This window comes from Bos mutus, chromosome 16, assembly GCF_027580195.1.
Source record: "Bos mutus isolate GX-2022 chromosome 16, NWIPB_WYAK_1.1, whole genome shotgun sequence".
NCBI lineage: Eukaryota > Metazoa > Chordata > Mammalia > Artiodactyla > Bovidae > Bos > Bos mutus.
Window position 1 is genome coordinate 2,865,190 of NC_091632.1, and position 55,405 is coordinate 2,920,594.

The window sequence follows — 55,405 nt, forward strand, 5'->3', positions numbered from 1 at the left end:
GGCCAGAACTGAGTCCTGTAACTTCTTAGATTTTCAGGGCATCAGCAGAATTCTCCCAGTCAAGGAGCCTAGAATTGGAGCCGTGATGGCTTAGTTGTAGAAACCTAAGTAACGGGAAGGGTTGGAGCTGGGGGTGGAATGCTTGATGGGACTCATTCAGGGCAGCGAAGCAGAGGCAGAAAAGGTGATGCTGTCTCCTTCCCCCTAAGGGTTCCAGGAGTGAACCCAACCACTTCCCTAGAAGTCCTTAGTGGGGAAGACACTTAGTTAACTGGGCTGGGTTCTAAAATGCCTGGAGCAAGGAGGTGATTCTGTCACAGTGAAAACCTCTCAGGATTTCAGACCGCCTAAGGGGCTAACTGCAGGGAAGCGGGCTGAGAATGGGGAGTGCCAGCCAGAGGCTACAGATCTCTGCCTGCTCCACGCCCCCTGGAGACCTTTTACCAGCATCAGTGAGAAGCTGCTCTGGTGGAAAATGTGTGGGCCCTGGAATCAGGCAGACCCAGCACCGTCTACTGTGCATCCAGGCATTCACTTCTTCAGCAAACATTTATTAAATAACAATTACCAATCAGGCTCAGTGCTAGGACATAGTCACTTTGTGCCTGCAAGCAAGTCATTTAATCCCAGAGTCTTTATTTTTATGCAGAAAGCTTATTGGGAAGAATGCAAGGCTACAGCATAAATAATGCATTTAGAGGAGAATCTCAATGCATGTTTGTTCACTCTGCCTTATGTACCGGTTTCTCAATGTGATTTAGGAGATGAGGAAGGACATACGAGGTGTGTGTCTGCCCTCGTGGAGGTTACAGTCTTCTCTGGGAACTAGAAAGTGGTGAGAAAACATGATTCAGCAACACATCAGCAAGTGCAAAAGTGTCGAGGCTAGAACTGCATTCCAGAGGTCAAACATGATCCAAGTTCAGTGGTATAACCCCAGGGAAGCGGAGAAGTTCTGAGCGGGGTTTTGAGGCCAGCGTGCTGGTGATGGTGAGAGATAATTACTTGTTTCTGTGCTATACTTAAAGACTTACAAACATTTTCACCAAGATCAGCAGGTTTGATTCTCACAAATACCTTTAAGGTAGGCAGGTTCCACCTCCTTTTACGGATGGGAAAACTGAGGTCAAGCACCTGCCCGGGGAGGTGGAGCTGAAGTCAGGGGGCCCGAGGCCCCTCATCTGGGTCACTCAGGCCCTGGTTGCCCTGGTCCCCTGCCTTGCAGCAGAAGGCAGCGCTCAGAGCTCGCTCACTCATCTTGTTCCTGGAGCAGCAGCAGCAGCAGGTGGACGGAGCCCGGATCAGGAAGCCGAGACGCTCAGAGGGGTTTAGTTGCCAGCTGTGCCTCTACACTCTCCAGAGATGGAGGAAGAGGGGTCAAGCGAGGGCCAGGAGGGCATGAGGGAAGAGACCTAGGGAAGAGGCCTCGGGGTCTCATTCCCATTATCCCCGTGGGCTGACTTTTCCACTGCAAGCTGGGATAAAAGAGGAGGCCGCTATCCCCACCAGGAGATTCTCTCACACTCTTTACTCAACCAGAGACGAGGAGGGCCAAACAAGAGAAAGAACACTAGAAGTGCAGCAAGAAGGACGGGAGTCTGATTGGAGGAGGGACTTCCCTCGGCACGTGAGGTAAGATGTGGAATCTCGAAACTGCTTTCTCTAAGCATTCCGGAGGTCAGGGCAGTGCAGCAGCCCAAGGATTGAGGGGAGCTTCCCTGCAACAGGCCCCACCTGAGTGAGCAGCTTTGGCCATTCTGGAAGGGCTGACCTGAATGTGCCAGGAGTGGTGAGAGACAGGATGGAGTTGGACTGACTTTTGGCAGGACTTACTGCTGTACCCAGACCTGTGTGTGTGTCTGCAGGGAAGAGGAAACTGATACTAATGTAAATGCCTATAAAGCCATTCTCACGGTCCTGCTCCTGATGCAATGCTCAAGGTAATAAGCAAGAGAGTAATGAATAACTAGATTGTGAACGAGCCTCTTGCCTCAGGTTGTGGTACTGCTTTTGCACAATCCGTCCCCAGGCCTGCAGGGAAGAGAGGCACAGATACACCTGGTTCAGGGGTGTGGGCGGGGTCGCCAGCCCCCAGACTCTGCAGCTCCTGGGGGCCAGGAGGAAGTCATGGGAGGGGCCCCTTGGTTGGGCTCCCAGGCCAGGAAATGGAGCAGGGAACAAGCCACAAAATCTCTATCCTGGAATTTGTTTTTTCTTCTCTTTAATTGATTGCAGAGTGCCTCCCAGGGCTGCCATGTGCAGTTGAAGCTGTTATTCACTTCACAAGCGCAACTAGGCAAGGCTGGTGGTCACACCTACCTTTGCCGAATTTGCACGAAGGCCCCTCGTGGGCTGGCTGCAGCCCCTGCACCCACGGCAGGCCAGGCACTTGCAGTGCTGGGACGCCTTCGGGCCTCTCCCCGCCCCTCTCCAGTGCCCTCTTCTCCTCCTAACCCATTTTATCTAATCTTACGCCCACATCCAGAATAGACTGTCTAGAGCCTTGGAGGGGTCCACAGATCACAGACGCTGGAGTTAGACTAACATGGGCTTGCTGGCCTCCCTAGAGGTGAACTTGGGGCAAATGACTTAACTCTGCTGAGGCTAGGTGGTCCCCTGCAAACGCGGAGGATCGTACCAATCCCCAGGGTTGTGTGAGAGCCAGAGAGGGCTTCGTTCTGTGCTTGACACAGAGCCGTGCATAGTCCCTGCCCTGTTCCCGTCTTCCCTGCCTCCTGCCCAGACTCAGGGCTGCGGCAGTCCTCCTCAGTCTATGACAGTCGGGGTCCTTGCAGGTAAATGGCACAGTTTTCAAAGCACTCACACTGACATCTCCCCTGTGCTTCTCACTCTCGGAGCAGTGGACAGGAAGGTGTCTGCGATTTACGGGGGACCGGGACCCAGCCCTGAGAGGTGGTTCACTGGGGGTGATGTGCCCGCAGAGGGGTAGAACTGGCCTTGAACCCAAGGCTCACAGCCTTGGTGCTGAGCTCCCAGCGATCACATGGGGCGGGGGGGGGGGCAGTGAAGGTTCTAGAATTTTACCAACACCTTTTCAGAATAAAGGGGGAGAGAGGCGGGCGTCTCCTGCAATCCACACATTTTCAACCTGTCCTCCTCCACCCTGCCAGCCCTGAGCGGGTGAGCAGCCCAAGAGAGCAGAGGACCAGGAGAAGCTGTTGCACCAGCCCTGGCGGGAAGCAGACCACAATCTCCATCTAACTGCCGGGCACCACCAGAAGGCCGGGCCAACGGGGCGATGCCCAGATCAGACCACAGGCGGAGGCCCGATATGATGTGGGCCTGTGATAGCGCCTCCGGAGCCTGCCAGCCGGGGAGCAAACCCTCCTCTCAAGGCCTCCAGCCCCCTCCAACTGCTCAGGGTGGGTGATGGTTAGGCTTTCAGAGGCGGTCAGCCACGCGGGGCCCGTCTCGCCACTGCTGTAACGGCAGCCTCCCGCCGTCTGGTAGACGGTGTGGGCGCCAAGACCACAGCTCGCTCCTGAGAACGCTCCTCCTGGGCTCCACAGTTTCCTAAGCCAGTTCACACGCGCCGTGTTGCTCAGTTCTCATGAAGACCTTGGCAGGCAAGCGCAGAACAGAAATGCCAACTTGGAGGAGTAGAAAGGGACCTGCCAGGGCCGCACAGCCGTGAGTGCTAGGGCCCGGCCTGAGCCCTGGTCCCCTGTCTCCTTCTGAGGGGGTGACCACAGGGGGACAGGCTGTGGATGCTGAGACTGGAGCCCAGAGATAGGTCCATGCCCTGCTCTCTGCTCCCTGGGGACGGCTTTAGTTTCCAGGAAAAGCCTCTTCTTTCTCGGGGTGAGCAGGGCGATACTGGGGTCTCCGCCTGGCCCTACTGATCCCCAGAGACTAGAAGAAGGGATGAGAAGAGGGAAGGGGTCTTCGGGGTGGTGCCTTCTACATGCCCCCCCAACCCTGCCCCTAGGAGGCAGCCCGACCCCCCACGCCCTCTACATGGCACCCCCCCCCCGCCCTTGCCCCTAGGAGGCAGCCTGACCCCCCACGCCCTATACATGGGCAACCCCCTCCCCCCGCCCTGCCCCTAGGAGGCGTCCCCGCCTTGGTTTCCTGTTCACCCCCGCGCCTCGCTCTGGGTTTGCTCTGTGCTCCCTCCACCACCCGCCGCCCCCGAGGCCACACAGCAGCCTCTGGCATCTCCTGGCTCCGTCAGCCCTGAGTCCCTGCCACGAAGGGGGAGCCTCCCGAGGTGATTATAAGTTCCCCAGAGAGACAGGCCTGTCATTAAGAGCAGACTTCCCACATCCTCCAAGCAGCTAGCGCTCCTGTGTTTTCCTAAGACTCTATTGGAGCTCTCCCAGGCTGCTCTTTGGGGACCCCGGTCCGGACCTGGAAGAGCTTCTGGGAGGAGAGAAGGTGACTAGGGAAGACTGCCTTTGTCTTTGAAAGCTGACACCCCAGAAGTTAAGCCCCTTAACATCCCCACCACCACCTTCTAGAAAGAAAGCAAAGGGAGGTCGGAGGAGCCGCAGCAGGACGAGGGACTCTGCGGGGCTTCGTTCTGGGGACGGTTCCCCCAAGGCTCACAGGTGTGCAGCCCCCTTGGTATCCCTCTGGACTTGGGGGCTGGCGCTGCCTCCGTGACCGGGCTGAGCTGGTGTCGGCAGAGTGCCGCAGGGCGCCCCAAGCGAAGAGCAGTCCCCGGGCCTCGCTGACCTCCTTGTGGCCAGGCGGCCTCTCACACCAGCCTTTCACTTTTGAAAATCAGCTCGGGGTCTGCATGCATTTTCTGTAAAGGGTCAAATAGAGAATATTTTAGGGTGGCCTCTGTCACAAGTCAACTTTGCCCTCATGGCATGAAAAGCAGTCACAGGCAGTGCATAAACGAGGGGATGAGGCTGGGTTCTGATAAGCTTTATTAATGGACCCTGAAATTTGAGTTTTTCATACAGTATTTTTATGTCAGAAAATAGTCTTCTTCTTCTTCTTTTTTTTTTTCCAACCATGTAAAAATGCAAAAACCCTTCATCATTCATGGTCCAGACAGAAACTGGCAGTGCCTAGATCCGGCCTGCAGGCACAAGCTTTCTGCTTAGCTCTCCATTAGAGCTACCTCTCCATTAGAGGCTGTGTGTCAGCCTCCTTAAATAAAAACGACCAAGTCAGTAAAAGAAGTGAAGAAGTTAGCAGGTAACAGCACCTAAGCTCTATTTTACTGTCTTTGGATAACCATGCGGATTTATTTTTAAACCAGTGCTTAGTCCATATCTTATTTTGTGCTTTCATATAATTCTCTCATCCTCCCCGCAATCTTATGAAGCCACGTGGTAGCACTTCTATGTTACAGATGAGGAAAATTAAATGCTAAGAGGTAAAGCAACTTGTCTGGAGCGACGCAGGTAATACACGGCCAAGTGCAGTTGCACACTTACACTTGGTTTTCTAGTCTCAGCAGCCAGCACTGTGGGCCTCTCTCTGCCCGAATGCAACCTCAGGGGATGCATCTGTCCATCCAAGAAAACATTGGTTAATCCCCTTCTCGGTGCTGGGGACACACTCTAGGTCTCTACATTGGAGCTGTACATTCCGGAGGAACCTGCACATGGCTATGAAGAAGGTAAAAGAAGATGATGTGTTAGGGCGCCTTTAGGGAGGAGATGGTGCGGAGGTCAAGGAAGAGAGCACCCTCTGAGGAGGAGACACCGAGCTGGATCTGGAAAATTAAAGAGGAGCCCATCCCAGGAAGATCTGGGAGGAAAGGACGAGGAAAGAGGAAGAGCAAAGGCAAAGACCCTGAGGCAGGGCCAGCCTCTGAGGCAGGTGAGTGCCAGGAATGGGAAGAGAGCCAGAGCAAGAGAGGACGGCGAAGATGGGGTTGGACCAGTGAGTGTGAGTGTGGACTTCACTCTTGTGCAGCAGGAGGACACCAGAAGGAAGCAAGCAGAGGAGTGACATGATCTACTTGATATTTTTCAAGCTCACTTTGGGCGGTCTGAGCTTGGCAGGGAGACATAACAATAATTTCAGTGAAAAAAGTGATGATGGGTGCAAAGACAAATGGACCAGAACTGGACAGTTGCTCTGACCGCTGGAGTGGCTGCGGGGGGCGGGGGGTCCCTGAATGGGTGGGAAGGGCTCCTCATGACTGGGCACACCCGAGGCGGATTCCGCCTCCGTCTCCCCTCTCCCGCCACAGAGCGCTGGCTTTGGGTTCCCTGTGTCATACAGCAAACTCCCACCAGCTATTTTACATACGGTAAAGTATGTTTCAATGCTGTTCTCTCAAATCAAACCACCCCCTCCTTCCCCCACTGTATCCCCAAGTCTGTCCTACGTCTCTGTTGAAGAAAGAAAGTGTTAGTCAGTCGTGCCTAACTCTTCGACCTCAGGGACTGAAGCCATCAGGCTCCTCTCTGTCTCCACTGCTTCCCTGTAAGTGGGTTTGTCAGCATCGTCTTTGTAGATTTCATATCTATGTGATTTATGTGTTAATATATGATATTTGTCTTTCTCTGTCTGACTTACTTCACTCTGTATAATATGCTGTAGGTTCATCCACCTCATTAGAACTGACTCAAAGAATGAAACTAGAACACTTTCTAACACCATACACAAAAATAAACTCAAAATGGATTAAAGATCTCAACGTAAGACCAGAAACTATAAAACTCCTAGAGGAGAACATAGGCAAAACACTCTCCGACATACATCACAGCAGGATCCTCTATGACCCACCTCCCAGAATATTGGAAATAAAAGCAAAAATAAACAAATGGGACCTAATTAAACTTAAAAGCTTCTGCACAACAAAGGAAACTATTAGCAAGGTGAAAAGACAGCCTTCAGAATGGGAGAAAATAATAGCAAATGAAGCAACGGACAAACAACTAATCTCAAAAATATACAAGCAACTCCTACAGCTCAACTCCAGAAAAATAAATGACCCAATCAAAAAATGGGCCAAAGAACTAAATAGACATTTCTCCAAAGAAGACATACAGATGGCTAACAAACACATGAAAAGATGCTCAACATCACTCATGATCAGAGAAATGCAAATCAAAACCACTATGAGGTACCATTTCACGCCAGTCAGAATGGCTGCGATCCAAAAGTTTACAAGCAATAAATGCTGGAGAGGGTGTGGAGAAAAGGGAACTCTCTTACACTGTTGGTGGGAATGCAAACTAGTACAGCTACTATGGAGAACAGTATGGAGATTCCTTAAAAAACTGGAAATAGAACTGCCTTATGATCCAGCAATCCCACTGCTGGGCATACACACTGAGGAAACCAGAAGGGAAAGAGACACGTGTACCCCAGTGTTCATCGCAGCACTGTTTATAATAGCCAGGACATGGAAGCAACCTAGATGCCCATCAGCAGATGAATGGATAAGAAAGCTGTGGTACATATACACAATGGAGTATTACTCAGCCATTAAAAAGAATACATTTGAATCAGTTCTAATGAGATGGATGAAACTGGAACCTATTATACAGAGTGAAGTAAGCCAGAAAGAAAAATACCAATACAGTATACTAACACATATATATGGAATTTAGAAAGATGGTAACAATAACCCTGTGTACGAGACAGCAAAAGAGACACCGATGTATAGATCAGTCTTATGGTCTCTGTGGGAGAGGGAGAGGGTGGGGAGATTTGGGAGAATATCATTGAAACATGTATAATATCATGTATGAAATGAGTCGCCAGTCCAGGTTCGATGCACAATACTGGATGCTTGGGGCTGGTGCACTGGGACGACCCAGAGGGAGGGTAGGGGAGGGAGGAGGGAGGTGGGTTCAGGATGGGGAACGCGGGTATACCTGTGGCAGATTCATTTCGATATTTGGCAAAACTAATACAATATTGTAAAGTTTAAAAATAAAATAAAAAAGAAAGAAAGAAAGAAAGAACTGACTCATATGCGTTCCTTTTTATGGCTGAGTAATATTGACTATGCCAAAGCCTTTGGCTGTGTGGATCACAATAAACTGTGGAAAATTCTGAAAGAGATGGAAATACCAGGCCACCTGACCTGCCTCTTGAGAAACCTATATGCAGGTCAGGAAGCAACAGTTAGAACCGGGCATGGTACAACAGACTGGTTCCAAATAGGAAAAGGAGTACGTCAAGGCTGTATATTGTCACCGTGCTTATTTAACTTATATGCAGGGTACATCATGAGATGCTGGGCTGGAAGAAGCACAAGCTGGAATCAAGATTGCCGGGAGAAATATCAATAACCTCACATATAAGGATGACACCACCCTTATGGCAGAAAGTGAAGAGGAACTACAAAGCCTCCTGAGGAAAATGAAAGAGGAGAGTGAAAAAGTTGGCTTAAAGTTCAACATTCAGAAAACAAAGATCATGGCATCTGGTCCCATCACTTCATGGGAAATAGATGGGGAAACAGTGGAAACAGTGTCAGACTTTATTTTTGGGGGTTCCAAAATCACTGCGGATGGTGATTGCAGCCATGAAATTAAAAGAAGCTTGCTCCTTGGAAGGAAAGTTATGACCAACCTAGATAGCATATTCAAAAGCAGAGACATTACTTTGCCAACAAAGGTCCGTCTAGTCAAGGCTATGGTTTTTCCAGTGGTCATGTATGGATGTGAGAGTTGGACTGTGAAGAAAGCTGAGCGCTGAAGAATTGATGTTTTTGAATTGTGGTGTTGGAGAAGACTCTTGAGAGTCCCTTGGACTGCAAGAAGATCCAACCAGTCCATTCTGAAGGAGATCAGCCCTGGGTGTTCTTTGGAAGGAATGATGTTAAAGCTGAAACTCCAGTACTTTGGCCACCTCATGCGAAGAGTTGACTCATTGGAAAAGACTCTGATGCTGGGAGGGATTGGGGGCAGGAGGAGAAGGGGACAACAGAGGGTGAAATGGCAGGATGGCATCACCGACTCGATGGACATGAGTTTGAGTGAACTCCGGGAGTTGGTGATAGACAGGGAGGCCTGGCGTGCTGCGATTCATGGGGTTGCAAGGAGTCAGGCACGACTGAGTGACTGAACTGAACTGAACTGAACTGAATAGTCCATTGCATACGTGTACCATAGCTTCTTTATCCATTCATCTGTTGATGGACATCTAGGTTGATTCCATGTCCTAGCTGTTGTAAATAGCGCTGCAATGAACACTGGGGTATGCGTGTCTTTTTCAATTATGATTTCCTCAGAGTGGATGCCCAGTAGTGGGATTGCTGGGTCATATGGTGGTTTTATTCCTAGTTTTTAAGGGAATCTCCATACCATCTTCCATAGTGGCTGTATCAATTTATATTCCCACCAACAGTGCAAGAGGGTTCCCTTTTCTCCATACCCTCTGCAGCATTTATTGTTTGTAGATTTTTTGGTGATGGCCATCCTGACCAGTGTGAAGTGATACCTTATTGTAGTTTTGATTTGCCTTTCTCTAATAGTGAGCAATGTTGAGCATCTTTTCATGTGCTTATTAGCCATCTGTATGTTTTCTGTGGAGAAGTGTCTGTTTAGGTTGTCTGCCCACTTTTTGATTGCGTTGTTTGCTTTTCTGGTCCTGAGCTGCACGAGCTGCTCGTATATTTTGGAGATTAATCCTTTGTCAGTTGTTTTATTTCCTATTATTTTCTTCTATCCTGAGGGTTGTCTTTTCACTTTGTTTATAGTTTTCTTTGCTCTGCAAAAGCTTTTAAGTTTGACTAAGTCCCACTTGTTTAATTTTGCTTTTATTTCCATTACTCTAGGTGGTGTGTTGAACCTTACCTTTTGTCTCTATATAGCATCTTGCCCTCATTGTCCCCACTGCTTAATGCTGATGACTCTGTGTCTTTTGATCAGTTCTTTCTTCAGATGGAGCCTTGATTTTTGGTTCCTTGTTGAGGGTAACTCCTGTCATTACTGTGATCCTCCCATCCTCCCTCTTGGATGGAAGTGCCAAAGTCAGTTGTCTTCAGTCTCCAAGGAGTATTGACTGAGGACCCACTGTGTGCCCATGCAATGTGGTCATTGGATAGAAAATCACTTGATATTCACATAAACTGAACATCCATAGCAGCCTTATTTGTAATAGCCCCAAACTGGAAACAACCCATATGTCCTTCAAAAGGTGAATGGTTAAATAAACTCTGGTACCAACATACCACAAATTACTACTCATAAATAAAAACAAAAAAAAGGGATGAATTATTGATGCACACAACAACTTGGATGGATCTTCAGGGAATTATGCAGAGAGAAAAGCCAATTCCCAAAAGACACATGTGATGTGATTTCTTTCATATAGTATTTTTGAAATAAAACCTTAGAAATGACTCACAGAATAGTGCCTGCCAGGAACAGCGGGCAGGGATGGTTATAAAAGGGCAACACAGGGATCCTTGTTCCCTGTCGTAACTTAAGAATCTGGATTGTGACGGCTCAAACATACACAGGTGATAAAACTGTATAAGACTAAACACTCACACAGGCACACGTAAAATGGAAAAGCTGAATAAGATCTGTGGATTGTATCAGAGTCAATATCCTGGTTGTGATACTGTACTATAGCTTTGCAAATGTTACCTTTGGGAAAAAATGGGAAAAGTGTACAAGGAATGTCTTTGTATTATTGTTAGTAGCTTTTTGTGTGTGAATTTGCAATTATCTCAATAAAGATTTCAAATAGGAGAGAGAGAGATCTGCCTTCAAGGGGTTCACAGTCTCCAGTCCTCTGCTTCTTTATCCAGCTCTGCGTTGACTGCAGTTGAAGTATAATAATTGAGGGACTTCCTTGGAGGAGAAGGGGACGACAGAGGATGAGATGGTTGGATGGCATCACTGACTTGATGGACATGAGTCTGAGTAAAACTTTGGGAGTTGGTGATGGACAGGGAGGCCTGGTGTGCTGCAGTCCATGGGATCACAAAGCATCGTACACCACTGAGCTTCTGGACTGACTGAGGGATAATAAACAAGTGGGCAGATTTTCCTCAGGAAAGAGGTTGCTGAATCGTCATCAAAAGACCACAAATGCAGCTTACCCCTCACTCCTCTGCATGGTTTCCCCAGTCCCAGCCTCCCCAGTTGTGGCAATTTTTTTAAAACGAAGAATTGGAAGACAGGCGTTGAAGTTCGGGTAGGCAGCCCCGAGCTCAGGGTCAGGGTCAGCCTCCCCTGGGCTCCACGGCCGGCTCCCTCCCCGCTCAGCGGCTTCCTCCCTCTCGCTGTGGGTCTCGCAGCGACTGTGGATCGTGGGATCTCTTCTCTCTGCGTCTCTTTGGGTCCATCTGTCTGTCTCACCGACAGAGGAAAGAGGAGAGGTGCCCGTAACCCTCACATCCTGGCCTCTGCCGCACTAGCGACCTTTCCCGGGAAGCGGCAGCCCAGCTGCTTCCTGCTCCCATACCCGCCTCTCCACGTCCTCACCTAGGATCCCACGAGGGGCGCTTTTCTGAACCCAGCCCCCGGGGACTGGGCGGGCGGAGGAGGCAGGCCCTAGGAGAGAGGAGGATCTTGCAGCCCCGTCCCGGGCCTTCGCCAACACCCCCTCCGACCCCGGGCCGTTCCTCCCTTCCCTCTCCCAGCCCTCCCGCGGCCAAGCTTGAGCCGCGGCTCCATCCCCGGCGGCGGCTCCATCCCCGGCAGCTGCGCGCAGCAGGGGTGGGGCAGCCACATCGCCCTCCCACCCGGGCAGCAGCTGAGGGGCTGTGAGGAAACAACTCCGCTTCCTCAGGGTCTCTTCGGACGCCCAGCCCGTGTCCCCCACCTCCTCGCATCCTTCGCCAGGGTTTCCTCCCAGCACCCGCGTGTCTCAGCGCGGCCCAGAGGTGGATTCCGAGGCGTCTGCGTGGAGGAGGAGGCGCTCCGCGTCTCCAGGCCGGGTTGGGCGCCCCGGGCGAGGCCGGGGAAGGCAGGGGAAAGTGTGAGCAGCTGCCTCCTTTCTTGTCCTTCCCATGATACCCGCGACGAGGGGGCACCGGGGACTTGGGTTTCCCAGCTCGGCCGGGAAACTATTTCCTTTCATAAAGAGGCATGTAATTAGCCTGGGGAAACGGGAGGACCCCACAGTCAATGTGTCCTTTGGCTACACTGACGAGAGAGGAGGGGCCCCAGGGGGATGGGAAGCCCCCCTCCCAGCCTCCCGGCCTCTGCAACACACGAACCCTTGATGTTCTGCCTGTTTCTCTCGTATACACACACACAGGCCGCACTCAAAAAAGAAATCCTAGGTGTGCTGGAATAAATGGAAGACCTTTGGGATCTTGTTGGGTTGGGAGCACGCTGTGGTGGATTCAGGAGGCAGGCAGACGCAGGGCGACCGCGGCTACAAACGACTTGCTAGAGGAAGGTGGTCCCCTGGGATCCTTCCCTCCCAGCTTCCTGTTTCTTGTCACTTTCCACTCACCGCCAGCTATTCCCCCAGGACTCAGACCTCACAGGCCTGCACTGGCGGGCAGTTGCAGCCTGTTCACGGAGGTGCGGCTGAAACTCCGGGGCCGCCCCACCCCCGCCTCTCTGCTCTATAGGAGCTGCAGCATTGACTCTGAGGGGGGTTGGGGGGCTGAGTGGGCGTCCACACCACTCCCAACCCTCCCCTGCCCCAGCCCACATCGCTACAGTCCTATTTCCCAGTCAGAGCCTCTCTGTTAGATGTTTCTCTGTGTTTCCGCCATGCACCACTCCCACCCCTAACCAGAGAGGTCTGAGCAGTCAAGAGAATGTTGTTTCCAGGCAGGCCTAGCCTGTGCCCTTCGGGGCGCTGCGACATTCCTATCAGAGACCCCCATCTGGTTCTAGCCCCCAGTACCAAAATGTACATAAGAAGCCTGTTGTTTGCCCGCTATTTCATAGGACAAGTATAAATAAAGCGCTCGGGAGGCACAGAGGGTGGGCAGCCAGGAGCCTTGAGACAAATTGGCTGGGTGGTTCCCATCCCCTCACTTACCTGGATTGCCCCCTCATACCACCCCCCACAGAAGGCACAGCCAGAGAAACCGCTGCATGCCTCTGCAGCACGAATGAAGGGCACTCTGGTTAGAGAGCGGAGGCTGCTCCTTTCATATTAATGATGCATGATTAGCTTCGAGTCCCCTGGAAATAGCACCACGAGGCCTCTAGCTGGGCGGGCTCACTTAGGACGCTCATAACAACCCTGAGAAGTGGATGTCACCAACACAGTTAACAGTCTGAGAAAACGGACACTTTGGGAAAGTCAGCATCCTGTTGGCGGAGAACCAGAACTTAAACCCAGATCCTCGACTTTCTGTCTAAAGTTGTTGTTTTTCTCCATTATATACCTTTTAATCTATTTTTTGGGTCAATTCACTGCTCTCTGATATTTCAGCTAGAGGCTGGATATTCTGGGGAATAGCTAAATGCAACCTATCAAGGTTGGCCTTAGTCAATAAAAAAGTAGCTGGAAAAAAAAAAGAGGAGCAGAATGTTGTGCTTGTCAGGCCATGTGCTCCGGGGCACCCCCTCTAGATCTCGGTTTCTTCCTCTGTAAATTGGGGATCGTGACATCACCTGGATCTCATGGAACTGTTGTAAGGATTCAATGATAGAAGCCATGATAAATGTTCAAGATGATTCCTTGAACATAAACACTCAAAAACAAGAGGTATTCTTATTAAGACTAATGTTGGAAGAAATATAGGGTTAACAGCCCACATGAGTTCTCCAGGGTGAGATGTAGACTATTAAAGGGTGTTACTATGCATTTTCACTTTTGAACATGAACATCTGTGGTTTGTCAAAAACATTTTCAAGGTCCAGTGGTCTTCCCAGAAAGAATTTGAAAAAAAAACCTTAAGACCAAGGCCTGGATCTGTAGGAAGTCCAAAAGCAGGCAGGATTCTTAAGGCACAAGATAAAAAAATCAGAGGTACCAGTGAGATGACAGCGGGATTCATTCCAGAGAAAAGGGCTATTTCCATCTTTAGAGACTCTTAGAGAGGAATGAAGCATCTAGGGGTGAAGAAAGTCATTTCCAGGAAAGGAAAATAAAGGTGCAGTTATGCGGTTTAATTGGTGCAACTGAGCCAAACTGAGATGGGTGCAGTAACTGGTCTGTCACAACAGCACCATCTAGGCCAAGTCGCCTTTCCCAATAAGAAGAAAAGGGCAAGGATCTGGTCCAGCTGATCCTTTGTCATGATTTAAACCAGCAGAGGTTCTCAAGCTTCAGTGTGCATTGGAATCAACAGTGGGCCCTACTCCGTTTCTGATTCAATAGGCCTGAGATGGAGCTGAAGATTTTGCATTTTGAACAAGTTTCCAGCTGATGCTGAGGCTGTTGGTCCAAAGATCACATTTTGAGAACCACTGGTTTAAAGCCCTTTTCCAGGGGCAGCCAAAGTGTATCAAATTGCAGAATCCTTAATACCTTCCTTTCCAACACATGTAACAGTTGCATTTACTTACTAGTCATCTAACTCCATCACATTGATTAGGAAATGAATATGTATATTCTCAATTAAGAATTTTAAGAATGTGGAAAACACAGAAAGAAATAAACACCCCATAACAAAGAAATCTCTTTGGAAAGTCTGACTGACACAAGCGAGAACTGATGTGGCCTGTGGAGTGAGGAGAGGAACAGGGCTGAGGAAGGCAGGTCCCGGACCCCTCACACTGCCTCACCGCTGGCTGCTTTTCTATTGAGAACCTGCCTTATTTGTCTGTCTGCCCCCAAGCCCACATTCTGACTCTGTAAGAATGCTGCAAAAGCTAAGCCTGAGGAGAAGAGGGCCATCCTGGTGCATAGCTCAGTTTCCTTAATACCACACTCTTAAGAGGGAACAAAATTCCAGTTCTCACGACCTTAAATGCTGACACTTTTCCAAAGTGCCTAATGAGGAGGAAGCATGTGTCATGCACATTAACAGAGCTCAGAGATGCTAACTGGTTGCAAAAAGTGAAAATTTTACTAAAGCCCAGATGACCAGTTCTATCTCTTTAGGCGAGATAGCATGACAAGAGGAACTTGCAACTTCTGGGAGTTATTTTATCTACATGAGAAGCACAAATGATCTTCTTAAAAATCTGATGGAAGAGAGTGTTCAAGATAACAGGCTTCTGACCAGAATTTCCTTATTTTTAGTCTGACTGTTACTCAACTCACATCAATTAAAGTTTAAAAAAAAAAAGCCTCTTCCATATCTGTTCAAATTGCATCTTCCTTCCCCTCAGACTGAAGAGAATTTGTGGGGGAGGAGGGAGCATCCATCTTCTAGCTCATCCCTGCGGTCCGGTTGGCAAGACGCTTTTCATCTGCAGAAGGGTTTCCTGATAGGGGCCTTCTACAGAAAGCACTCTAGCGAGGCCCCAATGTCATGAGAACACAGGATGTCACATTGCAACAGTAAAACTGTTGACCCCCGGGGGTCTGTCCCTGATAATGGCTCCAGTAGATAGTCTTGTGGCTTCCTTTCTGGTATTAAACTTGAAAAACCAAAGATACAAAAATATAGCGATTTCATACACCAGAAATATGCTCCTGACAAGTGTTTCTAATCAGCTTTCCAGTGAAAATGAGCGTTCCCTCTTTTAAAATGTATGTCCCGTAACTAGAAATACAGTTTGTAACTACTGGGTGGAATTTTTTTTCGTGTGAGAGGCTGAAGAAATAATCACACACCAATCAGTTCTGTGCACCCCCACTATTAAAAAACCTTTTCGGGCTTCCTTGGTGGCTCAATGATAAAGAACCCACCTGCCAACGCAGGAGATACATGTTGGATCTCTCAACGGGGAAGATCCCACATGAAGCGGAGCAACCAACCCATGTGTTGCACCTGATGAGCCCGTGTGCTACAGCCCAAAGCCGCAGCTACTGAGCTCACTTGCTGCAACTACTAAAGCCCACGCACCAGAAAGCCTGTGCTCGGCAACAAGACTTCAGTGCAGTCCAGTCACGCAGGCGTGTCCAACTCCTTGCAACCCCATGAACCGCAGCACGCCAGGCCTCCCTGTCCATCCAGCCACCTCATCCTCTGTCATCCCCTTCTCCTCCTGCTCTCAATCTTTCCCAGTATCAGGGTCTTTTCCAATGAGTCAGCTCTTCACATCAGGTGGCCAAAGTACTGGAGTTTCAGCTTCAACATCAGTCCTTCCAATGAACACTCAGGACTGATCTCCTTTAGGATGGACTGGTTGGATCTTCTTGCAGTCCAAGGGACTCTTAAGAGTCTTCTCCAACACCACAGTTCAAAAGCATCAGTTCTTCAGTGCTCAGCTTTCTTTATAGTCCAACTCTCACATCCACATGTGACCACTGGAAAAACCACAGCCTTGACTAGACAGACCTTCGTTGGCAAAGTAATGTCTCTGCTTTTCAATATGCTAAGTTGGTCATAACTTTCCTTCCAAGGAGCAAGCGTCTTTTAATTTCATGGCTGCAATCACCATCTGCAGTGATTTTTGAGCCCAAAAAAATAAAGTCAGCCACTGTTTCCCCATCTATTTGCTATGAAGTGATGGGCCCGGATGCCATGATCTTTGTTTTCTGAATGTTGAGCTTTAAGCCAGCTTTTCACTCTCCTCTTTGACTTTCATTAAGAGACTCTTTAGTTCTTCACTTTCTGCCATAAGGGTGGTGTAATCTGAATATCTGAGGTTATTGATATTTCTCCTGGCAATCTTGATTCCAGTTTGTGCTTCTTCCAGCCCAGCGCATAGAAGTTAAATAAGCACGGTGACAATATACAGCCTTGACGTACTCCTTTTCCTATTTGGAACCAGTCTGTTGTTCCATGTCCGGTTCTAACTGTTGCTTCCTGACCTGCATATAGGTTTCTCAAGAGGCAGGTCAGGTGGTCTGGTATTTCCATCTCTTTCAGAATTTTCCACTGTTTATTGTGATCCACACAGTCAAAGGCTTTGGCATAGATCAACAAGAGAAGCCACTACAATAAGAAGCCCGAGGACCATAACCAGAGAGTAGCCCCACTTGCTGCAAATAGAGAAAAACCTGTGCAGCAGTGAAGACCCAGCACAGCCAAAAAAAAAAAAAAACCAAAAAACTTTCACTAGAGATCAGTTCAGTTCAGTTCAGTCACTCAATTGTGTCCAACTCTTTGCGACCCCATGAATCGCAGCACGCCAGGCCTCCCTGTCCATCACCATGTCCTGGAGTTCACTCAGACTCATGTCCATTGAGTCAGTGATGCCATCCAGCCATCTCATCCTCTGTCATCCCCTTCTCCTCCTGCTTCCAATCCCTCCCAGCATCAGTCTTTTCCAATGAGTCAACTCTTCGCACAAGGTGGCCAAAGTACTGGAGTTTCAGCTTTAGCATCATTCCCTCCAATGAACACCCAGGACTGATCTTCAGAATGGACTGGCTGGATCTCCTTGCAGTCCAAAGGACTCTCAAGTCTTCTCCAACACCACGGTTCAAAAGCATCAATTCTTTGGCGCTCAGCTTTCTTCACAGTCCAACTGTCACATCCATTCGTGACCACTGGAAAAACCACAGCCTTGACTAGACGGACCTTTGTTGGCAAAGTAACGTCTCTGCTTTTGAATGTGCTGTCTAGGTTGGTCATGACTTTCCTTCCAGGGACTTGGGAATTATTGTCACTCTTCCTTCCCCTCTAAAGCCACTCTACATTGTGGGCTGGTTAAAATTTACCCTTTTGCAAAAGTGTTCTTACTAATAAATAACTCATTTGTACTTGAGAGACAAAGCTAAAAGGATTTCAGTTTTGCATGAATGAGCTTTTCACTGCCCCTGTACCTTGCCTAGAGGTACACTACTGCTTTTGTTTGAGGCCGGTTAGTCTACAGTCAGCAGCAACTTAGGTTCAAGGCATTGGGGACACACAGCCTCATTCAGGCTCATAGCATCCCTTCGAAGCAAGGAAAGTCAGTCAGTCCCATTATATAAAATGGAGAATCACGCATGGGGTGCAGAGAGATGAGGGGCTGGGTAGGTAAGTGACTAGCCTAAGATCACTCTCTGAGCCGATCTGCTTGATCCATAACCACTCACTAAGCTTTTCTTAAAGCAGGTAGGAAAGATGAGGAAAGATGACATGAGGCTTCAATAAAAGGGAACTCATGCTTTAGTGGGCGCTATGTACTATTCTCAACTCTGCTGTTAACATCTGATACTTTTTATACAAGGCATGTGCATTTCCTGGAACAATCGGTTTTAAGTATTTCACACGTTAGTTCCTTAAACTATAAAAATATCACAGAAATGCTAATACTCTGAGATCCAGACTGTATCTTAGACTGTTTTTTCCAATGAGGAGTAGGACAAAACTTCATGATACCACAGGTCCCAATTTTGGGCTGGGAATATAGTCACCATAATTTTCGTTGTTGAAAAGTGCTGGCTAATTCAGAGGTAAACTCCAGAAGCAACAGATGAGCTAGAAAGTTTCATTGCTACCGTCTGGCAGTAGGAGCATGTCCCCTCCTAGACTTGAATCTCCCAGAGCAAGGCATCTGCTTCTCAGTCTATTGACTTCTTCTGTTAGTGGCCCATGAGCCAACGTTTCACTGGAGGGCGTGGGAAGAGACGGAGGGAAAGCAAGATTAGAAAAGGAACGACTTACTTTGTGATGACCCAAGACTAGCCCGTTGTGCAAGTCCAGGGCAACAAGCGCTGCCTTTGACTGGGCACCGTGTGTGCACATCCTGCACACCTGAGGTCCCAGCAGCAGCTCCCGGCAATGCAGCTTTGGAGCCTAAGCTCTGCATTGTTCCAGGTTTACCAGGAAACGCTATTTATCTTGTACTTGGGCCAACTGTGTGACTGTACAGGACAGGTGGCTCCCCAACGACTTCTAGGGCTACCTGATTCATGTATAAACAATGTTTGCCTCAAACACACTAACCCCATTGACACTGTTTATTCACCAAAAAAGAAGAGACATGGTGGTAAATTAGGTCAGAGGCAGAAGACCGAATTGGGGAGCCTGGAGTCTGTAACTGAGATGCGGCATGCATTAGATATGAAGTCAGGTTACCCCAGATTATGTTTAAGGATCTATCCAGAATGTCAACTGAGTCCTCTATGACTCCTAAAGACATCCAGTGTCTTAGAAAAGCGCTTTGCTATTTCATTTTTCTTAACTACATTAGAGGTAAAACTGTATTTTTAAAATGACCAGTATGTTATTCCATTAAGTCAAACTAGAGAATCAATTTATAGTCACAAAGTGAAGATTCAGTGTATGTGACTGCCTCTAAAGTTTTTGGCTAAAGACAAGTGTTTCATTGACAACTTTTTATTTATTATAATCACTGTACCCATTGAGTTCATTGATGAGAATCAATTTTTACCACATAACTAATCTAGTTACCAAATTGGTAGTCACCCTAAAATTTAGGTCACTGATTTCCTTGTGCCAGTGACTTGCTACCTCCTTCAGAGCCTTACCTAACCCATTTCTCCCCATCTCTTGTAATCAGGAGAGCCTTATGTATTCATGTTCCTGCCCAAGGTGGGCAAAGTGTTATCTACGAGACACGTTACATATCAGCCAAGGAAGTGGTCTTACACATTCTAAGAAAAGGATGTGTGTGCCTCTCCTTCTGTATTTATTCAACTGAATGGCTAAAACATTACCAACAATTGTAATATTATGTGATCTTCCATTCATTCCTTAAAGTTAGATTTTTAAACAAATCACTTCTGGGTGCCAGTTTGGAGCTCGATCAAGGCAAACTATTGCTTTTAACATTTTACGCTATCATATTTTAAAGTAATTATTTTCTTTACTAGGGTGTAAACTCCGGCTGTGCTCATTCCCTGAGCCCAGAATCAACACGCATTTATTTCACAATATTTGTTCAGGACTTTAACACTGAAACAGGAGGTACACCCATGAGCAACGCTGATTGCTCCTGGTGGTGCCCCAGCCAAAACATGTCAGATAGGTACCTGTCCATTCTAGTAAAATAATGGAGGGAAAGAGAAGCGTGCCATCAAGGTAAAGGAACACATGCCCATGTTGCTTTGAAGTCTCAGTAATTCTGTCCACAAGCATGTCACCAGTGCTGCTTGTGCAAAAAGATGAGGCTTTTGAGCTGGAGGGCAATTTTAAAAGACAATATTTGTTTCAAAATGGGGCCACGAGTTCACAGCTACTTTTTTGAAATCTCAACATACACTTTCATCTTGGGACCGTTATGTACAAAGGTTTTGGGAATTGTTAAGGGAATATAAACTGACAGGTGTGCGTGAATCAAGAGATCCTATTTTGCACTGAAAATCATAAAATATTACTGCTGCATACACTAGGATCTTAAGCAGGCACACTGATCACAGAACATCGCTCACACAAGCAGATGGCAGTGTCTCATACTGTGGATGTTGAGCCCCCCCCGGTAGTATGGAAAGAGACGGTCAAGGAATGGGCTAAGCATATGGAGGACACTGCCCTCTACTGGCAAAGGGTGAGAGTGCCAGTCACGATAACATTTTTCTCTATGTAGTTGGACACGACTGAAGCGACTTAGCAGCAGCAGTCACTACCTTAAAACATAATCAAAGAAGGAAAGCTTTTCACGGAAGCTGAAGCTTCCTATCTAGGGGCCACAGGGATTTTCAAGTAAATTTAAGCATTTAATGAGAAATTTTCATTGAAAATTTTTTTCAAATTTTTTCAAATCATTGAAAAGAACATTTCCCGTTAAATCTCTGATGTAACACTGTTCAAGTTATCACCTTTACTTAGTGATGCTGCTGCTGCTAAGTCACTTCAGTCGTGTCTGACTCTGTGTGACCCCATAGACGGCAGCCCACCAGGCTCCCCCGTCCCTGGGATTCTCCAGGCAAGAACACCGGAGTGGGTTGCCATTTCCTTCTCCAACTTATGAAAGTGAAAAGTCAAAGTGAAGTCGCACAGTCGTGTCCGACTCTTAGGGACCCCATGGACTGCAGTCTGCCAGACTCCTCCGTCCATGGGATTCTCCAGGCAAGAGTACTGGAGTGGGGTGCCATCACCTTCTCCACTGATGCTGAGGAATATGTTAAAAAGTTTATCATCAGTATGAAGGAGCTGGTTTTAGAACCAACAGCTGTGACAGTTTAAAGAATGACCTGATCCAAAGCCTTGTCACATACTAGCCACATTAAATCACATTCTACCTGAGCCAATTTATTTTCTACAAAATTGGAGGAACATCTGAGCAATCTCAGTTGTTGGGAAAACTGAAAGAGGTACTATGTTAAATAGAAATGCTTCATAAGCAGAAACCAATATGGTACTGTTAAGTGATTATCCTTCTATCAAAAATAAATTTTTAAAAATGCTCAGTTTTTTAAATGAGCTGCAATGTTAAATTACTGTAGAGTAATGCTCACAGATAGGAGTCGAGGGAGGGAGGGATTTCCAAATGTGTCTCACCAAACATAAACTACGCCTCTGGTGTTTGCTGGCCTGATGGCCTTTGAAGTCCTGTAAACCAGACTATTTCTTCAGCACTGTGCTCAAGCAGAAATCTGATGTTAATCATAAAACAGCAACAGAAGGAAAAGTGGCTAGTCAACATTCTTATGAAGTAAACTTTGGCTTGAAACAAACAACTCTATAAAAAATAAATGCCAAGTTAGCCAGTCACTAAAGGGTAACAGCATGCAAAACGCACTGAATTTCAAAGCCAAGGTGGGTTTGTATGTGAATTACGTTTGGATGACAAGGCCAGAATGTAAATCAGGGGAAAGGTTGAAAAGGATAAAATCCCTATAAAATCCCTAATACCTACAATATCTTGTACCATATTCTCCATCAAAGAGGTAATATTTAACTGTAAACTGCAAGAGTGTAATTTTTACAGTATTTGAAATTGAATGCAAATGTCTATTTTACACATATAAACATTATTCTTCATTACATGATTGTTGAAAGGATTTTGCCCTCGTGAGACTTAATAACCTGGTCATGAACGTGAGGAAAGCACTAACTAGGACTCCCCCTGCATCCAGCTTCGTGCTCCCTTGATTAATCAAAGGTTAATGAGTCTGTTTCTTGATTCCTAACTCCAGTCCTAGTTTAGACAAAACATACCTTTCCTGTTACCAACAACAGTGACGGTCACCGCTAATTTCTAAAGAATTCATTCATCTAGCAGTTTCCCCCTAAAGTCAAATTAGACTGGGAGGTGCCAGGCCAAGGTGCCCAGTTGTATAGTAAATCAGTGTATTCGCTTGAGTATCACAAGAAGTACACAGAGCACGCATCTGGGTTACAAAAGCCCTTTTATAAAGCCATTTTTAAACAAAACAAAAAAAGTTTACAAAAGAAAAAAAGATACAGAAAAAGAATAACTTGCTTCATATGTCCCAAAAAGAGAAAAAAATAAAAGGGACAATGCCAACATGCTCAACAATAAAGTGTTCTTTTTTCTTATTTTTTAATACAAAATACAAGCAAAGGATACACATACTTAAAACAGAGCTCAGGAACAGACACGCAGTCCTGGAAACCCTTCAATAAAAGAAAGCAGGAGTTTGTTTTATCTTTGTTTATGCAGATACATACAGAGACTGGGATATGTAAAAATTAAGTATCACAAAAGACCATCGCACAAGTCTACCAATGCATGTTGCATCTAGAATTCACGGACATGGTCAACAAAATCATGTTCACTTCAACCCCCATTTCATTTAAATTAAAAGAAAAAAACTTTTAAATAAAGTGGTTACATTCAAACTTTTAACTTCCTTAGTACCATGCTGCAGGTATCAGCACTGTTAAGGTGCTGCAAGAATGCCCAGCCCTCTGGTGTCTGATCACATATACCCAGCAACATTACAGTCTTGAGGGATGCCCGGGCCTCGGCCCATGGACAATTAAATACATTTAAGCAGGGTCTTCTCTTTCCCCTTTCCTACTTCTAGAACATAAAAGGACTACAATTAAGGAATACTGGGAATTTTAGAGCTGGGAAAATGAAGTCTGAAAGATGAATCAAGGCCAACAATGACTGAGAACCTGGCTGCTGCTTACCCTGGCAAATCTTAAAAGTCGTTACTTCAACCTCGTGGGAATTAGGTGTAAAAGGTTTGCTGCAACATGTTCTTGGTAAACAAACTAAGTAGAGCTCTTATTTACAAATCTTGTAACAAACACTTCTGGAGAAAAAAAGAGAATTCGCTAATTTCCAGAAGACAAAGTTTTAATTGCCAGACATATAACAAACACACACTCACACACACACCCACACAATACTTCAGGGATTTTTATACAAGTTATTTAGGGCATAAACTGAGTACTATACCCCTACATCCCATCAAAAAAGGAACAACAAAAAAAATCCCAATTTTGCCCTCCCCCATAATCTAGAAAACCCTCCCTTCACCCCGATGTACAAAGTGTATGCACAATGGTGGCGTCCCACCAGCCACACAGAGCGCGCCCTACAGATGTCACCAGTCCAGTCGCTCCACGGCATGGCAACAGGCAGGTTTACAGGGTTTTTTCTCCAATAGTGGTTAAGACACAGAAAGCACCACTGTGAATTTTGAATTAGGCTTTGAGAAAAAAGTGTAACTTAGGGATTTGGGAGTCAAGAAAACTCATTTTGTATCAAGCTTATCTCAAGAAAAAGGAAAAATGGGTTGCAGATTGAAATTTGGCTTTAAGTAGTTTGACGTCCCAATATTCAAATAAACTAACTCCCTTTTCAAATAAACCCAACTCCATGCACAGAGAAAAGGACAACTCTCTAACCTCAAGAGCTATCCCTTGGCAGAAAATGAGTATTGCTTGTTCTATCTGAATGTCATAAAAACCGGAGGCCAGGCTTCTGCCTTTCCAAACTGCTAAGGTGACAGCTTCTTCTAGGCACAGCTACTGGTGATGCAGGCACAGAAAGAAGTGTTCAAATCAAAACTCCCTTTCTCCATAAAAGCCACGATGGTCACATGACCTTTTATAAAGCTTTCCCTGTAGCTCCTGGGATTAATTTCTGCTCCCGCCTTTCTGACACCCTCAAAGCATCTCCTACAGAAAAGGAAAAGGAAAAACAGGCACTATTCCCTTCCCCCAGTAAGGACTCTAAAACCCACTCACTTCAATGTTTACAGCAAACAAACCCCCAAAAAGTGTGAACTTCAGTTTAGCTGATCATGTACGTAAGAATGTCAAACACTTCACTGGACTGTTAACCTCGAATTCCACTCTTGACTAGTTACCTGTAAGAAAATGCTGTTTGAACCAATACCAAGAATAAGTACTGAACTGAGAGGGCTGAGCCTGGAGGAAACCAGTTATTATGAGAAAAAACAAAAAAGGTTACCAAAAGCTCCATAATGGAAAATCAACTACTATTCCAGATGCAAAGATTTCCACTCACTACTTCCCTAAAGGAGGAAAACATCCATTAATTTCCCTACCTGGACTCATTAGGGAGCAGAGATATGAGAGGCAGAAATGTTTTACAACGCAGGACAAAGCTACCCTTATGAAAACTAACACATATTCGAGCCCACTCCACTGATTCCAGTCTGAGGTGGGAAAGGCGAAGAGCAGCAGCAGGCTACAACAGATACGTTTGTGTGTGTTGGGGAGGGAAGTCTGAGAAAAGAATCTGAAGAACTAGAATGTAGTGTCAGTCAGCGTAGCTGCCGAAATCCACGCTCCAGAGGTAAACCTAACAGAGCTAACAGAGAACTGAGATAACACAAACAAGCACTTTCAAAGTCAACGTCCCACTTCCTGAGCAGCTGCAAAACAAGACAGCGAGCACTGCCGCCACGTCCTCGTAGGCGCTCTAGAGAAAGGGGGCGTGTAGTCGGGGGCGGTGCCAATGGGCAGTCCCAGCAGCCCGACCGACACCACTGTCAGCCTGGCTGCTGAGCACCTGTTCCCAGCTGAGACACCACAGCTGTCCTATTTGCGTGCGTGATTTGAGGGGAAGACCAGCGTGTTTTAAATTATCAGCAAAAACTGGAGAAAACAAAGGTCATTCAGAGCCTGTTTCTCTTGGGGACACAGATCCTTTTGTCCAGTCTATCAGAAATATACATTTTTTAATCTCATGAATTAACCTTTAAAAAAGGGATCCCAAACAAAAAGCCCAACCAAATGCACACAAATAACCTAGAGGATGTGATTACTCTAAAGGATGTGCATATATCACAGAAACGTTAGTGCAGATTAATATATTAAAGAGACTATTACATAAAATACTAAGGCTAAAGTTTTAAAAGACCCTTCCCCCTAGTCTTCGCGAGGAAAGCACACGTTACTAGGAATGTTAAGACTTAAAGTTATAAACCCCTAAAAACAGAAGTGCATGGTGGAAACACTGATAGGTTTTTTAAAACATGTGAACACAAACCTTCTTGTTAAAATACCTGAACAAACCAATAAAGCAAACGGAATTATCTTTAACACCTCTTTACAAAGTTCACAACTGTGAAGTCAACCATCATGAAAGAGAATAGTCCAATTGCTACTTATGTTCAAGTTTCACATATTTGGCCGAGTACTAAAATCTCCAAATTCATTCTTTAACCCCCACAGTGCAACAGTGAAACGACTCTCTGCCACTGGTGCTTTCTTTAAAAAAAAGAAAAAAATCAGAGTAAGGATATTCCTTACAGTGTCTTAAAAATATTCCTTAAATAACCTTTTTTTCTATGAACATCTGTAGGAAAGCCAGGTTGTTTGAGAGAAAAATATCCTGTAACAGCAGATAGAAAGAAAACTGCATTAGTAAACACTGAGGAAGCAAATACAGATAAAAAGGAAATGTTAAATTTCACTGATTTTTCAATTTATTAGCACACTGTGTCCTGTGCTAAGTTGCTTCAGTCACGTCTGACTCTTTGTGACCCTATGGACTGTAGCCGGCCAGGCTCCTCTGTCCATGGGATTCTCCAGGCAAGAAATACTGGAGTGGGTTGCCTCGCCCTTCTCCGGGGATCTTCCCAACCCAGGAACTGAACCCGTATCTCCAGTGTCTCCTGCATTGTAGGCAGTTTCTTTACCCACTTAGCCACCTGGGCAGCCCATCAGCACACTAAGACACCCTGAACCTTGCTCCCATTAGCTCAGAGTATCAGAACGTGGAGAAGCAAACCCACAGATCTGTCTCCTGACTACCTTCATAAGGCGTGTAACTGGTCTGTTACCCCCTGCACACAGGCCTCCCGGATGCATGGTTTCTCCAGCTCTGCAGAGCCCCGTAAACTGCTGCTGTAAGCGACATGCGGTCAGCAAGGGCACCGGTATAAAGACAGACGCTAATTGAACAGTGTCAGGGCAGCACGTCACATACTCCCATCAAGTACAGGATATGAAGTGAAGAACGGAACCAGGAGAAACCATGAACTGGAGCAGGGCTGGCGGGCGCTGCGAGCGGGCTGTGCAGGAGCGCCCTGTGCACCAGCAGGAGGCCGAGACGCTCCACACCATGTTTCTACCAAGAGGCGGGAAGGACAGGCCTGACAGGAGAACACTCCATCCCTCAGCAAAAGCAGAGCATGGTTCATGGACTCTGAGTGCACATTTATAGCATAAAAGAATTTCAATTCTCTGTTTCCATAAAGCAAAAATCTCAAGTCTTTGTGATTGAGTTTCACATTAACTGGCACTTTATTTTGCTTAAAACCTAAACATTGTCAGTTTGAGAAGAAATCCACTGTGATATATAGATCGCCCCATTTTAATTCTAGGGTTTCTTCTTTTGATCCTTGGTAAAATTTTTTATCCAAGAAACAGAATAGATACATATATATATTTAAAAACATGAACCATTAGAGAATGAGATAGGAAATCAAGAAAGATGTAAGTTTTGGCGGCCCTTGCTTCTAAGTTCTTTAAAGACTGTAGCTGAATAAAAGGATCACTGGCTCCGAGTCTCCTAGAGATAACAGGTGATGAAACTAAAAACAAGCAAACCTATATCCCCAAACAGGGTCAGGTAACCTCAGTTCCCTGCCCTGCCCCACAGTAAAAAACATGAATGCCTTTTGTAGCAGTTCAGAACTCATCTTTATCTCCTACCTGCCCCATCGGTGGGAGTTCAACATCTTGATTTTTTAGACATCCATATTTTTGTATATAGAATATAAACTTGTATTAGATGACAACTGATTTTTTTTTTTAATTCAGGTAGAGAAAGAAGCAATAACTTTTAACTAAAACCTTCTACATTTTTCGATTCCTGTTCAACTTGCTACCGTTTAGCAAAAAGCAAAATTTTCATAGTGTTTACCTCAAATCTTATTGCTTTACAACTGTGGCATACCCTCCATTAAAAATAAAAAAGATGAAGCAGTCAATCCAGTGATTAATTTAACATGGCTTTCATTGGGAAAGGGGGAGGAGGGGGAAGAGGGGGTCATGACGAAGAGACCAATAGACAAAAAAGGTAAATTAAACATACAATGCTTTTCTTTAAAAAAAAAAGAAGAAAAAGAAGAAGAAAAGAAGAAAATGTTATTTTCAACAAAAGGGAAAAAAAGCATTGAAAGCCCATGAGTCAAGCCATAGCCAAAACCATATTCTATCTTAAGTAGCTTTTCTTTTTTTTTCCCTCTTTTTTTTTCTTTTTTTCTCTTTTTTTTTTTTTGTTTTTTAAATAAAATCTCTCCCCAGACCATCATCACTTTTAATCTTCCCCAGACTGGGCTTCATCTTCAGAACCTTCATCCCCAGATTTCTCAGGTGGAGGGCTTGAAGATGCTTTCTTTTCCAGAGGGCTTTCTGGTTCCTCATCTTCTTCTTTGGGAGAAGGAGTCTTTTCCTTTGATGCCTTTGAAGCTGTGGGGCGACCCACTTTCCCCTTGCCTTTCACAGGACTTGGCGTCACTGAAAGAAGAAAAATACCAACTTGGGGAAGGGAAGAAACATCTAACGTTTTTAACAAAAATCAGCTACAGAACAATCTGTAAGGCAAAAAAATCATAAAGATGACACCCCGACTTACTGAAAAGGAAGGTGGGTACTGGTTTTCAAACACTTTTAGCCAACACTACTATGTTAACAGTCATGTTTGTAATAAAGAAACAAGATGCTATAGAAACTACGTAACATCCTTAGTGGCTTGCAAAACTGTCAGTTGCTTATGTTTAAAACTTGAGTGAAGAAGGGGGGATGCAACTTAACTGGGATAGAAAGCCGTCAAATACCTGTTGTTTTTAAATTTTTTGGCCATGCTGCATGTGGACTCTTCATTCCCTCACCAGGGATCGAACTCGTGCGCACTGCCCTGGAAGCTCAGAGTCTTAACCACTGGAGGGTCAGGGAAGTCCCCATCAAGCAACTTTTAATACTTCCATCATTACCAAACAGTAAGACATGATGAATAAAACTTCTATTTGCCAGAACAAAAAAAAAAGCAAATCCAGCTTTCTGATTTAATGATAAACTAGCTTCACCCAGAAGAACATCTGACAGAAACCACAAGGGCCCAAAGGAAATGAACCTATGCTGTCAAGAGTGATTTCATTCTCTGTACAAATCAGAACACTTAAATGTATTACTGTAGGTATGTATTTTCACAATTTTCAGTCTTTAGTAGCTGCTGGGATTGTGATATCAGTGGGGAAAAAAGGCAGTAATAGCTAAGCTGGTGCAGTGTGAATGGGTTATTCCCAAATCCGGCCTTCGGTGCAGCACTGGCTGAAGAGCAGGGCAAGCTGCCAGACTCCTAGAGGGGCTGGAGCCCTTAATAATAGGTGAGTGACACTTCCAGGCACAGAAGACAGGGTCCTTTTATTTTTGTTATGTGGTCACTATCAAGCCCTACTGCAGCATTTCTGCAGAGAACGTTCATTGGTGATTTAACCTGACTTCTGCAGAGCTCACCTGTGGCCTTTAGCCTGGGCTTCGGCATTTTCTTTTCTTTTCTCTCAGGCTTCGACTTCTTAACCATCTTTTTGTTTTTCTTTTTTGAACTGCCATAGTCACTATCATCATCATCTTCTACTAGGAAATCCTCATCACTGCCGGAATCTTCTGAGAGGAAAGAAGAATTTCAACGTCCAACTTAATGTATACATCCTTCCAAGTGAACAAAGGGAGAGAGTGCTAAGAATGGAGGATGGGATTTGGAAGTCAGACACTCTTGGGTTCTATTTGCAGCTGTACTACCAATTCGGTTGGAGCTGTCATTGGCCCCACCTGTAAAACGGTTTAACATGCACATGAGGGTTACATGACTGACTTGTTTGAAGAGTAGGCAGAAAACAGGAAGAGATTAGGCTTAATGTGGATAAAAACTGAAGTCATCAAATAATCTTGGTAGTTCTACGTTTCCCATATAGTCCTGATAAGACCAGGAAAATGCAAGTGAACTGATTTGGTGTGTTTGGCTCAACTATAAACAAAGTAAGAAACCTACCTACAAAGCAAATACACATATGATTAGTTAATCTGAGTAACCCGTTAATTCCGTTAACACCTTTTTTGCAAGGAGATGTCTACACCTTTCTCCACTAGGACAAAATACAGATCTTTAATCACAGTACCCACCAGGTAACTGCTATTCTAACAATGGTTCATTCAGTATATGAGAATGAATGATATACTTAATCACTATTTGAGTATTTAATCAGTACTTGAGTACTATTTGATGTACTTAATCAAATAATAATCATGAGAATCTCTGAGTCTTAAAATATAAATAGATATCAAACAATCATCTCTAATGACACTGAGTATCTAATTTAAGGGGCTGATTTTAACATTGAGCATCCAAAAAACTGCTGAAGTAAAACTGAGGTCACAAACCACAGCCACAACCAAGATACGAGGCACGTTACGCACTCTCCTGGAACGGCGCCTCGTCCTCCTCTTCTTGCTCCTCCTCACTGCCCACATCTTCCATGAGCATCTCCCTCTGTTTAGAGGCTGCTTTAGAGGCTGCCTGCCGTTGCTGGCGCACGTTTTTATGATCTTCTTTTTCATCTTCACTGTCCTCTGCAATATCAAAGTTATAATGCAATGATCAAAGAGTTATGGGTTTGACAGATGACTGGAAAAGGCAATGTAAGATATAAACTGGAGCTTTATTTCATTCAGAAAGGGAAAATTCTATTCCTAAAAATGTCTACAAAATATGCAAAAAGAGAGGTAAAATTCAAAGAATGAACTTGAATAAGGCTATGTACCCATTATTATGGGCTTCCCTGATAGCTCAGTTGGTAAAGAATCTGTCTGAAATGCAGGAGACCCCAGTTCGATTCCTGAGTTGAGAAGATCCGCTGGAGAAGGGATAGGCTACCCACATCCAGTGTTCTTGACTGGAGAATTCCATGGACTGAGTCAGACAAAGAGTTGCAAACAGATACAACTGAGTGACTTTCACTTTCACCCACTATTACATATAAAATAACCTAGGCATGTAGTTTTAAGAAATAATAAAGCTGAATTTAGGTATGAACACATGCTTCCTATAACATGCTTTAAGCTTACATTATTGTTGTACCCTAAAATTCTCAACTACATTCAAACCTATCTACACAGTTTTTAGAAACTAAAGTTAGAAAAATATTTTAAATAGTAGAACAGGGGAAGACAGTTTTCCAATATTTTCATTCTACAATACAAAACATACAGAACTCAAAATAATGTCAAACTACTACCCTTTTCAACGAATGAGGTGTGGCCATTTCAATTTAGGAGACGGAGGGAAATCTTCAAAACACACATTTAGATCAGTCAGATCTTAACACAATTTTATAATAAAAAATTACCCCCATATACTACAGTTTATTAATTAGAAACTCCACAGCACATGGTTGTGGCCGTGCATAACTCTGACTGAAAGGGCAGGATGCCAGCCTACGGTCTCTAGGCCAAGTTATATTTGTATCAGTTTCACCTACAGCCCTGCTCCTGGACTCTGAGGCTCCCTTATTCTGTCAAGGTTTAGCTGTTAATAAACCTTGTTATGGTCAGTGTTCAAGCCATCACTTTCACTACCAAAAACTTCACCTGAAGACAATAGACGCAAGAAGACAGCTGATTCTGGCAGACTCAAAACTAAACCCACTTGGTAGGAGGTATGCTTAACATTAATACAGAGTTATTCATCTTGAAGTGCTCAAATGTTTACAAACACAAGAGATTCAAATTAGGGTTTACAAGGTAAATGAACAGAAGTGGATGTTTACATTATCACAGCATTACTAGATAGTGCAAAAAGTTAATACAATTTCTTTTCAGACAATCATTTAGCAGACTTGAACAAGTGAAAGTAAAACAGCTCAGTGGAGTGCTCTCCTGGTGACTCAGTGGATAAGAATCCATCTGCCAGTAGAGGGGACACGGGTTTGATCCCTGATCAGGGAAGATCCCACGTGCTGAAGAGCAGCTGAGCCCCTGCACCACAACTCTTGAGCCTGAGCTCCAGAGCCCGGGAGCCGTACTGCGGAGGCCCGTGTGCCCTAGAGCCCGCCCGCCACAATGGAAGCCCGAACACTACGACGAAGAGTAGCGTCCGCTCGCAGCCACGAGAGAAAAGCGCAGCAGCGAAGAGCCAGCACGGCCCAAGATAAACAAATTAATTAAATGATTAGAAAAAAATAGCTCAGCAGGGCGAATTCAGTGGAACTTTGTCTACGCTTTACACATTACCTAAATAGCATGGGAACGCAGACCAAAACTAAAATGTTTGGGAGCAAGGTGGAACTCTCAATTCTTGAACGAATTAAACTTTAAAAAATAAATACCAACAACAAATAATCAGGATTTAACATTTAATCTAGTCAGAATCTCTTCAACTGATTCTTTTAAGTTAAAACTCTTACAAAAAAGCTTTCTCTGTGGCTACTGTTTCAAAGGACCTCTTCCCAGCTAAGAAGTCAGACTAAAACTAATCTTTGTTTGCTTTTCAACCCATCATCATTTCCTGTATTTTATACCTTGATTTCACTTAGTATTATATATATTCTATATAGTTTGATATCTTTTATTTGTTCATGTAAGTGGTTTTCAATTTCCATTATGCACAATTTCAATTATGCATGAGAATAATCTATAAATACTTTAAAAAAACAAAGCCCCAACATCCCACCTAGACCTACTGAATCAGAAGTCCTGGGATGGGATGGACATAAGTATGCTAAAAAAAAAAAAAAGCTTTCATAGGAAACGGTAATAAGCCAGCTGGACTAAGAATCATCGTGAGCTCTTTGCAGATGGAGACACTTACTGTTTGTAATGTGGTATTTACCACAGAGCCTGGCATTACTATGAAACCGCTTATTAAAATGTCCAATAAATAAATAAATAGAATTACAGCTACTACATTAAAAATTGTTACTACCTGCTGAATGAGAATCATCCTTCTTAGTCTTCACATCTTTTTCTTCTGAGTCCTCACTATAAGAAGAGGGAAAGGTTTAAAAGTCTTAGACCAAAATCCAAGTGAACATAAATCTCTAGAAACCTGACCAGAGAAGAATGCTAAAGAAAACCTGTTATACATAAAATAATTCAGATGCTGAGGAGTGAAACTGCTTCCAGTATTTCCCTAATACATAGAGATACTGGTGATTAAGAACAATTTTATCCACTTTTGGAAAATATTGCTTCCTTTGAAGACCCAAAGGAAAAAAGGAAGGTATCTCAACACAGGCTAAAAGTTTTCACCTATGCATAAGCCCTGGTTCACAAGAACATTTACTAAGAAAAAAACTTCATTGTCAGAGACAGAGTATGAATATAATGAAAATAAACCACGTAATGTATTGACGGTGGTCAAGAAGGCAAATTAGTGGACTGCACCAAATATAAATGCAGAAAATACCTTTATAATTATTAAAGGAAACTGGAGTTATATAAATTACAAAATGCCAGAAATTTATCTAAAGCAAAATGAAAATAAATTATCTCCTAATATTAATATTTAGGAGTATAGTATGCTGTACATCAGAAATCTCAACACATAGGCCTGCCTTACATCATGGAGAAAATAAAAGCAAGCTAAAGATCATTGCAGGGTAAAAGTTAAAGAGTTTCAAAGTTAAATGGAAAATTTTATAAAATAATTTTTTATGTCACAAAGATGCACATTTTATATCCTCACAAATTTTAACTTAGAAATCTGGTGTCTAGTGTTCTGTCTTTGTCATAAATTAATTAGCTGTATGATCTTAGGCAATTCACTTGGTACTCTTCAGTGCTAAAATTTTATGATTCCATGAGAAATTCTGACAAACAACCACCAAAAAAACATACATAAAATTGTCTTCATAGCCTTCTTTTTTTCAACAGCAGATCCTGTAAATCTTTTGGTATTCCCATAATCTAGATCACACTCAAATGACAAACTATTGAGCCCAAGATTCCTAAGCAAAGAAAAAAACCAAACACATTTCTTTACTAAGCAATCTGATCTAAATATACTATAATTTTGAAAATTGTGACTGTTCTATGTATTTTATGCAAAATAAGCATTTAATTCACAAGTCTATTACAATGATGAAGAATGAAATCATTTTCTCTATTTATCTTATTATTGAATTTATAGAGACCATTAATCCTTGAGCCCCTTAAAATGAAGTCAAGTAATAGCTAAACTTTTAAGTAGAGACCAACAGAAAAATCAACATAATACTGGTCTGAGGGAATAAACATATGAGACAATACAAATGGCAACAAAAACTGTATTTCAACCATTCTTGGCCCCATAGGAGAGAGTAATAAAACCAAATGATTGCAACAATGAAAAACGTAGTCTAGATATCAATTGTATTGATGAGACATGATAACAGGCAATGAAGATGCTCATTCCTAGGGAAAGTATAATAAAATAAATACAATAAAAGACAGCTCTAAGTTGGACTGCTGTATGAAACTGGAGTGCAGACTTCCCTGATGGCCCAATGGGTAGAACCTCGCATTCCAATGCATGGGGTGTGGAACTGATCCCTAGCCAGGGAGCTATGATCCCACAAGCCTTGTGACCAAAAAAAACCCAAAACATGAAACAGAAGCAATACTGTAACAAATTCAATGAAGACTTTAAAAATAGTTCACATAAAAAAATTATTTAAAAAAACTGGATTAGAGAGATATATTAATGAAACTATGGAAGAGTTATCTTCCTACAGTAAAATTTTATCTTAATTTTCCTCAAAAATTTTCCACATTTCTGAAATTCTCCAGGAAAGAAAATATTAGAGGTTAGTGATTCAAGCAAACAGAAAATGCTAGGTGAATGTATTAAATTTAGCTTTCTGTGAATTCAGAATGAAAGACTTTTACTCAGGGCTTTATTATACTGATTTTAGTGCTCAAAAGTAAATATCTTAGACGAACTAATGAGAACTATCATTTTATTTCTTTGAAATGCTCATACTTAATAGTATTGTTTGGAAGTGGTATAGTCTAATGGCTAAAAAAAAAGGATTTTGGAGTCCAATAGACATGGTTTCAAAACCTGTTGGTTCATTTGCCAGTCCTTAAATCACTGACTCCTCTGAGTTAATATTACTTACCCTAATAAAGGTTTTGTGAGAATTAAATGATAATTAGCACATAATAGATACTGGCACATAATAATCCTAAATGGTAACTATCATCACCACCACCATCAAGAAGGTCTTGGCATAGTTACACTACACTGAATTTGAGAGCTTACACGTATACCTGTAAAGCAGAGATGAAAGCTACTGTACCCTGGTCTTGAGAGGCAATTACAGTTGACAACATAACTCATCTGAACTCATTTATAACACGAAGGGAAAGGGAACAGCTCAAAATGATTCAATTATTTAAACAAAGTAGGATTGATTATATAAAACTCAGCAGGCAATGCAACTTAAGATTCTATAAGCTTTAGTTATAATTCTGTCAGTGATTTGTGCCAGTAATTTTCTGAATAGGAAAGGTCACTTATTCTTTGCCCTTTCTACAGTGAAAATGCCAATAGTATCTTTGGGCAACAAATTATCAGTACATACTTAAACAACCTTTCTACCTTTGTTCAGAGGTTTGCAGTAGCAACAAAATCATTCTATCATTCCCAGAGCTCACTTGAGACTCCAGGTTGAGTCTAAGCAAGCCTCTATGACCTTAAAGAGGCTAATCTCTAGAATCAAAGCACTGCATGCTTTGATAATATGAAATACACAAAAACACCACCAAGAGCACTGTCCCAAAGTAACTGAAGATTCTACCAGTTTAGAGATCAGAGACTACCCTCATCTGTAAGTAGAAACAGATTAGCAATGCCTCTTACCTATCTTCCTGTGAATTCTTTCCAGATCGCCTCTTATTTTTAGCTTCTCGGGGAGATGATCGAATTTTCTTAGCTGGAGGGCCTGAATCTCTTCCATAATCTTCATCTAAACAGATTATGAAGATAAAATTTATTTATGAAGATAAAAATTTTCAAATTCAATGAACTATATTATGATTTTTACATATCAAAAATACCACTGTATTTACTGTAAATACAGTATTTACAGTATTATTTGAGATAATTCTCTCAAGCTGTTTAAAAGCTAAGAAGGCAGAATGTCCTAAATAATTTTCTTTCATTACAAAAAGAAAATTCTTTTCCACTCTAGTTCCACCTTGTCTCAATCATTTTTATTTTTGCCTATTGCTTTCCAGTCCTCATGTGTATACTTTAATATACTCACAGTCAAATATCTCTTATTTTATATTTTAGCCTTTTACTTTGTTAAAGCCTTTTACATGTTTCCACATCTTTGTATTTATTTGGAAACTATTATGGTAACATGGTTATATTATAAGCATTTTAGAATGTAAAGAACCCACAATCCTACAATCCTAACACAATTACTGTTATCAAGCAAATTACTTTTAAGCTAAAGTATTATATATAGCACACTCTGACACTTGAAGAAAACACCCTCAATTTAAAAAGTGCCATAAAACCTTAAAAAGTGACTATTTCCAAAACTGTTCACTAGACCATTATATACACTTGTGAGGACTGAGAACAGTGTGAAGCTTCAGCAATTATTAAATGGTTGAATAATTATAAATTATGGAATACCACACAACCACTAACAAGCATAAACTTTTCATAACACAAGAGAGCTAAGTAGGGGCAGCTGGGAGAGGCACAGAATCCAAAATTCTACAGAAAGATGTCAACTATATTTTTAAAAGGAAAAAAAAAGACCAAAGCCTTTTTAAACAAAAAGGTTACTTGAGGGCTAAGGGACCTTGAATAATATGTCTGTCTCAGTTTCCTTATCTGTAAAATGGAAATAACAATACTTATAACCCCATTTTAACAGGACTGAGCTAAGGATTAAATGAGTAAACAAATATATTTAGCAAGTATTGCCTCTGGGAAGTTGGGTTATGTTCTTTTTTAATTCTTCTTTATACAATGCTGTATTTCCTACATTTCCCCAAAGCATATAATATTATCTTTATAAAGTAAAATTAGATTAAAGAAAAAAGAACAGTAAACACATCTTGAAAATGAGAGTAAGGACATATTCTAAAGAAACCTTTTATGGCTAAGATTTACAATACACTAGCCTCTCTATAGTTAGTTCACAAATCAAAGGTGTTTCACAAAATACTCTCATCTTACTTCATCATGCAAAATACATACATGCTCCCTATTACAAAGTATGAGTTTTATTGTGATTATAGCAGGAGATATATTAATAAACAATGTATAAGAATTATTGCACATTTAAACTTTAGAGTCCAAAACTAGGTAAGAAAAAAAATTATTGAAGTGTTTATTATCAATGATTTACCAAGGAAAAAGTAAAATCCATGCAGGTTCAACATTTGTTTTGAGTGACACAGACTGATGTAATTTATATACGTCAAAATAGTCTAAAATTTAAAAATTATTTCAAAAGAATAAAAAACAGTGTAAATATGCTGGGTATTCTTCCACTAATCAGTTCAATTTACTACTTACTGAAATCATAAAACTTACCAGCATCATCGGATTCCTGAAACTGTGAATAATCAACGACCTTCCTATTTCTGTAAAAGAAAAGACTCTAATCAAGATCATAAAAATATAGGACTTTTCTAAGATACTAGAACACTCATTTCTATTTCATAAACAGAATTAGAACTAGCTCTCTGAAATTTATTTTTCAAAAAGCTGTCATCTCAGCCAAAAGAATGTCACATTGTGTTATAGGAAAGCGTAGCTTAAAACAAAACTATGTCAAATGACAATTCTTATAATGCTCATCTCAGGGATAGCTCAAATATTATCCTTTCCAACAAAACAACCTCCCAGGAGTACATAAAATGGAGAAATGAGCCATAGTACCATATATTCTTTATATACAGTCTGATACCATATGCACACAAACCAAAACTGTAAATGTTATTTTATTCATACATATTCCTGATAAATAAGGTTACTACTAATTTTTTTTTTCACAGCAAAGTGTCTTAGCTTTTAAATATAATACAATTAATTATAATATACAAACTATGGTGACTGTAAGTTAAGCTTTACACAGAAGGGAATGGAAGAAACTGATTCATTCAAAAGCTGTTCTTTGGGACTTACCTGGTGGTCCAGTAGTTAAGACTCAGTGCTCCCAATGCAGGGAACTCAGGTTTGATTCCTGGTTAGGGAACTAGATTCCGTATGCTGCAGTTAAGATCTGGCACAGCCAAATATAATAAATATAATAATGAGCCAAATGCTCTTTATTAAAGAGCTCAGCTCCCTTCCCACAGCAGTGAAAGCCTGGATGGAATCCTACCCACTATACCACCAGGAAACTCCCCTAAAGAGCATTTATTAAAGAAACAAATTTATTTATCTACTTGGCTCAGTGATTTTTAAGTCCTTTCAGTTCAGTCGCTCAGTCGCTCTTTGCAACCCCATGGACTGTAGCACTCCAGTCTTCCCTGTCCATCACCAACTCTCGGGGCTTGCTCAAACTCATGTTCATTGAGTTAGTGATGCCATCCAATCATCTCATCCTCTGTCATCCCCTTCTCCTCCTGCCTTCAGTCTTTCCCAGCATCAGGGTCTTTTCCAACAAGTCAGTTCTTTGCATCAGGTTGCCTAAGGACTGGAGTTTCAGCTTCAGCATCAGTCCTTCCAATGAATATTCAGGACTGATTTCCTTTAGGATTGACTGCAGTCCAAGGGACTCTCAAGAGTCTTCTCCAACACCACAGTTCAAAAGCATCAATTCTTTGGCGCTCAGCTTAAAGTACTTAAAAGTACTTTTAAAAGTATTTCTTCCTAAGTAAAGCATCTTTAATATCTCAAACAAATTTAATTCCCATTTTTCTACTTCATATTCTAAACCCAGAAGTTTAAAATTTCTGCCTTGAGAGATATAAGAGCTTCTATGTTAGTATCCAAACTTCTAAATGCCTGGCGTTTAGAAGAACCTTAGATGCACTGTAACTAAGGGGAAATTGAACAAATGAATTGAAAGGACTAAGAGAAACATATCACCAACTACACTTAAATCTAAGCTGAGGACTATTCCTAGTTTTATAGATTAAGATGCTTCCCAGGTTGCTCGGTGGTAAAGAATCCACCTGCTAATGCAGGAGACAGGGGTTCGATTCCTGGGTGGGGAAGATCCCCTGGAGAAGGAAATGGCAACCCACTCCAGTATTCTTGCCTAGGAAATCCCATGGACAGAGGAGCCTGGTGGGCTATAGAGTCGGACACAACTTAGTGACTAAATAACAGCACAACAATAGATTAAGACACCATTTAAAAGCAAAAATAGGGCAGTCAGAATTCGAGTACAGGTGTGACGTCCATATAATACGCAAAAATGATAGAGGAGGAGTGAATTCTGAACACATGCTTGGGGCTTAGATGTGCAAGAAGGCACGGCTGCGTTTTTTCAAGCTGTGCTGGGTCTCCGTTGCACACAGGTTTTCCTCCACCTGTGGTAAGTGGGGCTTCATGTTGTGGCGCACAGGCGCTAGGACCTTCGGGCTTCGGGAGTCGAGGCTCGCAGGCTCCAGAGCTACGGGCTCAGGAGTTGCGGCCCCCCGCACGGAGTTACTCTGTGGCAAGTGGGACCTTCCCAGACCAGGAATCAAAGCCGTGCCTCCTGTGTCGGCAGGTAGGATTTTTACCACTGAGCCACCAGGGAAGCCCTATGGACACACGCTTCATTTAAGAGAGAAAAAGGACTCATAAGGAATTTTGCATTGTTTTTCTTTAGTCTACCAATAATGAATTATCTTCTGACTTTATTGCCTCAATGAGACGAGATGCAAAACCATAAAATATATTGTAACTATGTTTTAACAAACTGAGTTTATATATTAAAGATACCATTCTATTAGGAAAGTTAATTTAAAAAAACATGACTATTAATTCCACTTATATGAGTTACCTAGTCAAATGCAGAGAGACAAAAAAGTAGAATGGTGGTTGCCAGGGGTGGGGTAGAGGAAGATGGAGAAGTCAATGGTATGTATCGTTTCAGTTTTACAAGAGTTCTAGAGACTGAATGCACAAAAATGTGAACGTATTTAACTACTGAACCGTACGTTTTAAAATGGTTAAGATGGGGCTTTCTTGGTGGCTCAGGGGTACAGAATCCGCCTTTAAATACAGGAGGCCGGGTTCAATCCCTGAGGCAGGAAAATCCTACATGTGGCAGAGCAACTAAGTCTGTGCGCCACAATTATCGGGCCCATGTACACAACTTCTGAAGCCTGTGAGCCCTAGAGCCTGTGATCTGCAACCAGAGAAGCCACTGCAGTGAGAAGCCGGAGCATCCCAGCTAGGGAGTAGCTCCCGCTCGCAGCAATGAAGATGCAGCACAGCCAAAAGCAAATACATAAAATTATATAAAAGAATCGGGGGAAAAAAAAGTTAAGATGGTAAATATGCTGCTGCTGCTGCTAAGTCACTTCAGTTGTGTCCAACACTGTGCGACCCCATAGACGGCAGCCCACCAGGCTCCCCCATCCCTGGGATTCTCTAGGCAAGAACACTGGAGTGGGTTGCCATTTCCTTCTCCAATGCATGAAAGTGAAAAGTGAAAGTGAAGTCGTTCAGTCGTGTCTGACCCTCAGCGACCCCATGGACTGCAGCCTTCCAGGCTCCTCTGTCCATGGGATTTTCCAGGCAAGAGTACTGCAGTGGGGAAATATGCTACTTTACCACAATTAAAAAAAAACAAAAATTTTTCTTAAAAAAACAAAAACAAAAAAAACACAAAACTATTGGGGAGGTAGTAAATATTCATGTTCTAGCAAAATAGTGATTTTTAATGACAGACACCATGAAAAACAACATTATGAACTCAATGCAAAGATGACCATTTTCTGCATTACTTGGTATCAAGGAAAATGGGACACTGAAGCAGGGGGAAAGGATCTACGAGAGGGAGTTTTAAACCTCAACTTCGAATAATTATGAACAGATTCTGAAACTGCAGGTATAATAATTTTAGTTATCCATGCTGGTGGAATTGCAGCTAAAATGCGGTATAATTTCCAGGGATCAATAGACATATCCTATGATACTGTATAAAGGCAAGTAATCATAATGGAAAAGGATCACTGTTGTTCTTAAATCATTGTGTCTGACTCTCTGCAACCCCATGGACTGTAGCCCGCCAGGCTCCTCTGTCCATGGGGATTCTCCAAGCAAGAATACCGCAGTGGGTAGACATTTTCTTCTCCTCCTTCTTCCTTCTTCATATGAAGAACAACTGAATAAATTGGGATTTTTCTAACTTGCAAAAGAGAAAACACGTTACATTTGGTGGTCAGATTAAGTATGGGTTCAATATAAAGAACTTGCTTGCTAATGATAGTTATACTTCTCTAGTGTATCCCTAGAAACACTCCTTAGAAAGGAATTATGTAGTGATAAATACAGAATCTGCCGAGAGGAATTCCAGGTTCTGGTTCTAGAACTTCAGGCCAATCACTTCTCTGGGCCCCAGTCCCTCAGCTGTTGGAACTGATGACCTAAGTTGCCACACAGATCTAAAAAGCTGCTCTATAAAATTAAACACAATTATCAAAGCTTAATGAAAAACATGACTTTGTCAAATTCAAACAGTCAATGATCCTTTTGGGGACCACACAGCTTAAAACATACTGCTGTAGCATTTGCTTTCTTCACTAATTTGAGCTCTCTGAAGGTAACAGTTATGTCTTATGTCCCCACTGGTGCTACAGAACAGGTAAAAGGTAGGCACTCAAATATTTTCTGAACTTTTTGCTCTTAGGGCCAAATTTTAAGAGCTCTGTTAGAAATCTAATTCTAGAAAATACTCTAGAGGTTAATCATCCAATCTCCTTAAAGTCTGGAGAAGGCAATGGCAACCCACTCCAGTACGCTTGCCTGGAAAATCCCATGGGAGGAGCCTGGTAGGCTGCAGTTCATGGGGTCGCTAAGAGTGAGCGGCTTCACTTTCACTTTTCTCTTTCATGCATTGGAGAAGAAATGGCAACCCACTCCAGTGTTCTTGACTGGAGAATCCCAGGGACGGGGGAGCCTGGTGGGCTGCAATCTATGGGGTTGCACAGAGTCGGACATGACTGAAGCAACTTAGCTGCAGTAGCTCCTTAAAAGTCTTTTTGGATCTCATTTCTTGCCACTTAACAATCAACACCAGGAAGGAACCAAGAATCAGGTTTTTTTTGTTGTTGTTGTTTTTACCACTTGGTCCTGCAGCTTCCTTGCTTGGAATGCTATTCGTATCAGTCTCATTCATATCAGCTACAACATCACCTCTCAACACCTTTAATCCCTTACTGATACTACATAAACCACTAATGTCTGTCTCCCCTTTTAAATGTGAACTTCTTGAGGACAGAGGCTGTCTCTCCTTCACTTAGAACATCAGATTCAAGGAAGGTTTGATGAGTGAATGGATTTGGCCTCTGCAAAGGATTAGGGTGAGAAAGGGCAACAGAAGGGAGGATGTATGTGCCACTGGAGGTTTTAACCTATCAGACTTTTAATCCCACTGCCCTTAACAACAAAAGAAAATTCAGTTTTCTCCAAACTAAAAAACTTTATTTTAGATTTAAGAGATTTGAAAGGGGAATTTCCTGGCAGTCCAGTGCTTAGGACTTGGTACTTTCACTGCAGTGGTCCAGGGTTCAACCTGGCACAGCCAAAAAATTATTTAGTACATTTTTCTCTTTTTGGCCATGCTGCATGGCATGTGGGATCTTAGTTCCTTGATCTAGCCTCCTGCTTTGGCAAGGAAGACCACCAAGGAAGTCCCATATTTTCTATCAATATATTTTTTTCTATCCTAGTTTTCAACACAGGAAAACTACAAACATGTTATGATACCACTGAAAGCAAGGAGTCGTAACCGCTGAATCAACTTTCAAATGCCAAAACCAACTTTTCAGTGTAAAATGAACATCAAAAACTCAAACTGGGAGGACAATACAAAATTTCTAATACAGACATTGTAAAGCAACGATCCTCCAATTAAAATAAATTTAAAAATTTCAAGACAGCATAAAAGTTAAAAACATGGATTTTAAAATTGGGTTTAAATCCTGGGTCTCCCAGTTATTTCCCCTCTTTGAACTTCAGTTTTCTCACCTGTAAGACAGAAATAACAACACCTGTCTCTCAAGGTTGCCGTGAGTGCCAGGCACACAATTATCCAATAAATAGCAGCCATTATTTCTTATAAGCACTAACCTGTTTTCTCCAGAATACCACTGCAATCTTGAACCCACCTGATTACACAACGCTCTTGAACTATTTATCTGAACAGCATGATTAAATCACTCCTCTTAAAAACATGGTGTCTGGTTCTAGTATTATTTAGAAAGATTGTGTTCAAGAGTTTGTTGTTCATTTCACTAAAATGCAACGTCAAAATATGTATTTTAACATTATTTCCAACTCTATGATAAAGTTTCCAGTTACCAATTAGGGCAGAGAAAGTAGCAATACTAGCTATTTTAAATTCCACCATTCAAGTTCAATCAATTTCTATCACTCAAATCAAATGGAGTTCCATCTAAACAAGTCTAAAAATTTACACTAGAAAACAGAACTGTAACCCAGTAAGGAAAACAAATGTTTAAAATAGAAACTATAGGAACACAAAAACTTCAATTATGTGCCTGCTCTTATTTTAAAAGCTGATATAATCACTATATTTAGATTCTAAAGGTAACTTGGTTACACATGAACCAATTCCTGGATGACCACCAGAGGGCTTTGAGATAAGTCCTCACTTTTGCATTGCTATAAAGTGCAAAAATGAAAGGTAAAGTTGGAAGCTAGACAAAGAACAAGATCCATTTTTGGCACCAAATATGGCTAACTCAAGCAATAGGATTTTTTTTCTTCCTCTCTCTTGATCATCAACTTCCTTCTACTAAATAATGGTAAGTCTACCTCCCAAATTTCTTTCTTATAGCAGCAACCATCTAAGACCAAGTCAATAATATTTGAATAACATTCTAAAGATCAAGTGAAGTGAGTCACTCAGTCGTGCCTGACTCTTTGCGACCCCACGGAATTCTTAAGGCCAGAATACTGGAATGAGTAGCTGTTCCCTTCTCCAGGCAATCTTCCAAACCCAGGGGTTGAACCCAGGTCTCCCACATTGCAGGCGGGCTGTTTACCAACTGAGCTATCAGGGAATGAACAGTACTTCAGAGAAGAAAATTACCACACCTTTGAGATGATCTCAACTAACCCTCTTAACCTTACAGATGAGAAAACAACTAAAACCACAAAATCTGATGCTAATCTGTCACCAACGTTCACACCAAATTCCAGGCAAGGAAGCAGAACTTTAAAACAGAAACACACATTTAATTGTTGATACCTTAAGCTTTACACTACTTAAAGAGCACAAAATCATTTTCTCAAGGAAAACCAGAGGGAACTTATAAACAACTTACATTGTTTAGCTCATTCAAGCGGACTATCCTTCCATTTGTAACCCTGAAGAAATCACACTGCTCTGGTCAATGCAGGGAAGAAGAAACACCTAGCTCATTTTCTAGAATCCAGTTTATCTGAGTTTTGAGAAACCCCAAACAGCTAACACAGCTCTTTTAACTGATCATGTAAGAGGTAAATATCTAGAACAATGTTTCTCAGCCTGTCAGCCACAACCTGTTATTGGGTCCTGAAGTCAATTTACTGAACGATGCCTGCGAGTGTGCTCAGTCACTTCAGTTGGGTCCAACTCTTTGCAACTCTGTTGACTGTAGCCTGCCAGACTCCTGTGTCCATGGGAGTCTCCAGACAAGAATACTAGAGTGGGTTGCCATGCCCTCCTCCAGGGGATCTCCCTGACCCAAGGATCAAACCCACAACTCCCGTGTCTCCTGCTTTGTACACAGGTTCTTTACCCATTGAGCCACCTGGGAAGCCATTCAGTTAGTCAATTCAGTAGCTCAGTCGTGTCTCTTTGCAACCCCAAGCACTGTAGCACGCAGGACCTCCCTGTCCATCACCAACTCCTGGAGCTTGCTCAAATTTACATTCATTGAGTCGGTGATGTCATCCAACCAACTCATCCTGTCGTCCCCTTCTCCTTCCACCTTCAGTCTCTCCCAGCATCAGGGTCTTTTCCAATGAGTCAGCTCTTCACATCAGGTGGCCAAAGTATTGGAGCTTCAGCATCAGTCCTTCCAATGAACATTCAGGACTGATTTCCTTTAAGATCGACTGATTGGATCTCCTTGCAGTCCAAGGGACTCTCAAGAGTCTTCTCCAACACCACAGTTCAGAAGCATCAATTCTTCTGCACTCAGCTTTCTTTATAGTCCAGCTCACATCCATACATGACTATCAGAAAAACCACAGCTTTGACTAAACAGACCTCTGTTGGCAAAGTAATGTCTCTGCTTTTTAATATGCTATCTAGGCTTGTCAAAGCTTTTCTCCCAAGGAACAAATGTCTTAATTTCATGGCTGCAGTCACCATCTGCAGTGATTTTGGAGCCCAAGAAAATAAAGTCTGTCACTGTTTTCATTGTTTCCCCATCTATTTGCCATGAAGTGATGGGACAGGATGCCATGATCTTAGTTTTCTAAATGTTGAGTTTTAAGCCAACTTTTTCACTCTCCTCTTTCATCAAGAGGCTCTTTAGTTTCTCCTTGCTTTCTGCCATAAGGTTGGTGTAATCTGCATATCTGAGATTATTGCTATTTCTCCCAACAATCTTGATTCCAGCTTGTGCTTCATCCAGTCCGGCACTTCGCATGATGTACTCTGCATACAAGTTAAATAAGCAAGGTGACAATATACAGCCTTGATGTACTCCTTTCCCAATTTGGAACCAGTCCGTTGTTCCAAAGTGAAGCCCTTACTGATGTGTAACTAGAATTTTATTTTTTTTGCCACACAGGTGGGGGATCTTAGTCCCCCCCACCAGGGGGTGAGCGCACTGAGCCTTAACTACTGGACCGCCAGGGAATTCCCTGTAACTAGCTCTTTAAAAGAAAAAGCAGCAAATAGAAAATATCAGAGAAAATTGTACCTAAATAACTGCCAAGTGCCTGAAACTTGTTTCTGTGTTTGTATTCTTACATGTAACAAAATTGCAATGTCAAACCTATTTCTTACAGGAACCTCATCCACTGCTTTAGAATATACAGATTTACAAAGTAGTTTCACTTTTACAAGCAACAGTTATAATCCGTGGCCACGAAAGTGTAACATTTCTTCCTACTTTTAACTCTTTTCGAGAAAATCACTTTTTTAAGCTTACTACTAAGTCGCTTCAGTCGAGTCCGACTCTGTGCAACCCCATAGACAGCAGCCCACCAGGCTCCCCGTCCCTGGGATTTTCCAGGCAAGAACACTGGAGTGGGTTGCCATTTCCTTAAGCACTCATAAAGCCTATCCAAGGTTAGTGGCCTGTGGGGGTCAGGGGGAAGGGTGATATACCACCAGGTACTGGAATTACTGGACCTGACAGCTAACCCAATCTTACCCAAAACACGTTATCCTATTAACAGATGTACTGTAAGAGCTTGACTGAGGACCTTCATGATCTCCCATGGCTACTAATTTGAAGAAAACTCCATATTGGAAGTTTCCATTGCGGTGAGATCTGCCTCTGAAGTCCACTCACCAATTGTCTTGTCTAGCTCCTGGTATTACCATGGTCTAAATCTAAACTTTCTTCCACAGAGCAGCCCTTAAAATTGATGTGACAGTTTCCACTCTTTCCTTCAAGGCTAAATATGAAAGTTTCTGCTTATCAACAATCACTACCCACTCACCCCTTAAAACTTAGGACATTTTACCTCTTATTTTGTAACTCTCAAGACTATACATGTGCCAAATTTTCTCAGGATGTAAGAAAATTAGTTCATAGAAGCTGAGATACGTAAATTCAATTCAGGGTAATTTCTCACAATTGCTTATCTTTGAGCTTCATGTTCCTTTTGGCTAAGAAATGTTGCTTTAACTGTATCATTCTGCTTTTTACAATTAAATAGAATTCAAAACCAGTCACAAGAAACAAGAAAGCAAAAAATTTTAAATAAAAATTAAAAAATCAAAAAGTTACAGGAAAGAGCTCTCAGTTCTTCAAATGGGAAAAGTAAATTTCTAACTTCTGCACGAGAATAAAGGCATTCTGAATGATGAGCCAGATACATATTAGATAGTTATTACAACTCCCTTCTAAACCTTTTATCAACTTGCTACTATTTCCGTCCAGGTGAATAAATATGAACTGTTATATGGCACTCCTTATTCCCAAAATACATTCAGTTCCTCCATATAGGAAAACATTCCTAACATTAGTGCAAAAACCATGCAATTAGGAAGAGTAAACCTCAAGCAGGTGAGGTTAAAGGGGTCTCAGGTGGGCACATTACCAAGTAGAGTCCTGTCTGCAGCGAAGTCTTGGCGACTTCAGTGGACTCTTCCAGTTGTCTTAACACAACTATCAGGGACAGATCTGTAGCCTAAGGAAGTCAGATTTACTGACTCATTATAATAAAGACGGCGGGACATCAGAAGTGTGGGGCATCCAACCAAACAGGAAAACTGAAAAGGATTTGGGGAAGGGCACAACTCAGGTGAAATTTAAATGAATCAGTGTCTTGATGGGTTCAAAGCACAGTAGGACTGTGTGAAAAGGGGTCTTCATCAGGTTTAGACTGTGAAGTGGACCTTGGGTCCTATTTTTTGGCAAAGAAGTTAAGGTAGATGTGAATTTTGTGCCCAGGAAGCCCTTATTTGAGGCTCTAAAGTTGTAAATCAAGGACAGTTCTCTGCATCAAAAGGACAGCTTTTCCTGACAAGTGTGATGTTTCCCTCTAAATGATGCAATATCAAGCAGCAGAGTTTGACAGTCTGATTTAGAGAACTCAGTGGGAAAGCAGTAGTCAAAATATTATTATAAATTATTTATACTTATTATAAATCTTTCCAGTTGTAGCTTCTGTGGAAGATAGTCCATTATCCCAGTCCAATGAATAGATGGCTGGATTTTTACTTCTCAGTGGAGCTAAGTTTTAGTTTCTTAAGAAATTCACGTTCTGGGTCATTTTATCTTGACAGATGAAATCTTCCTGAAGATCACCTTGCTTTGCAGGTAACTGTACAGGTGCACGGTTCAAAAGATACTAAGAAGCACCTGAAAATATAGCCAGTTGAGACACTCTGGCAACCTGAAGTTTTTCAAACACCTCTGACTATTTAGATACTAGTTACTTTAAAATATGGCAATGCAATTCTGTAACAATCAGTTCTTCCTAGAACCTAGATTGGAATACATTTTTTGAGACAAAACAAAGGGATGCCCCAGTTTGATCAAGTTGTCATGTGCTAGACCAAATGTTTTCTTTTACTGTCTACAACATTGCAGTCTCTATTTCTAGACTCAACAATCCAAGAAGCCACTTCATAATCCAGAATGATATGTTTATTTCCCTTTGCAGCTAAGAATTTAAAAAGGCAAACGAAGTAACACTTCACAGGATACTCAACAACTTCATTAAGTTCAAGTGACTCAAGTTTGCAAACTCTATGTGACTGTGTATCATTAACTCTCAACTTGAGAGAAGCACCATTCACATGGATGTTAACTGGGTCGGTATCCCAGAGCTACACAGAACGGTGGCCTTGTTTTTTATATTTCTGGGGAAAACAGACCAAAAACATAAAACCAATCTCCCTTTATTCCAAATTACTTTCTCCTTATTAATGAGTTGTATTGCTAAATGATTTCAATCACTGAAACTCAACCACTTACCTTAATTTATAACTTTTGTCAAGTTAAATCAACTCCAATTTATTAATCTTAATTCCCTACTAATTGTAGTATACTAATGAGTTTCATAATTGGTGCTGAACCTTTTCAAATGCTATGGTCTTTCTCCCTTGTTTCTGGGACATATTCTACTTGATATTTTTCATACATACTAGATTCAGTTAGCTATGTTTGGCAGTCTTGCATCTATTTGTATATGTAAAATGAGCCCATTAATTTCCTGTGGTGTCCTTTAGGTGGTTTTGGAATCCATTCACTTATTTTGGTCAGGGGAAAAATGCCCCTGACTTACGAACCATATTCACTTAAAGCCATGTTATTTTCTTCCCACAAAAGCCTCACACTTCAGTGCGTTTTCCTGTACATTCAAGTGTTCTTTTCCTGTAATGAACCTCTTTGCATATTCTCTTATTCTTCCCCTCAAACTCTCCTTTTCTCCACTCACACCCTCCCCAGCTCACTCTAAAGTTGGTCTTGTCCACCAAAGTCCTGCTATGAACTAAACTGCTCCAAAGATGGCAAAGTGTGTTACTACCAGTAATACCCCAAGGCAGTGAGTCACAGAAAAGACCACACTGGCTTTGGATTGGCCACAGTTTCTATTGGAATTTCTGCTTCCTCTTAAAGGTTAGGTCAACTGGGCCAATTATGTAATTATCTAAGTTTCAGCTATCTCACATACAAAATAGGGATAATATATATACTTTGCTTAACGAGTTGTTTCAAGATTTTTATTTTTTCTAAAATTAAAGGTTGAGAAAGGGACTGCACTGTTAAAAGGTCCATTCTCTCATCTATGATTTGGAAATTCAAAAAGTTCTGAAAACCAAGTTTTTTCATAATGTATATGGTGGTAAACATATGAGGGGCAAATGAGAGGATTTTTAGAATTTTAGTGTGAAAATTCCTAGGTTTTACCAGCGATTAATGTTTCATTATAGGAGCACTACCCCAGACTGGTGATGGTACATTATACATACAGTATAGGAACCCTGTTACTTTCTTTTTTTAAATCTTGTTACCTGCTTAAAACTTTTGAAAATATTGAACTCTCAAACACATATAGTCCTCCAATGGTTTCAAACTAAGGATTGTGGACCTGTAATATATTCGGTGTGTAATCAAATACAATACAAATCTGGAAGAGACTTAAATAAGACTCATGAAGCCTAAATCCACCTTTATTATTATTTCTACACCTTAGCTCCTTGACTGCAAAGTTATCACTTCCAACAGATGGTACTGGACTAAGCTGAAGTTCTAGTTGTTTTTTTAAAAATGCTTTTAATTAAAACTTATCTCTGCAAGTTAAAGATTGAGTTGGGAAAAAAACACAGATCGCTATTTAAAACAGTTTGGCCATGTATTTCCCCTCAACTATTTTCTATATAAATCTTAACCACCAGTGCATACAGAATGCACTCACCATTAGAGATGACTAGATAAAGTAGCACTTGCCCATCTTCATGCCAAACACTAGGAAAGAAAGAGTGGTACCACAGAATGAATGCCAGTATTGTACTCAGAAAATCTCAGTTCAAATACTGGCTCTGTTTGATAGTTCTGTGACATTGAGTAACATACTATTATAACTTATTTGGTCATCTGTTATTTAAAAAAATGTTCTATTACAGGGTGATAAGGATAACACAAGATAAAGTGAAATCCTCTAGTGGAGTACCTGATTCTGTATTTATACTTAGTAAATGTTTATTTGGTAATTTCTCTAAAATCAAACTTAAAACACTTTCTTTTTGGCTGAGCCACACAGCTTGCAGGAGGATCTTAAGTCCCCCAAACAGGGATCAAACCTGGGCCACTGCAGTTAAAGCATCAAGTCCTAAGCACTAGACCACCAGGGAATTCCCAGCGTTGTCTTATTATAGTTTTCACATTAAATATATATATGTTGGGAAATGTTGAGTATTTAAGTGTTGTTACAAAATTAACTCCTCCATTATTCAGGCTTTGCAAGTTATGTGAGATATTTTGGAAGGTAAAGTCTACAAAGTTTCTTTTTAGAGGAAAGTGACATGTAAGTAACAATGTACAGATTCAAGGTTAATAAAAATCACACTTCTTTCACATGCACACACACACACCCTGGACATAGACAGTAAGATGAGATACAAGGAATCAGGCTCATCTAAAACCACATTTATTAGTATATGACACTTTTAAGTATCTTCCTGTGTCTACCTGGGGGCTTTCCAGGTGATGCTAGTGGTAAATAACCGGCTGGCCAATGCAGCAGGAGACGTTAGAGATTTGGGTTTGATCCCTGGGTAGGGAAGATCCCCTGGAGAAGAGAATGGCTGCCTACTCCTGTATTCTTGCCTGGAGAATCTCTTGGACAGAGGAGCTTGGCCAGCTAGAGTCACAGTCGACTTAGCACAGTGTACACTTGGTCCCAAAATCCAAACTACCTAAAATTTTCAGGTTTCTAAGTTTTTCCCTTTAACAGGCCGTTTTGAAACTAATTTCCCTGTAAGAGAGAATGTCTTTTTTTTAAAAAATAAGAAATCCAGACACATTACGAACAAAATTCTCTTTAAAAATAAAGCAATTTGAAATCCTGGAAAAGCTGTTAATTCTCAACAGAAGTATAAACAAGACCAAAAATATTTTTATCAATCTGTAAGAGCCTATGCTTTCACATCTAAACTTTCAATGTTAAAGGTTCTTTGCAATCTCAAGTACTAAACAAAAGAGGCATGATAACACTTACAAGATGAAGAAAGGAGAAACAGATTGATCTGAGTGACTTGGGAGTATTTTCAATAAGAGAGGATCTCTGGCGAATACACCAAGCTGAATTTCAAAAAACTCACTTTCTAGTCTGGGCAAGTCAGTACATCTCTGAGCTTTCTTTTTCATCTTTTACAAGTAGTAGCATTTTTAGTCCCTACCCCAAAGGTTAAGAGTCATAAAAACAAAAGTTCAAAGTGTTATACAGTCAAGTAACATCAATTCTTATCTGGTAGAAGGTAGAGCGCATTTATGTGGAAAGGGGGAGGATGAGGGTAAGCAGGTCTGGAAATTAAGAAATCTAGGTTCTAGGCCCAATATTGGCATGTATTAGCGGATGACGCAAGGCACTTCACTTGTCCAGGTCCCCACATAAAGTCACTTGCAAGATGAATTTGCCTAAATTTCTTTCTGGCTCTAAGACTTAATTTTATGCTATAAACTCGAATCCAAGGCCTAAAATATTTGAGCTCTCATTTATATGTGAGTTATATACTATAAAAGGTGAAGAGAGCAATACAGCCTGAACTACTTAGATATGTGTAGCGCACACATCTATGGAAAATCCTGCAGTAGCTGATCAATTCCACTCATTTGGAAACTGGTGTCAAGCAGCCATTAGTACATTTCTAAATCTTCTTTAAATGCTTAGGTTAACATTAAAATAGTCAGAGTAAAAACGTAAACCAGAAAACCCTCAAAATTATATACAGGCCTAAGGACAGAAACATATTCCCAAAGAAGCTGCAGAGACACTTAGCCAACTCGTGCTTTTTTTGGTTTTTGGTTTGTTTTTAAACGAGGTTGATCATTCTGATACCAGGTCAACATCTGTAATTTTTGGTTACATTCCCTCGAGTAAACAGATTCAATTACACCTTGAAATAAAAGCACTTCCCTAAGACAGAACTTTTTTTATTGCAAATTTAACAAACCACCAAACTCAAGTTTAATTATTTCTGCTTTATTATTGATCAAGAGTATGTAAAAGACTTAAAAGACAGTTACAAAGAGACTTCATCACTAAATATATAATCAGAAACCAAGTTGTTTGAAATTAATAATTTGAAAGTGACTCAAAAAAGTCTACAATATATTTAACTTCATTCTTCAATTAGGGGCAAATAAACACTTAAAAAAATTACTTTTAACATACTAAGAAAAAAGTTGTGCACAAATCCCAATGCCTACAAAAAAACGCATTAGAACGTGCTTAATGTATTTATTCCCACCTGGTGATACTAAAAAAAAAATCAAAGTTTTCAAGAGATAAAAAAATGTTCCTGTCCCAACATGTAAATCTGGGGGCACAAAATCAGGCAGAGGAGTTAAGTTACAACAGTGAAAAGTCATCAAAACCTAGTGAACTGCGGTTAGAAGGTAGAGAAAAACAAATCCATTTTCATCACGCAGTAATTTACTTCCAGAAGACAGAAGATCCAATCCAGGTGAAACAAATCTTTATTATGATAATTGTCTTATTTGTTCTGATCCTAAAGAAAATACTCTACGAAAATTGACCGGATACACCGGTTAATTATTATGCAAAAAAGTATGCATACTATAATTTGAAATATCGATTCAGACTCCGTGCCAAAATGCAGGCAGAACTCTTCCCGGTGGCGATGGTAAGGTATCAGAGATGTGGGTTGAAATTAAGCAGAAAGGCTGTCAGGTAGGTAGTGAGCACTCTCCTCACGCCCACCCGGAGCGCAGGAGTATGCAGTCCCAGCCCACCACCAGTTGGAGCGGACAGTCTAGTCTGGAGACAGAACGGTGTGCAACATTTTAAAACCCTTTCCGGGGTTCCAAACCCCCCTTTACAGCTTTAGGTCAAAATACTTCCGTTTCTCACAAAACTTGGAATGGAGAAGGGGGAAGAAACTGTTAAAATACCTAAAAACGAAACCTATTTATCCAGAAAACACTACGCCAAGTAGCCAATCCTTACATTGACAGCCTCAAGGACATTATGTTAAAAATAACATTTATTAGCAACAGCGCTCCTTCTTAAGGCCGCACCAGACTGGATTAAGCCACACCCCTCCATAAATGGCACATTCCATACAATAGCCAGGACGGCAGAGGGCGATTCCACTGGGCGCTGGGGAACGGCAAACTTGTTGACAGTCTCAGAATGAAGTCCAACGACTGCCCGACCCTAGCCCGTTTATTATTAGTTACTCGGGGGGTAAAAAGATTACAAACACACTCGAACGTGTTCGGCCACGTGAGAAGAGAGCCGGGTAGCGGGAAGGACGAGCACTCGGGATTTGGGCCGTGCAAGTTGACCCGCACCTCCCTGAGCAGGGACGATTCCAAGGGAAGGGCATTTCTAGGCGGGGGCCGGGAGCGAACTCGGGATGCGAAGTGCGGGGGTTACCCCGTTCAGAAACCCCCCAGGCGGGGCAGAGGCCGCAGTCCGCGCCAGGGCCCAGCCCCGAACTCTTCCTCCGGCCGGAGGGGAAAAGAACGCGTCCCGCCCACGCCCAGCCCCGATCCGGGAGGCGGGGCCCTGCAGAGACCCCGGAGGACGGAGGCGGGGCCCCACGGCAGCACGGCCCCTCCCGCCCGGCAGGGAGCACCCCCGTCCGCCAGAGAGAACGGGCCGCCTCCCCCCACCCCCACGCGGGCCGCGCGGGGCAGGCGCTGCACGGTGTCTCTGCCCCAACCCCCAATGAGGCCGGGCCAAGCCACCAAGCCCGCGGGGCTGGCCCCGAGGAGGTGGGGCCTGCGCGGGGGCGCCGACTTCACACCCCTCCCCCTCCGGCCCGCCCCAGTGCGGCGAGTGGGGGAGGCAGCAACGCGGCCCCGGGCCCTGCAGCGGCGCGGGGCGGGGAGGAGCCCGCGCTCGGGCGCGCGGCCGCCGCCCCCGCGCAGCCCCGCGCGCCAGCCAGGGCCCCCGCGCTCAGGGGCGCGCGCGGGGCCCGAAAGGGAGGAGGCCGCGCGCGGCGAGGAGAAGGCCGGCGCTGAGCCTCGGCACCCCCCCGCCCCCCGCTCCCTCACCACTCACCCCAGCCCCCTCCAGCCCGTTCCAGGCCTCGGACTCCGCACTGACCTGACAGGCCGAGACATGTTCGCTGTCGAAACAGGACCGAGTCGAGGAGCCAAAGACCAGGACCCCCACCCCGCGCGCTCGGCGCCCCACCCCCCCCAACTTCGGCCGAGGAGGCCGCTGCCGCCGAGCCCCGAGCTGCTGGCTTCTCAAACTCCGCCGCTCCCTGGTTCAGGGCCCCTTAACCAGACGAGCCCCCCGCTCCCCAGTCTCTTCAAAATGGATGAATCAAACCAGCCGAAAATGCGCCAAAGCCGCCGGACAACCAAACCCACTAGGGCCTGTGGGCTCCGCCCCAGAACGACCGGTCATTGGCAGCTCCTGCCAGATGCGCGGAGCTCATTGGTTCGTTTGAATAATCACGTCCCCCCCCAGGCTCCGCCCCGCCCGCGGAGAGGCCCCACCTCCTCCGTGAGGTCCTGTTTGTCAAGATTCTCTGAGAGCGCACGGCCGCAAAACAAAAATGGTCGCTGCTCGTCCCGCCCCCTGGTTGCCACTCCGGAGTTGCAGATTCGTCTTGGGTCGCGCCTTAGGACGACTGAGAAAAAAGATTTATGAAGGGCTCGGTGTTATTTAATGTTAGCTTAATGATACATCATTTCGCCTGTCTTGGTCATCTATAACTCCACTGACAGCAAAACCTATGGGCTAGGCAGCTGATTCGTCAGCAAGGGGCTGCTTCTGAATTGGAGGGAAACTTCACAGCTTCAAAAATTTTGACCTTAAACCCACAAGCCCCTTCGCCTTGCTTCACCGTTAGACCTCAGGAGCCCCGCAATTGCTGGAGCAGGGAGGCAGGCTCTCAGTCAAGGAATAACTTCACCACCAATTTCCATTCTCCATTCAGGACCTTAAGATCACTTCAGGGTCATTAACGTCCCAGTGGTGGACCTTAGGGGCCTAAAAATTAGGAGCAAGAGTGCTGGGCCAGAAGGTTTTTCTGTTTGAACCTCAGGTCCACCATTTAATAGGTGTATAGCTTTACCCCTCTGTGCCTCAGTTTTCTCATACGTAAAATGGGCAACAGTAGTACTGAATTCGTAGGATTCTTAGGGTTAAATGAGTTGATATATTAAAAGGCTTTAGGACAGTCTCTGGAACAGTAAGCGGAATGTAAGTATTTGTTATTAGTAAATTCATATTCCTAATTCCTTGGTGGGGATGGGGAAGGGGCGGGCTCAAGACTTAAGTCAAATAACTGAGGGTAACTCAGATCGTTCCATTTAAATCTATGAACATTTGTTGGAAGCATAGGACCCTCAGAAGTAGAGCTCAGGATCCTTATGGGAAAGGCCAAGACCATTGTAAAATAGACTTCAATCCCTGTCACAGGCAGCCTGTTAATAACCAACTGAAGCCACAGTCCATAAACAAACAAACCAAACCTTTACTATTGCCTCCTGAATGTCTCCTCTTGTAAACTCTGGCTTCCCTAAGGGAAAAGAATAGCACAGTCCACCAGTAAAGCGTTAAACAAGTTATATTTTCTCTTCCATGTCATGCCACCCTTTCCCCCCTGAATG

General features: G+C 43.0%; 1 protein-coding gene across 1 annotated transcript; it reads right to left on the reverse strand.

Moving 5' to 3' along the window:
- Positions 1-22,156: 22,156 nt before the first annotated feature.
- Positions 22,157-53,988, reverse strand: NUCKS1 (nuclear casein kinase and cyclin dependent kinase substrate 1). Its single transcript, XM_070384576.1, has 7 exons — positions 53,886-53,988; positions 36,816-36,865; positions 35,118-35,223; positions 32,199-32,254; positions 29,696-29,848; positions 28,736-28,885; positions 22,157-27,736 (listed from the first exon to the last, which is right to left on the reverse strand). The coding sequence occupies exons 1-7, from the start codon at positions 53,900-53,902 to the stop codon at positions 27,537-27,539; spliced, it is 732 nt and encodes a 243-aa protein (XP_070240677.1). The 5' UTR covers positions 53,903-53,988; the 3' UTR covers positions 22,157-27,536.
- Between the last annotated feature and the right edge of the window lie 1,417 nt (positions 53,989-55,405).

Excerpts from the sequence above, each read along its gene's own strand:
- NUCKS1 (XM_070384576.1), bottom strand. Across the intron at positions 35,224-36,815 it reads TCAGGAATCCGATGATGCTG|ATGAAGATTATGGAAGAGAT; the intron begins GTAAGTTTTATG and ends TAATCTGTTTAG. Across the intron at positions 28,886-29,695 it reads CGAGGCGCCGTTCCAGGAGA|AAGATTCCGGCAGTGATGAG; the intron begins GTGCGTAACGTG and ends CTTTCCTCTCAG.